Here is a 53,594-nt window from a genome sequence, read left to right on the forward strand (position 1 = left end):
AGAAGAAGAAGAAGAAGAAGAAGAAGAAGAAGAAGAAGAAGAAGGAGGAGGAGGAGGAGGAGGAGGAGAAGGAAGAGGAGGAGGAGGAGAAGAAGAAGAAGAAGGATTCTCTGTTGAAAAGTGATTTCTCAAAAAAATCACTTTCAGTTATTCTATTGTGAATTGTTCCTCTTGCCGTGTGCCTTGAATTCTTTATTTCTCATTAAAATGCTTTTTAATAGTAAAATTTTTCTCCAGCAATTAAAAAAAAGGACACAGAAAGGATTTTTCTTTTTTCTCACTTGCCTTTGGAGAAAGATGAAATTCATTTTGATTTCTTATGGAGAATTCATTTCCTCAGAAAGGTAAAGACAAAGTGAAAGTATAACACTAGAATTTTAGAGCTCAAAAAACCATCTAGTACAGAGAAAACCCATCTTTTTCTAGAATTGGTCGACTAAAAATAAGACCAAGTGGGCCACTATCCCCATGTCCCTGAACATCAGGTTTAAATGTGTAGAAAATATTTGCTTTTCTGGTGACCCAGTGGATAGAGTGTTGGCCTGGAGTCAGAAAGACTGAATTTAATGGCCTCAAACACTAACTGTGACCCTGAGTAAGTCATTTCACCCCATTTGCCTCAATTTCCTCATCTGTAAAATGAGCCGGGGAAGGAAATGGTAAATCACTCCAGTATCTTTGCCAAGAAAACCTCAAATGAGGTCACAAAGATAAACTACTGAAAAAATGTAGCTGCTAGAACCAATCAAACCTGCTGACACAGTAGGTTTTTGTGCCCCAGTCAGATTTCTGTGAGCCTCCAATGTATAAGAATGTGTATAAGTTCTGTTCCATTTACCTTCAGGGAAAAAAGCAGTTAGCAACCTGAAGGATACTTTCATTCCAGCTTTCTCAGTGGCTTTCATTCAATTTAGTGTCTATATTTTTGCAAAAAAAAAAAAAATAGAAGTAACAGCTAGCATTTATACACACAAACATATATATATGCAAACACATACGTGCATGCATGTGTGTGTATATGTGTGTGTGTGTAGTACTTCACAAAGTGCATTACAAATTATTATCTAATTTGGTCCTCACAACAACTTTGGGGGAGGAGGGGTAATCTTCATGCTTTAGTAATTCTATTGGCAGCATGATCTCCCAGACACAGGTGCTCCCTCCAATGGTACAGATTGTCACCCATTTGCATCTTTTCACCCTATTCACTTCTTGCCCATGTTCTCCTATAAGGTCTCAATATTGAATCTAGTGTGTTAGAGGCCTTGCTCAGGGTCGCAGAATCACACAATCTCAGAGTTTAGAGAAGATTCCGGAGGCCATCGAGTTCAACCCAAATCTAAAAAAGAGTGCCCTCAATGACATGCCCGACCAGTAGACATCAAGCTTTGGCTTAAAGGAGGCACCCTTGACTTCAGAGATGTCTCATTCTGCTTTGGGACAGCTCTAATTGTTAGGAAGCTTTCCTTGACATCATATCTAAATTGGCACCTTTGCAACTCCCACCCATTGCTCCTGAGTTTTACAGAGCCAAGAACAACTCTAATCCTTTTGCATGACAACCCTCCAAATCCTTGGCAATACCTATCCTGTCCCCGCTAAGTGGTTTTTTTTTTCCTTAAGCTAAACTCTTCTGGATCCTTCCATTGTTTTTATATGACAATCTCAAGGCCTTTCACAATCTTGCTTGCTTAGAGTACATTCCAGTTTATCAAAGTCCTTCCTGAAGGTGATATGTAGAACAGACAAGGGCAAAATCTAGTGGGACCATCTCATACCTAGTCCTAGAGAGCGGACCTCATATTAGCTTTTTTGGCTACCATGCCAAACTGTTGACTCATATTCAGCTTGACTTCACTAAAACGCCCAAATCTTTTTCAGATTAACTACTATCCAACCACACCTCCCTTGCTTGTGAAGCTGAATTTTCAGAACCCAAGTATAACACTCCTTTGAGTTTGGGGGCATCTTTAATGCTATTTTTCTTCTTACTGTGGTCTCCAGGTAGATGGATATATGTAGGTAGTTTTCTGTTAGGCTCCCCAAAGCTCTTTTTATTAGATTTACAAAGATTCGGGTAAAAACAGCCTTACCAATCAATTAACTAATATTTATCAAGGAACTACTATGTTTCAAGTATTGTATTGGTATATCCATCCCTGGCCATGAGCCCAACATTCCCATATCTTAAACTGTAGCTCACAAATCCAAATCTTGAACGCAGATACCATCTTCCTAACAAGCTCTTTACTGTAGGTGGTGATGAAAACACCACCTGTGCTTCTAAAATTTTCAATATTTTGCTTTAGACTTTGTAATCCTTCACAAAGACATCTACTATCATTTCTTTTCCTGGGAATTTACCAGAAATGTGTGGTCACCTTCATGTTTTATGAGTCTGAGGAACTTCTCTGTCACATCCTCAATACCTGCTACAGGACCAGTCCACTCCCTTTTCAGGTTAGACACTTCTCTGATATAGTATATTTTTTCTATAATACTTCTTCTGTACAAGTCATTGTTGGTAATATGTCATTCTATATTTACCATGTGCCTCTCCAATACCCTTTGAGACACCTGTAATTTTGATTCATTGGAGATTATGGTGTTCCATGACTCATGGTCATATAGCATCATCTGAAGAATGTGGGTGTTAAAAAAAAAATATTGTATCTAAGGCTGTGATACAAAAAAGCATTCATAACACTTAAAAAAAAGTATTTTTAAACTAATGTGAAAGTTGATTTTTGAGTCAGCAATTCAATCAATCAATCAACATGCAACAGGGTCTACTATGTTCCAGATGCTATTCTGGGCACTGAGAATAAACAACAAAAAATGAACCACTCTCTACTCACCAGGAACTTATGTTCTGTTGGGGGTTACAATAAGAGCAGCCATAGATATAAAATCAATATAATTTTAATAGGTATAAATTAAATTAATAAAGTAGTCAACACAAAGAAGTTAAATATAAGGGAGTTTGGAAGGGAGGGCAATGACCTCTTTCTTTGCTAATACATCTATGACTTTCCCCCCAATCCTCAAACTCTTGCCCTTTTCAGATGGTGAAGATCTTTCAAATCAGTCTCTCTATACTTTCAAAATTCACCTCCAGCACAGATTTCTTCCCTATGAATTTAGTCTGCTTTAGTTTCTCTTCCTATCTTTATTTTCTTAAGTATCATTTTGACTTCCTTAAAAAGAAAAAAAAAGACAAATCATTTTATATATATTTATAATAAATATGGCATCATTCTTTGGTGTAGTTCTGAAGGCCATTAAGTACATCATGAAATCATATATTGTTGGGACCTACCCAAATAAATGTCTAAAGCCTTATTTTATAGATGAAGATACTACAACCTGAAAAGGTTCAGAAATTTGTCATAGGTTAATTAAGCAAATTAGAGGCGGAGTCTGCTCTAGACTCAAGCTTCCAATTTCCTACATTTTGATGCTCTCTTTTTCTCTGCTCTAGACTTGGAATCAGGACGCTTAAACTGGAGTCCTGATTCTGCAGTTTTCTTGAGGAAATCACTTAACCTTTTACCTATGAAACACAGAGAATAATATTTGCATTATTTACTTTACGGGGTTATTGACAGGATCAAATGAAGCATTATAGGGAAAGTGTTTTGCAAAGAGCAAAGCCTATTTAAATGATAGTTGTTATTATTGATCAAGTGACCAAAAGAGATAAAGCATATAAATAAGCTTCCCAAACTTAAAACACTGTATAAAAATATATCAGCTATTATTTTGGTTGTTATTATTGGTGTATTATGAGTACATATACATATAAACACATGTACATATACATCCAGACACACAAGTTGTTATATGTAAATAGTGCATATGTGTAATACAGAAAACACATATATGCATGTGTGTATGTGTATGTATGTGTTATACCCATATACATGTGTGTGTGTGTGTGTGTGTGTATCTCCTCCAGTTCACTGGTTTGGGACTCTCAGGGGTGAAGATCAGTGTATGACAAGCAAGGTAGTCAAGAACTTCAGTCTCTTCAGTTTCTTCAGGTGCTTCTGGTTTCCAGCTTCAAGAGAGAACATAGAAGACACCAATCCCACTTCAGGTTGCTGAAGAAAAAAAAATTCTGGGAAGAAGCTGATGTGAGAGGAGTTGGCCATCTCCATTGTGTCCATATAGAGACTTTGGGGAGTTTCCCCTTTGGTGAGATCTGGGATTCTCTCTTAGTTGAGCTGTTACTTCACTCCCCAGGGGAGAGCGCCTTCACTCTTTATTGTATGGTATATATATTCTTCTATGTATACCTTCTATGATTTCTGTTTTGCTATTGACTTGGATAAATGGGCTTCTTTGTTTCTTCCTAAATGTGTTCATTGTGGATTTACTTGTGGGAAAGGAGTTAAGCCTTGGATATAAACCTTAGGGTCCAGTCCTGCTTCCCCCAATAAAAATATCTCAGCAATCAGAAGTTAATTGAACCTGAAAACTACATCTCCTAGACTAACAATATTTAATGGAGCAGATAGATATAATTCTAGTCCCACACCTTGCCCTCTCCCTCTGAGGAGAGCAGAGTGGCCAAGCTTATGGCTCTGACCTCCTGCTTCTCCTCCTGGCAGGAAATAAAGCCTTTTTTGGACAACAGTATAGGGAAAAGGTTTACTATTCTACTAGCACCTAGTAGATTCACCTAGAAAGATTACTATTCTGCTTCCCTTTAAGGCATGGTTAGAACATAATCAACTTAACCTTGGTTGTGTCAAGGATCTCTTCTTTCCTCTGGTGAAGTCTATGGACTTCTTCTCTGAATAGTGTTTTTAAATGTATAAAGTACAATACATAGGATTACAAAGGAAACTAATTATATTGAAATAGAGTTATCAATTAATATATATTTTTTAAAATTCATGGACCCCTGGTTAAGATTTAGGGGCTTTTCTTAGATGCTCATCATTGCCCACTCTCCCCCAACCCCCACTTTTCTGTGTCAGGCCTGCCCCCCACCTTGTCAAAGTTGACCTTATTGAACCTAGGTGGATTGTTAGAAATAAATATGCTGTAGAATGACAGTGAGGTCAAATTCAAATTGAAATGAAGCCACTAAATTATACATAATTTCAGCCATATAGGATTTAGGAAACCACATATTATCTATGTTTATTGTATTTTTATAAATTTTGTTAAATATTTCCTAATTACATTTTAATCTAATTCCATAGCGCTAAGGATTGTGGACATTCTTACTAGCTGGGCCACTAACTATTGAATTGGGGAGGGGAGGACAGTAAGATCCAATCTCTGAAATCAGTTTCTTCATCTATAAAATAAGCTGATCTTTAAGCCGTGATTCCACAATTCTAACTAAACTTTCTGGAGAGAGGGCCCCATCTGCGCATCAAAGGTCAGGAAAATGGCAGTGATAGCAAAATGATAACTAAAGAAGACCCCTTAGCCCCCAAAAGCAGTAGAGTGATCTGGGAAACAGCAGTACTGGCCCCTTCATCTAAGAAATAAGCCAAGGGAAGAAAAGGAGGCCATAGCCCCAACCGTGGGTTATGTGTGAGAGTCAGAGAGAAGAGTTAAGGGTGAGGTCCCTGAAGGAGAAAATTGGTGACTAGGAGAAATGTCTTTCAGATACGTATAGACTGACTGATACGTGATCCTAACTTCAGTTTCTACTCCAGCCAAAATTCTTGTAACATTAAAAAGTAGCAGTTACTTTTTTAAAGTTTGTTTTGAACTAGGACTTGGAATCTATCAGATAAAACATCTTGAGTTAGTTATTAGATGTGACTACCTTTTAACCAGTTGAGCAGGTTACTTAATGTTGTTATGCACTCGTTCTGCACCGATTCCCATGGTATCTGGACTCTCAGGACATGCATTGGGGCAACAGTCTCTCTTTGGTGGTGAATATTGGTTGGATGTCCCTAGCTAGTTTCCTTGCCTCTGCCTTCTCCATCCCAGCCTTCCCACCCTTGCCTGAGTAATCTTTCTAATGAGAGTCTATTCATGTCATACCTCCATTCAAAAACCTTCAGTAGCTATTTCCTATTGAATAAAATATAAATGCCACATCCTTAAATTTACGGCCTTCCCCAATATGGCTTCAACTGACTTTTCCTGCCTTATTTCATTCTACCTTCGGGACACTCCATGTTCTTGACAAGCTGGGCAGTTAACAGTTCCCCAATCTTGTCTCTGGCAGTCCTTTCTCTATGTAACCCATCTACCATGCCCAGAATGTGTTTCCTCCAAATCTTCACCTATTCAAATCCTTCCCAACTGACACCTCCTTACCTGATTACAACCTCTCCTCCCCCCATGCCTTTTCAAAAGTGATCTTCCTTCCTCATGCCATTCGGTTTGGCTCTTACCATATTTTAACTTGCCATACCAGAGTCTAAACCCCTTGAGGGCAGGATTGCTAACATTTTCACCCTTCTACTTCTAGCCTCTAGCATGGCATCTTGCAAGTAGTAGATGATTAATCAGTGATTGTTTTGTACTGGTCCAGATGAACATTCCCAGGTACAACATCCATGAGCTTAATAGGGAAAGCAGTTCTGAGGTAATAGTAGTAATAATAACCAGCATTTATATAGCTCCTACCACATGCTAAGCAGTTTACAAATAGTTGTTTCATTTTATTTTCACAATAATCCTAAGAGGTAGTTGCTATCATTATCCTGATTTTACAATTAAGGAAACTGAAACAAACAGATTTAAGTGTTTTGTCCAACGTCACATGGCTAGTATCTGAGGTTAGATTTGAACTCAGGGCCTCTTGATTCCAGGTCCAGTGCTCTGTCCTATTCACCACCTAGATGCCTGCCAGCTAGATTCTAGTATTGTTCATGGAATTCTGTCACTTTGGATTAAGGAGACCTAGGTTCAAATTCTGCTTTTTATACATTTTAGCTATGTTTTATCCTGGGCCAATCACTCTAAACCTCATTTCCTTATCTATAAAATGGAAATCATTCATAACAGTAGGACCTGTACCTACAGTACGGTGTACAGTAACCTACAACCTAGTTCTCACAGGTTCAAAAGAGAATCTATGTGTCTCTATATAAATGTCAAGTTATATGGATCATTAAAAGATCCCTTAAGAGCTTAAATGATTTAATGGACTTTCAAAAAGCAATTGGTTTGCTCTACAATTACTTCTAAGTCTGGCCTTTAGGTATGAATTTCCATATCTCCCTAACTCCTTTGTCAGTAAAGATCCCCATTTTGCAAGGATTTTAAGTTACAAAAGAAAGTAATCCCTCAAAAGTGTGGATATTTTGACACTCCCAGTATAACCAATTATACTTAAAGCTTATGGCCTTGAGGAGAGTGTGGACAAGCCTTCAAGGGAAAAGCCTGTTCCATGAATCTAGTGGAGCAGACAGAGAAACAGGAAGAAACAGAGATTAGAGTCTGTCTTACAGTTCTTTTGATGTTTCCCTGAGCCAACCTCTATGGACCGAGGCAAGGCCTTAGAGAAAGGCTGAGGAGCTCTGATCAAAGGTACTAAAACAAACTTCAAATTAACAGAGAGACTGTGAAAAACAGAGCAGCACCTGCCTGTTAATAGCAATACATTTCACCTGATAAGGTTAATCTTTTAGTTAAATTTGAAGGTAGCAGCCCTTTTATGAAACTAAAACCAGCTAGCTGTTCTGATCCTTTTTCACAGCAGGGAAAATACTGGCTTCCTTCGTTTGGACTGATCCTTGGGTCTTATTTGTTTTAGGCCTGATCATTAACTGGTGAAGCAAAAAACTATGACCCAAGCAATTAATTATCTTTGGTCCGAGCAGATGATAACAACTCCTTTAGGAAAAAGTAGTTTTAAGGACAGAAATGGTTTGAGGAAGAAGAGTGTTAGAATGCTTTCAACTTTTTAAAAATTTGCTGCTTTTAATGGAGTCAGGATATGTCAGAAAACCAATCCAGACACCAAAACCAATAAGATTACTAAATTTCCTATTCTGTTTGGTTAATTCCATTCTTGATTCCTATCAGCCTGGTTGAAATACCTCTGAAGACTAGTTAACAGATAAGTAAATTAAATCAGTTGATATGGGGGTGGGGAGAAAGAGAAGAGTTAAAACACTAGAAAAACTCTAGCTTGGGGGACAATAATATTCTAAAAATAGCTCAGTTTCAAGATGTAAAGGAGGAAGGCCAAATCAAAAGCACAAGGTCCCAGGGTCAGAATACTATGAGTTAAAAAGGGAAATGAAACGCATTGAGAGTAGTATAAGTATTAGGTGAATGCTGACTTCATAAAACTATCACTGATTTCTTGGTATTGGTTGATTCCAAGATTATTTCAGTCACTAAATTCCAGTCACACAAAATTTAGCAAACTAACATACTGCATAGCAGATCCTGAAAGCCTCCTATAGAAACAGCCCTTGCCAAACTGAAATGGAGTGTGGAGATGATGGTTTTGTGGCCTGGAAGAAATCCCTAGTACTTAGAAAAGGAAAAGTTGGTGGTCCAGGGATACTGGATTTAGAGGGGTTGCTTTCTAGGCCTGGGTCTAGCCTACTTACTAGCGGTGTGGCAATCTGGCACTGTATTTCTTGGGCAGTGGAGCTGTACGAGTCCTACTAGGTGCCTTGTAGCACTAACATTCTGTCATACTATTATTGTAGAAGTTGTGAAAATGCAGCGCTGTAATTTCTCATCGTGTTCATTTAAATACTAGATTTACAAGAAGAGATCAACTGAAACAAGTGAAACCAGATAATGACATAAACCTGAGAATGTTGAACAGATAATTTTTTAAAGTGCTATTCCAGATGGTGCAGATTTAATAGGGGGGGAAGGAGCAGGGTGGGAGGTAAGGTGACCAATGTAATAATGTGTTAGTTTTGCACTCACTTAAATCCATTTTCAAGGGTAATGTTAGAAATGGGCAACAAAATGCTACAATTTTGTTTCAATCCTCCTTAAGTAATGGATCAAGCTAACAAGAGACCTAAAAAATATATTTAAATACATAAAACTGTATCTGTAAAATGTGTATGAACTGTTTCTGCTTGGTAACTGAATGACAAAATGTAAAGGTGATACACTGGCATTTAACTGCTAAGAAATTTTTACAATCAGTATCTGAAAGAGTGCCAAAATATGAATGTTATTAGAGGTTTTAAAGATTTGGATCCTTCTGATCTGGGAAAGCATGCTTTTTAAGAAAGTAAAACATGAAAATAATGTTGATCTTGTTGGAGAATACCAATTTATCTTCTGGAGACCTTTACTAAGGTAAGAGCAAAGGTGCTACCTCTTAGTCTTACTTTGATGCTGTTGTTAAAAATGCTCCTTAGGCTTCTTACAAGACCTGAGCAAGCCTCACCCCAACTTGGAGACCATCCAACTACCTTTTTAGAGGCTGTCCCTTCTACTTAGTGCTGATAAACATTTAAGCGGTCATTCCTTCAAGAGTGCCATTTCTAAATGCTTTGAATGGCTGAAAAAGTTGTGGTATATGATTGTCATGGATTACTATTGTGCTGCTGTTGGAATGACTAGGGAGATAGATGGTTTCAGAAAAACATGGTAAGGCCTATATGAAGTGAAGCGAAGTGAAATGAGAAGTGAGAACTTGGAGATCACTGCGTAGAGTAACGGCAATGTTGTAATAATAATCAACTATGAAAGACTGAGCTGCTCTGATGAATCAGTGATCCAAGACAATTCCAAAGGACTAGTGATGAAAAAATGCTATCTACCTCCTTAGAACTGATGAACTCAAGTAGAAATTGAAGCATAATTTTCTCACTTTATTTTTCTAGCTTTTAAAAAAAATAGCTAATAAGGAAATGTTTTGCATGATTTCACATATATAATTGTTATAGTGTTTGCCTTCTCATTGGGTGGGGACAGGAGCAGGAAGAATAGGATTTTGAACTCAAAATTTTAAAAGAATGCTAAAAATAAGGATTTTTAAAAAAAATTGCCATCTTGTTGAAACTTGCTCAAACCAATGTTTCTCTATTTTATACTCATCTATTCTAAATTTCCCTCATGGGCCCTATTACAGCTATCACAAATCATTGTTTCCCTTTCAGCCACATAGCATTTGTTGCATCTTTAGCTTTTAGACCTGGCATCCTGGCATCCTAAGTGTAGCCCAAAAGGCAGTCTATTAGGTATTTCAATTTTAGTTCACTTTAGGTCAAAGCTTGCCACATCCTCTTGTTAATTAGCTTAACCACCAGTTACCCACCATCAAAAACGTCCTTACTGCTCCTCAAACTCCAGTTTCTGAACGTTGTTTTTTACTCCCTGGCTAGTTTCCAGAGGTAAACTTCACTTTGTTCTGACAGAAATGAGTAATTACCAATTGCCTAAGATCCTTTAGGGCTTACTCATTAGTGCCTTGGCTTCAAACTGATCCAGAGTCAAAGTTAGTTGAAGTAAAACTTTTAAGATTTTAGACCAGAAACTTCAAACAGTAATCAAGTTTACCTAGATGACATTACAAACTGCTTTAAATCCACAAATTAAATGACCTTTTCAATAACACTAAAACTTATCTAATACCTAAAAGGAAAGAGCTGTTTATAAAGTAGGGGGTGGGGATGGCCATATCCAGGGTGTGGAAAAAAGAGATTAATTTAATTTTTAAAAGTTATTTGTATTGTCTAGATCATAGGAATATAAACTCTGAGCTGAAAGGGATCTTAGAGGTCACCTAATTCAACCCCATCATCTTACAAGTGAAGAAACTGAAGTCCACAGGATGAAGTGATTTGCCCAAGGTCACCCAGGTATTATGTTACAGAGGTAGGATTCAAACCCAGGTCTTCTAATTTCACATCTACGGCTGGTTTAGACTGTTGTGAGCTTTCAATAATTTTTTTCTTCTTTTTATATTACCTTACCTATTACATTTTATATTTCAGTACTTTAAAGATCTGTCATTTCATCTACAAATCTCAACCCCTCCACACTGTAGAGGGCTCATGAAGTGTTATAACTCCAAGAATTCATTGGTTGGTGGCCAGTCATTCTGAATTTATCGATCTAAGACTAGATTGGATGATGGCTGACACCTTTTTATTTCCATAGGTTGGACCTGACAGATCTTCTACTGTACTGGCACAGGCTTGTGGAACACAGGGTCACATGGCAAGCTAAAATGAGAGTATAGGCCTTTAGTAAAGGAATTACATTTTACTTCAAGTTAATATTTAAAATGGTTTACATGTGCCACCTAAGTGAGAGAATATCCAGCTGGGAATGAAAAACTGGCTTTTGATAATCTGCACAGCAACAAAAATAATCCAACAAGCAGAGGAACCTGTGATAATAGTACAAAGAAAGTATTGGATTAGGATTCTAAAAAAAAAAAAAATCAAGTGCCTAGTCCTAGCTCACTTGCCTAGAGTGGGAACCTTGGGCAAGTCATTCCTTGGAGCTTGTTTGTTCATCTGCAAAATGGAGAAAACACCTGCCCAGTCTAACCCTGAGGTTGTTGTGAAGATCAAATGAGATAAATGGCCTCAAGTGCTTGCTAGACTATCAAGAAGTTTTAATGCTGAGAGTTGACTAATTCTTATACATTCTAAATTCTTTTTTAATCTTTCAAAACAATCCACATTATTTTGCAACATGACAATTAATCAGTAATCAAAAGAAAGGAGAAATTATATCAGACTCAGCTATCTCCTCTGTGGCCACATTCCTCTTGGAACCTAACAGCGCTAGAAAAAGCCCCAGAATAGGTTGTAACTCAGGGTTTCATAAAACTTTTTAAATCATCATGATCTCCTCCTTTGGTGCTCTGGTGATCTCTGGATCCCTTTGTCAAAATGTTTTGTTGCCAACATTCCTAATCTATGGAAATGATAAATTTCAATTAGAGGTTAGAGAAAACAAAAGATTTAATTAATCCCCCCACTGCCCCATCCAAGTATATGGACCTCCTTAAACCCATCCATCTATCCTAGGTTAAGAACTCATGCTAGAGATGGGATGAATGTAGTTAAGTCCTTATCCAACCAAACAGTCCCATGTTACTCATGACTACAAAGAATGGATTTTTGGTGATGATGAAATGTTAAGTGAAAATGCCATTAGATTCCCTTTAGCTGTCCTAAGTTTTCCATCACAAAGCTGGTCACGATGTAACAATGCACAGTAATCTTAACCTTTGAAGATGGATAAGACAGAATCATCGGATATAGTAATAGTCCTAATGTAGCTAGAACTCTGCTTCTTTTATTGCCTTCAGAAACACTTTTAAAGGTGTTTTAGTTCATTTTTCTGAGTTCTCGTTTTCTACCACATTCCATCTGCAAACATTGGACTGAAATGCACTAATCAGAAGAGGCAGGCAAGAAGGCAGTGGGACCAGTTAGCTTGCAAACTCACAGCCCAAGTCACAACCACATGATACCGTGTTCTTTTTTTTTTTTTAATGGTTCCTAGCACAATTTGAAATGCTTATTAAAAATGTTCATGGCTGAGCACTAGACTATTATTCGAATGGCAGAAAATTAGTTAGGATGCTAAAGGTTGACAAAATGATTACTTTTCAGCAGAAGTTTTAAGACTCATCCCTAAGTGGTTTACATGTACGCTGATGTGGTCCCAGGTCCTTCAAAGAGTAAAAGATGGTATTTCTACATTTCCCTATTCCTGTTCACATGGGATACTGTATCTTTCAATGATATCCAAGTTCCTACTAATTGTTAGAAAGTACCTCCTCAACAAAATACTCTGCAGTGCATCACTTTTAAAGAAAATATTTTATTACATCATGAAAAAGGCAACACCAATCAACTAGGTTCATACTTGCTTAAAAAAATTGAAAATTTCTTTAGTAGACAGTATGTCAGCATCCTGTTCCACATGGGAATGAGAAGAAGACTATAGCTTTACTAAGTATTGCACAGTCTGAAAGAAATAACCAACAAAAATAAAGGGAGAAGGTGGGAATAAGAAAAAAAATCACATGATCTTGGGAAACATCTCACATTATGAATAATCTACCAAGAAACATTTAAAAAAGAAAACCCTTTGTTTCTACAGTAGCTTTTAAGTTTACAGTTCTTGGAATGACTATATTCCATTGAAGACATCTCAGTAACAGGAAGCTTCATTTCAGCAATCCTTTGTGCAAATATTAATAAAAAAAACATATATAAAATAATGCAGTCCTTAGTCTTTTGACATCACCCAGGAAACCATAAACATTTTCTGAGAATTCTGCTGCTTGAAAAAAGGGTTAGGCCATCAGTTTTGCCTGAAGCTCCATCTCAGCTGCCCTTTTGAGGGCGACATCCACTAGGAGCTGAAATCCACTAAAATCTTGGTTGAGGTCTGGTGGGGTTGGGGGGGGAGTGTTGAAAAGCCCACTCTGGGCATTTGCACTTGGTCCAGATTTACCCGTGTCCTCTGAGTACAGGAGAGAGGTGTCTGTGAAACCGTTGGCCGGTATCTGCTGCATATCTGTGTTCTGTCCGACGCTGACTGACGGGCACAGATGGAAAGGGGCATCTTTCAATGCAGTCACTGTGGTATGGCAAATCACTGAGGGCCGGGCCAGAATCGATCCTGGGGATGGGGGCTTAGGAGACAGCGGTCTTCCTAAGGTCTGGTTTGGTCCAGTTGTACAGGCATGAAATGAGCTCTCATCTAAAGCTGGAATGAAGTTTTTGATGCCCATGGCAGACTCCACAGAGTTAGCTTCAGAAATCTTGGCCCCTCGGCGGGAAATAGTGTAGTGATTGGGATCCTTGCCATCCTTTCTCAGCATGTCAGGGAGCAGCCTTCGGCGTGCATTGATGAACCAGTTGCAGACCTGGGAAATATAACGACACCTCTTAATGTTTTTCACTTTTCTTTTGGAAGGTATGAAATGGTCCCTTTAGATTTTAAAACTGTTGTAAGTGAGCAGACCCTAGCCAAGAGTGACTCTTCCAGAGTAAAAAGAAACAAACGTTGCCAGGGGTCTGAAAATGTGTTGTTGTTGTTTTTATAGAAACAAATTTACCTTTAACTCTCCTGTATATTAACCTGTTACCTATTGTTCCTGCATTTAGGTTAATAAACAACAGGCAAGTCTTTCCTCTGTGAAAAGAGCCGCTCCTCCCACAGTTACTGATTTTTCCCTGTTCGATGACTATGTCAACAGACACAACATAAATCACCTCACTGAAATCTGTCCCTGTTTAAATATCAAACCAGTTTCCTGGGCAATAGAGGAAGGTCTAACCTCCTTTTCATATTTGCTGTATAGAGTAGGGTTCTCTTATGATATATCATTAAAGAAATTGTTACCCGATAAGATGATATGTCTAAATAATCAGCTTACCTTTCGATACTATAAAAATGCTCTCTAATTTTAAAGAATGGGGGTCAAGAAGTGAAAAGGACCATATAGACATAAATCATCACACAGGAACTCTTCAAAATGCCTGGGGGTGGGGAAGCTATTTCAATAAAATTAACTCTTAGTGAGATTTTGTTTTTGTTTCTTTTTTTTACCTGTAGTGTAGATAGGTGTGTTTGCTGGGATAGTAAAGCTTTTTCTTGTTCTGAAGGATAAGCATTGAACCGATGTTCATAGAGCCAGTCCCGGAGAATTTGTACAGATTCTTTGGGTAGATTACCCCGTCTTCTCCGCTTGCCTGAGCCTGCTGAAGAGGAAAGGTCCAGGGGAATATCCATATTGTCATCATCCTCAGTCTCACTGCCTGATACTGGAACAACACCTATGAAAAACATGTAAAGTCAAAAGTCAGTAGGCCCAATTAACTCAATTCAACAAGATCAACTGTAGCAAGAGTTAGGGTTTTTTTTTTTTCCTTCCAGCCACCAGAAGGGCTGTGCTGCCTAAAATGATGTGAGTCAAGTGAACCAAGGATAGTCCTCCCACTGACTAACAGGCCATTAATACCAGGACCTTCTTCCTATGAAGATTTTACTTCACACATTCCTTTTAACTGGTGCCCAGAAAAACCTTTCATCTGCTGTGGCAGTCCAGACAAATTGCATCTAAAGTAAATATCATGCCACATGTTGCACAGGAAGGGCACTATAACGGTATGTGGCTAACAACTTTTTTTTAAAGGACGCTTAAATAAGGAAGGTGTGTGAGGCAAGTTGAGGGTGTGGAGTATAAATCTATTAGGTGTTCTAAAATACATTTTAAAATGCTAGCATATTACTCTCTCATCCCCTTTGATTGCATCAGTTTTAAATAATGAGTCATCCCTGGATACTCTATTGGTGCTTATGAGTGCCAATTAAAAGAACTAGAAATGCTTTATATACCCTAAGAAGGCATAGCATTTCAATTTCATTGAGATATTTTATCGTTCCCTCACCCTATATCCATATAAAGTTAATCATTATATCATATTAATATCATCTTCTAAATATGATTAGCTATGAGAACTGGTTTCAATATATTTTTGGTTCCTGAAAATATTTGAGAAATCACTTCCTCCTCTCCACCACCTGTGGCACACATAAAATTAATTTGGCAACGAGATCCCTGGTAATTGGGAGCTAGTACAGTTTATACATTAAATGAACACCATAAAATATTTTTATTTGGCCACCATGTTCAGTCTGAAGTTATTCTAGGACAATGTAAACTAAACAATATAATTCCCAAAGAAAAACCTACTTTGGTTTTAAATACTTTAATCCCAACAGCAATTTTAGGAATTCACACACCACTGTAAAATCCAAACCACAGATAGGACTGGCTTCAATTAACACAATTCATTAAGTGGCACTTCTACTTAGGAACATAAGATTTTCCCCTCTGTACAATCATTTTCTTTAAACAACTCCATCCCTACAATTTGAAAGTTTCTCCTGCTCACTCCAGTGGTCAATTTTATTCCAATCTGAAAGAGAAAAACTCTTTTCAAAAACACAGGACCTAATGAAAATCTTTTACATTTCGATAACAAGGACAGAGTTCTTCTCAAAGTTAGTTAACTTGTTTTTCCCCCCACAGATGAATATAATTAAATATTTTAGCATAATAAAACAAGGAAGCTACTCACTATTTTTAAAAGATTTGTTTATGAGATTCCACTTAATGTCTTTCTCAGTTAATTGACCACTGCTTTACTTTGACACACATATTTAGATTTGGACTGCAGGGGGCAGGAGGTGTTGAGAAGAGAAAAGGAAAAATGGTATCCAGGGAAGAGCCAGAGACCTCAGGAGACAGTCAAAGTAATGAAAGCTCTAACAAAGAAAAAGAACTGTGATTATGCAAATACATACGTTTTAGGAGAGACTCAAAGTTTAGCCCACAGTTATATAAACTCCATAACTATGTTACACCCTTCTGTAACCTTATTCAGAGTAGAATTTAAATAAATAAGTTGCTTTTCAGAGAGGAATCCAAGTTATAGACTTTTATTAAATAGATAAGAATGGAGACTTTCGAAAAACAAACTTTTAGGAAAATATACTTTCATTAAAAAAATAGCTATGAATAATTAAACGAGCTCCTTGTTCAGGCTAGACATAAATTTTGTATTAATGAAGAAAAAAATTCAGCTCTTGGAAATTAGCAATTTTTTTTATGCAGTCAATTTGAGAAGGATATGTCAACAACTGAAAAATGTGAATAAAGCAATTGCTTTAAATACCCCCAAGTCTGAAAAGGCAGTCTTTGGGGCTTATCACTAGTATTGCCTTTTTCCTAAGAAACCAGCCATGAAGTGTGAAAATCTGCTTTTGGAGCAGTTGGTTCCTAACTGTAACTTGGTCATAACAAAGGGCAAGGGAAAAAAAGCTTGCCCTTTGATCTTACTCAGTTTGACAAGAAGCTTGATCCCTTCCCAATAGGTTAGTGACACTGACACAAAAGCAAGTTTCAGTTAAGCAACTTCAAACTGCCCTGAAAGACTTTCCTCTATCCTGAGTTCATTTAAATAAATGAATGACAGGCCTCTGAACTTCACAAATATTTCCAATATGTGCACAAAAGCTTCAGTAACAGGAAGCTGGGACTGGAGTTCCCTGACTATACCAGCTGATATGTTCAGTGCAGCATAACCACGTTTGCTGCTGTCAAGACTGTTTTCATTGAAACCATGCCTATTGATTATGGCTCAGATCTATTTTATTTTTCTTTGTTAGTCATTTCCTTTTGTAACAGATTTGGAAAAGTTTCCCAGAGATGACTTGTTTCCCAAATATGAATTCATAGGTCATGTTAGTACAAAGGAACAGATTGCTTTTACTCAATCTACTTCCTTATTCTCCAAGGGTCAGAAGGTACTTGTTACTTAGTATTTGACAAGGGGGCCCAAAGAGGCAAGATTAGCTCTTAGAATACTTAGACTCAAGAGACTTGTCAGTTGAATTAAAACTAAAGGAGTGGAAGGCAAAGAATCTAGACATGATAGTGATAAACCTAAAGGGAAAGAAAGTTAACCATTAATTTAATTAAGCAAAAGTTTGGGTAGGAAAGTTTCCTGTTAAGATGGTCTCCCTGGAGATACAAAGGGAATCTTAACACTTGAGTCATCCCAACTGAACTGGGTTTGGCTGGCCCAAACAACAGAATCCCTCAAGCAAGAACGTAACACTGTCAAAAGGCCAGGATTAAAGGAACTACTGGAATTTTTCTAATCAGACCATCTACCTGTTTGCTTTTTAGTCATTTTTACAAAGATTCTTTTGCAACAGTCTGCAATTTTTCAGAAGAACAATCCTCTAATTTGCAAATCAATTTTCCAGTTGTCTGTGATTTGGTCCAAGTTACTTTTATTAAAGTGAGCTATAAAAATATTTGACAGAAAACTTTTACATTAAAACGACCACAAACCCATCCCACACACCGTGTCATTGGCAACAGTTGGCCGGAGAGATCCTTAAATCTTCCAGAAACACAGAATATGAAAACCGTTTCATCCCTCAAAGGTAGTTTTTACAAAGGGAAAGAGGAGGGAGGAGAGAAGAGGAGGAAGAGAAGGGAGGGGCAGGAGAGAGGGAGGGAAGCAAGCAATCTAGCTTTTGTTCCAATGTTCCACCGCCTGAACTTTAATCATCCCCCAAAGCAGTAAAATTTACCACAACTCAAAAGAGAATTCAAAAGAATTTTAGATTACAAGAAACCAGAAAAGACACGAAGAACTGAAACAGCGAAGTGTCCCGCAAATGCAATCTGCCAACCCAACCTTAACAACAAAAAAAGAAAACCTTTGTCCTACCAACAGCCATCCATAGTCTCACCCCCCCACATGAACTCTAAACCAGTGACCTTCTTCCCATCATCTCACAGTTTCCCCCCCGACATGTCACCTTTCATTGTTTGCATTATTTTAGTGCTGAATAACCAGAACTTCAGCTCACAAGACTGATTACCAAACACTCACAGCAATCCTATCAGCATTTTCACACACTCAATTCTTTATTATAAGTGGAGAGGGGGAGGGGGAGGGACCGGGAAGAATGCGGGGGCAGGGGAGACGCTGGGAGGGAGTTCGGAGTTTCCACCGAAGTTGGGTATTTCGACAGTCCCTACCCCGAGGCACAGCCCGAACAATGGGACGGGCAGAAGGCGGAAAGCTACTCCAGGAGAGGAAGGGAACACGACCGGGTGTTTTAAAGGAACAAAAAGGGGGAGGGGGAGACGACACCCCCTAACTGCGGTCAGTTCCGCCCCAGAAACGGCCAAGTCCCGACGAGCCCACCGAGGGGGACACTCTTTCCCTTCGGCGTCTCGGACGCCATTCTCGGAGCGTGCCTGGGGAAAGTGCCGCCTTCTCACCAATCAATGAATTCATTCTCAACGCCGAGAAAACGAACCTTCCGAATGCCGAAAACTGGAGAGGGGAGGGGGCGCAGGGAGACCCCCGCCGCTGTGAACTTATTCCCGGACGTTAAATTCCCTCCAAGCCTCCAGGGGAAAGTTTGGGGGGCGGGGAAGGAGGGGGCGACCTTCACAAGGCTTTCAAAGTCTCGGAATCAGACTAAGAGAACGCTCGGGTAGGGGGTTCGCTAGGAAGAACCCAACAGGCGTTCCATTCCAACAATATTCTATCTCATAACGTACATTATGCGCCCCCCACCCCCGGGGGTAGGCTGCCCCAATCCCTCTCTGGGCATTACCAGTCTGAAAGAATGTGGAGTTAAAAAAAAAAAGCCATCCCTCGAGGAAGTTGGTGAGCATGCGCAGTAGGAGGCTTCCCACCTCGCTTTGGAACATTTGCTGCAGGACCCGATTAACTTATGTTTTGAACCCCTCTCACATAAATCACAACGGAAAATTCAATTCGAGTTTCGGCAAGCCGAGAACCAAGCTTTTTTGCGTTCCTCCCGGCCTGGAGAGGGAAATCACTCCTCCCCCCCCCCTTACAAACGAATTTTAAAGTTGAGTGTTTTCTAAAGACAGGTTGATGCCAAGTTTCAGTTTTTAAAAACTTCCAGGGCGCTTTTATAGAAAAAATCACAGACCCTAACTCTGGCACTTACAAGCAGACTTGCCTGTCAAAATGAAAGAGTCAGCAGTCTAAAACATTCTTGAAAAAAGGCGGCGTTGACATTAAAAAAATTCTTCCCTTCTCCAATTGAACCCTTCAAAAATGCGTCCACCCCCAAATTAGGAAGCTTAAAAAAAGCTTTTTTTTAAAAAGTCCAACATTTCATTCCAGGAAGTTTGGTGGGTTTTTTGGGGGGGAGGGGAAGAAGTTATACAAAGTATGTAGTATACAAAGTTAGCCTAATCACAAAAATTACATATTTCAATGACGGGATAAGTTAGCGTGTAGTGTACATAAGTTAGTATGCTGAAAAAAAGAAATATTACATTTCAGTGGTGTGAGGTAGTTAGTATACAATATAAAGTATACACAAGTTAATATAATTACAAAAAAGAAATATCACATTTCACTGAGGGGGAAGGTGGGGAGAATAGTCCAAACCCCAGCTCTGAGTGAGAGCCCTTCAAGGCTAAGTTTCAAACAAAGACTCAGTGGATCCTGCCATCCAGGGTGCTCCCACTCCAAACAGAGACGACTTTGTTTGGCAGGAGCCTCTCGTTTTGAAAGTTAGGAAAGAAAAGTCTCATCACGGGTTAAGAAACGGGATGAAGTTTGCCTCGGAAAGGCTGAGGGAAGGGGTCGCCAATGGAGGGGGAAGGAAAGCTTCGGCTCGCGTTTTCAAAAACGCATGGGGGTGGTGGGGCAGACAATGAAACTTTGAGGAGCACAAACAAGGCAGTTGAGCGTGCTTCTTGACAACGTGCCAGCAGCATGGAGAAACCAGTCTCTAAACAACAGCCCCTCATGTTGTGTCTAGAAGCGAAACATCAACCAACTGCCATTGTAGACCGGACCTCAACAAAGAAAAAAAAGGACCCCATACTCCAGGGATGGGGTAGGAGTGGTGGTGGTGGTGGGGGGCACTTTTAGGGGGAAAAATGAAGTAACCCCAAAGTCCAGGCACCTCAGGACTAGTCCACACAGCCCTAACTGCCCAAGCACGTTCCTCCCACCCCCCCCAAAAGTGAACCACACACAGTCGGATGGGGATGCGGGCAAACATCCACACAATCACACGGGAGACGGACGCACGCTATACTTACCTTTCTTAGTTTTCATTATTGATTTCTACTTCCACCAGGCGGAAATAATTCTCTTTCTGAATGCCCAGGGAGGAGGAGAGCCTGGGGTGGGATTTCTTTCTTCCTTTCTTTTTTCCTTTTTTTCCCCTTCTGCCTCCTTCAGAACTGTCTCCCCCAGTAACTTGCAGAAGGTGGGGGGGGGGGGGGTGCTCCGGCCGTTAGGACTACACAAGGCGCGACAATCCCAGGCGCCTTGGAGTTGGAGGGGATTCAACTGACACTTTGAGCTTCCCTGCTCCCTGGAAGTCGGGTCGGGGGCTCGTCCCCTTCCCAATCCGGCTTCCCCTCCCCACTTTCGTCCTTTGTTCTTTCCCTCCTGCTTCGGTGCTCCACAGCGCCTTAAGCCCCAGCCTGTCAGAGTGAGAAAGGAAAGGGGAGAAGGTACAGGAGGTCCTTCCTCCACCCCCAACTTCTCCCCCTCAACAGCTCACACCCCCCCCTTACTCTCCACCCCCCCACATACACACCCGCACCTTCCAGCAATGAGTAAGTGAGAGTAAGCGAGAGCAGCAGCCCCTACCGCCCCAGCACTCGCTGCCTCTTCCCTCCTCCCTAGCTGCTGTCACTCTGACAGATAGATACAAGAGAAAGGAGGGGGAGGGGAAGGGGGGAGGGCACAGGAGTAAAAGGGGAGGGGAGGGGAGGAAAGAAAAGAAACCAAACCCTTCCCCGCTTGTTCAGTTCCAGGGACCCGCATCACTGGCACCGAGGCGATGGTGACCAAGCAGCCAGTCAGGAGAGGAGCCCTCCCCCACTTTTTTTGGCCTTTCTTCCTTAGGCAAGCTCTCGTTTGATCATTAAACTGAAAGAGGGTGGTTTTTTTTTTTTAAAAGGATGCCCCTTCCCCGAGAAGGAAAATACTTTTTTTGGACAGCTACCTTTAACTTAGCTTTTACCGGTGGCAGCGGACTGAGCTCTAGGCAAGGCTGACTGTGAATGGGGTGGGGGGTGGGAGGAGAGAAGGGAAAGTGTGCTGCTGGGTGAGGACGCACTGCTTGCTTACTGAATCAGCCTCTACCCTTTACCCCCGTCCTGGGCTCTCGCCGCTTCTCCCTTTTCTCTCCATCAGTGTTCTTCCAACAAAACTACCCTGCTTTGGGGAAGCAGATAAGAGGAGACCCACACACCAAACGGCGATCGCCTCCCGTCCGCCCTCCGTGGTGGCTAGCCCTGGACCAGGATTGCAAGGCAGTTTCGAAATCCCGAGCACGCTGGAGACAGACACTCTGTCATGCCCACATGCTCTTTAAACGTCTCAGCGTGTGTGTGTTTGTGCGCGCGCGCTTTGCATGTCCTGATTCAACTCGGCCGCAGTAGCTGCCGCAGCAGCAGAGGCGCTGACTCTTCCTCCCCCCCAAACCTCTGCCAGCTCCCCTCCTCCCCCCCCACTCCGGGCAGCTGCTGCCTTGATGGGAAACGGGCGAAAACATCGTGGCTGCTCATCTGGTTCGGTAAACAGTTCCTACTTTTAGGACTTAAAACCCTGCTTGGGTACCCCCTCCTTCTCTCCCGGTATTTCAAACAGAAACTAGCCATTAAGTAAACACATGTTCCTGCGAGTTTATTTTGGTTGAGAGTTATGAGGACTCCAACAGGAGGTCCTTGATGAAATTACCCTTTTAAATACCAGATGCTGTTTTTGCTGATTTCAAGAAATGCATGCCCACCCACTCTTGTCCCCTCCCCCCTTCCTCAGGATTTCGTTTTCCCTAATATGTATTATATGCATATGTTCCGCTTTTTTTTTCTGAAGCAAACCTGTCACATGTCACAGTAATACTTTCCCCATTGCTTAAACAAACACGCAAATAAATCGCCCAGTAGAGACGTAAGCTGTCCAGATCCGCCTCCGGTTTAAAGCACTGGGGTGTTTTTGTTTGGGGTTAGGCCCACAAGGATGCTGGCTGCACACGCTCCGTGGAAATAAGGTTAAGTCCGTGGAGGTCTCATGCTAGCCCAAAAAAAAAAAAGTCTTAAGACCTCTGTTTTAGATTTGGTGTATAAATTAAAGACAGTACCCAGCCCCAGGCAAAGCGAAAGACCTGGGGGATGCGTTAAGGACAGTTTAAAAATCAAGGGTGGCTTTTCAATTACAGGACTTTAAATGAACAAGCAAAGCTTCAGTCCTAAGTCAGAAACCTTATTCCCCCCTCTTTCCTGTGGGCTCCAGGCTGCTGAGTACATAAGGGAATACTTCACAAGCAAAGCAGCACAAGGGAAAAGCAACATGATCTTAAAAAAAAAAAAAGACCAAACACACAACGTGGAAGCTACATTGTAACTCTTTATGTAGTAGAGTTCCTTCCATTGCGCTGGCTAGAGATAAAACAGCTGTTGTCTCTTGAATGAGGGACAGATGTGGGGCGGGAAGGTGGGGGTAGGGGAAGACTGTAGAATAATGCAAGTTAACCAGTCGCCGGCGCATTCGGCTTGCCTCAGTTCGTGGTTTTCTTTTTTTATTTAATTTACAGGGTTGTTTGTTGCTGGGATTGGGTGGCTCATATCCGGCTAGGAGTGCTAAGCGCATGGGGACGGGTTGAGGAGGAGGGGTGGAGGAAAGAAAGAGAAAGGAGGAGGAGGCAGGCAGTGAGCAGTGACGTGAGGCCCTGCCCAGCCAGACATACTGACTCAACAGTCTGAATGGCAGGGAGGCCTTGGCTTGTACAGTTGTTACTGAGGAGATGTTTTGTTTTGTAACTTCGAAAGCTGCTTCGGCTGCCCTGGGCAGCTTTCGAAGTTACCAAACAAAATAGCTCTTCGGGCTCCTTTTAATCCTCTCCAGACCCCTCCCGGCCTGCGACAAAAAAGAAGCCAACAAACAGTGCCTTTAGCCTCTAACCACAGGGTGGTTCTCATTATTTTCACCCAACTGTCTTTTTTCTACTCTTTCAGATTTTTTAATCGCTGGTTCTCCTCCTCCTGTAGCTTATGGGAAAGTAGAACCGAGTTTCTAGATCTGCCCAAGCTTGAAAGCAAAGAAAAAAACCGAACGTTTATAAAGCCAGTGTAGAGGGAGGGGGCGCAGGAACTCCTCCAAACTAAGATGGAAAAAAAAAGTCAGGCTTTGGTACTTAACCTTTACTGGGGGGGGGGGGGGCGGTGATTCAATCCGCTCTTAACCATTGTGCTGCTAACACATACACACCTCTCTAGGTAAATCAAGTCTAGTTGATAATTAAATCAGGGGAAAATGCAGGGAAGAGAAGAGCTTAGAAATGTAGTAGACCTTGCTGCCCTGGCCCAAGACAATCTACGCCTGTTCCCTTTCCCCAGATCCTGCAACCTAAAGAGGTTTGTGCCCAAAATATGGGAGTGTAACTCTGGGACAGAATTGGTTTGTAAGTGCACTTTTAGGAGTTGCCTATGGTGAAAGAAACTAGACCCTTGGGAGAGAAAGCCAAGTTGGGGATGGGAGGCACCAAAAAACTGAAATTTAAAATTTTATTGGGTGTCTTTGAGGGATGCTGGGAGAGAAAGGAGTGTGTGGAAAAGTGTAGTAATTTACCTAATGGAAGGTTACTTCTGAATATTGTGTGGCTTCTTAATGACCACCAAACAATGCTCCTTTTCCCAGTAAGTAGTTTTAGAGATATTATTTAAAAATTAGACTGATGTAGAGTGTTGGAGGAAGTGGTTGATAAATGCTTAATTCTGTGCTCTTGCCATTATTTTTCCCCCCTAGGCACATATATTTCTGCTTATCTACTGTTGCTGCCTCAAGGCCAAGAAAAGAAACAGTTGTTTAAAACTTACAGTGCTTTCTGTGCAGTCTTTAATAACTGAAAACTCAGAGAGGTAAACTTGTAAAGGCAGATAAATAGAAATAGGTATAGATAGGCCACTGTGGGAGTTTTTCTGTATGAGGGTGAAAGCCTGGAAAAAAACACTGATGAATTATTAAAAGTTTTCTTTTTTTGGGATTCTAGGTTAGAGAAGTATTCCAACACAGTGCATAAAAGGGTGAATTGAACTAGATGAGCCTGAAAGTCCCTTCCAGCTCTAGTCCTTTCTGTGATTCTGTGACCTGGAGTGATGCCCAGCATCCAAGGGAGGCCCTACAGAATCTGCCTCTGAGGGAAGTGGACCAAAGGCACTCTAGGAAATCCTTACATTATTAGGGTTGTTTAGGGTGGTAAGGCCCAGAAGGCACAGGATGGATAATTAAGAGTGGAGATGAGTTTACTTAGCAAAACTTTTCCTCAGCACTATCAGAATTGCCTTACTCCTCCTTGTACTAAATGGTATTTGCTCCCTCATCAGCATCACTTTTTAAAAACACTTGGTCCCCTATCTGCCCCTCCCTCTACTAGCAGGTTTTTAAAAATCTTCCCTTCCCCAATGATCACATCTTCTTTTTCCCTTGGGACTTAGAGACGTATTTAGAATATGATAACGTATTGAGTAATGTTATTACATCTTAGCTGCTTATAAGCTTTTTCTAAGGGTGGAGAGACGACAGACAAGGACTGCTGGGAGGGTATGTGGAGCATGGAGAGATACAGAATTATTCCCTCAGAAGAGATGCAGAATAATTGAAACTACTGCCTCCTCAGCTCTTTGAAATCAGAGTCACCCCTTCTCCCAGTCTTTCAATAGGTTCTGTTCCGGCCTGCCTGCCTTTAGTTTAGTCTCATGTGAGACTGCTTGTTGAATTGAATTGAATTAAATTGAGATCAAAGTTGTTATTCTCTGATAGCTACCCTGAATAAAGGAAGCTAACAGTGAAATGCGGGTGTTAGGAATAAAGACTGAACTGGGCAAGGTTACCGTGCCTAGAGTAGGTCCACATTTGTAATAACATTTCATAACCCAGAGGCCTAATTTGAATTCTGAGGGCCCTAATTAACAGAAGAGGGATACATTGATATTTGGAGTAGTGGCTGGGTTGAAGTCAAGAGTTGAGTTTCAGTCAGATTTACTTGGAATGGCTGTGTGGCCTAATGCAAATCACTCAGCCTCAGTTTCCTTGCCTCTGATGTTATGGAGTTGGCTTTTGGGAAAGCAATTTGGAATTATCCAAATGTTGCTAAATTGTTCAGAGCCCTTGACCCAGAAATTATAATAGCTAGCATACTGACTAACTTTTAAAGTGCATTACATATGTTATCTCATTTGAAACTTATAACAATCTTGTGAAGTAGATGCTATTATTATCATCCTTATTTCAGAGATGACCAAACTAGCCCTAGGTCACAAAACTAGTAAGCATCTGAGTTAGAATTCAAACTCAGGTCTTCCTGACTCAAGTCTAGCACTCAGTTATTCACTGCGCCCCCTAGTGACCTTTGTTAGATTCTCTGTTTATATTGGAGCTTATCAAGGAGCTTATCAGCAAGACACATAATTGCAAAAATATTCATAGCATCATTTGTGATTAAATAGCCTCCAAGCATGTGCCCAGTTATTGAGGAGTGACTGAACTCATGATTGTGTGTGAGTGTGATGGAATGTCATTGCAATATTGAGCAATGACAAATATGAAACCTTTATGAAGTGAAGCTTTGAAGCAAACTAAAGAAAGTAATACAATGACTAAGAGAGCAATATACACAAATACATACAGTCATCATGGACAGGCAACAACATTTTAGTCAAATACAACAGTCATTCGTAGTATTATACTGTCAAAGTTAAGAATACATCCTTTCTGTTAACAATTAATTAACTTAGCTCTTTCAGGGACTGTATCTTCTGAGGACTGACTTCCTCATTTTTATTTTTTTTCCCCTTTTTAAAAATGAATGAATTTTCCCTCAGTTACATGTAAAAACAAGTCTTAACATTCGTTTAAAAGACCTTGAGTTCCAAATTCTCTCCCTTGCTCCTTTCCCATTCCCTCCCCCCCTCCATAAGAAGGCAATTAATTCAATATAGGTCATACGTGTGTAGTATGACATAGCCATAATAGTCAAGTTGTGAAAGAAGACAGACAAGAAAAAAACTCGAGAAAAGCAAAGTAAAAAAAAAAAGCATGCTTCAATCTGTATTCAGATGCCATCAGTTCTTTCTCTGGGGATGCATAGCATTTTTCATCATAAGTCCTTCAGAGCTGGAGGACTGACTTCTTTCTTCTTGAAAAAGAACTAACCTGAATGTTTTTTTGGGGGAAGTATCTTCTTTATCAAAACAATATTTATAAATGTTTAAAAAGTTAAAACAAGAGGCTTGGACCAAATGATCTCTAAGGAATAAAGATTTCTGTAGCTCTAAAATTTTGTAATTTTAAGCAAAACTTACTTCTGATAAGTTGTAAATAGTATTGAAGGGCAATTGCCCTCCTGGCTACTAGAAAAGGTATACTTGTTCTTTGGATATTTGATCCCTGTTACCTGCCCCATCCCTTTAGCTCTTTTTAAAATCTTCCCAAAAGAAATCCAGGCTATCTATAGCCATATGAAAAAAATGCTCCAAATTAGTGATAATTAGAGTAGTTAAAATTAAAGCAACTCTGAAGTGTCTACTTCATACCTATCAGATTGGAAAAGGTGACAAAAATGGAAAATGACATGTTGGAGGGGTTGTGAGAAAACAGGCACATTATGGCAGTGGTGGTAGAGCCGTGAATTGGTACAGCCATTCTGGAAAGCAATCTGGACCTGTGCCCCAAAAGCTACTAACTTGTGCATACCCTTTCACTCTTTTAGCCTGATATTAGGCCTGTAATCCAAAGAGATGAAAGAAAGATGAAAAGGTCCTATACATACAAAAATATTTATTGTAGTTCCTTTTGTAGTGATAATTAAAGGGATGCCCATCTATTAGGAAAAAGCTGAATAAATTATGGTATATGAATGTAATAGAACACTTATGCTGTAAAAGATGATGAGATGGTTTCAGAGAAACCTGGGAAGACTTGAAGGAACTAAGGTAGAATGAAATAAGCATAACCAGGTGAAGAATTTGTACTATAACAACAATAATCCAAAAACAAGAGTTTTGAAAGACTTAGGAGCTCTGATCAACAAAATGGTGAGCCGTGATTCTAAGGGTCTGATGATGAAGAATGCTATCCGCCTTCTGAAAACAAGGTGATGGACTAACATATTGAAGGGGGCACATTTTTGGATATGATCAATGTGTGAATTTGTTTTGTTATAAGGGCTTTTTTGTTTTTGTTTTTTTCTCATTGTGGGGAAGAAAAAACTAAATGATAATTTAAAAAATTAATTTTAGTTAGACCAATTATATCTCTTCCCTACTTAGGAACAACCTTCAGAAAGCTTATACCTTGATAGGTATTGAATTATTACTATTCTATCTGGGAATTGATTTTTTTCTCATAGGTAATTACTTGTCAAAGACTTGACTGTGCTAAAGGATTTCTGTGCTTTAGATAATCAGATTCTTGATTACTATTCCAATACTCAGTGCCTTTGTCCTCTATTGATTCCATTAGTTATTGTCTCACTTTTTCTGTTTGCATCTCCTGCCTTAACATGCATTATACACTTAAATATGTGTTTTTCACCATCATCAGTTAGCAGTGGTTCTAGATTCTTTAAGGCTATTCTGGAAGCCTTAAAGAATCTATAGGTATAGAAGAGCTATACCCAGGATTTTTTGCAGCCTGATCTAGCATCACAAATTTTGGAGTTGGCATGATGGGGGAGAGGTTCAGACTGAGAGACTTCATTAGAGAGGATACTACCTCCACCAATCTGGTTGCCTATATTAGTTAATTTGACCCTATTTTAAGTAATGATTTTGGATAAGCCCAGGCTAAGGGCAGTTATTTGCTTAACTGCCTTGACACCTGAGAAGTTTGGTTATTACGAGGCAGGAGTGGAAAGATAACACAATCCATTCACAGTTTTTGTTAAGCCTACTGTATGCTAGACATCAAGAATTTTTTAAAAAGAGAGAGAGAGAAACAGTCTTTGCCCTATCCTATCAGACTGTAATAATTTAAACATATTTTAAGGGAAAGGGCTGAAAGAGGGCTTTAAAGCCTTTTGTGCCAAGGTGTTAAAACTGAAAGAGATTCTAGGGATTATCTAGGTTAGGGGTTCTTAACTTGGTATAGGTGAACTTGTCTTTTAAAATACTTTGCTGTTTCAATATAATTGGTTTTGTTTGTAATCCTATATATTTTCTTTTATACATTTCCATTCAGGTTTCACTATGACAAAGAATCCCTGATCTAATCTAATTCCTTGATTTTTACAAGTAGGTGGTCACACAGTGGATAGAGTGTTGGGCTTAGAGCAAAGAAGGCCTGAATTTGAATCCTGCCTCAGACACTAGCTGTTCAAATCTGGGTAAGTAACATAATCTCTCAGTCCCATTGTCCTCAGTTGGCAGATGTAATAATACCTATTTCCTGGGGTTGTTGTGAGGATCAAATGAGATAACAACTTATAAAACAATTTACAGGCCTCGAATGCTAGCTGTTTTAATGATTGTTATTACAGAGACTATTAGGTATGGGAGAAAGTACAGTGTCAAGTCAGTAAACACTTATTAAGCACCTTCTTTGTGCCAGGCACAGTGCTAAGTCCTGGGGATACAAAGAAAGTCAACTGAGGAGAAGACAACATGCAAACAACTGGGTACAACTAAGATCTATAGAGAATAAACTGGATCCAATCAACAGAGGATGTCACTAGCATAAAGTGGGGTTGGGAGAGGCTTCTTGAAGAAGGTGGGATGTTAGCTGGGACCCAGAGGAAGGGGAGAAGAAGAGCTATCTCCTGTGAATTGTATGGCCATATCATATGTCTTAAAATTTTAATCATGGAGGACCATAGAAATTATTTAAACCAATCCCTTCCTTTTACAGATGAGGATACTGAAGCCCACGGAATTGAAATGATCTGTCTAAGGTAATATAAGCAATGAATAGCTGAGTGGAGATTCAAATTCATATCCTAACTTCAAATCTAATTCACCGAGACTTACTGCTTAACTTTTGGCAATTTGGCTTCCACCCCCATTGCTGTTACTAATACTATACCCTGGAAGGTCGCTGGTAACTTCCTAATTGCAGAGTCCAATTCCTTGGTCCATGTTCTCCTTTATTTCTTTGAAACATTGGACTCTATTGCATGCTACCACATTCTTGAAACTCTCTTCCTGTGGATTATGTTATACTGTTCTAGGTCTTTTTTTTTTTAATCTATCTGAATTTCTCTTGACCTTCATATCCTCAAGACATTTCCTTTCCTTTAGTTCTACTTTTCTAATTTCCATCTATCCTTCAAGGCCTTGCTCTAAAATGCCATGCTCTTCAAGCTACCTTTTCTTACCTCCAGGTGGGAATAATCCCTCCTCAATGGTATCTCACCCTACTTCCCCAACGGCATATGGAGAATAAGATGCAGTCAAATTGCTCTCCCAGCAGGAGCCCACTATTGTCACCATCCTGTTCCCAGCTACAAATAGTATAATTCCTTCCCTCTTCCCCTGCTGCCCCCCACCTCCAGTACTTCCCTTTTTCCTTAGAAGTGGATACATACGGTCAAAGACCATATAAATTTCCTGCCTTGGGGCAAATTTCTCTCCTTTGAGAAAATCCAGGGGCTAATGATTTCCCTGCCCTAGTTCCAGCTCTGGCCAAAAGAATCTAAAGTTCCCACCGAACTAAAAAATACTTTGATCATAAGTCAGCAAAGTGCTTCCCAAGGACCAGCTAGGGAAATTTGGAGAGGCCTATTGCTCTAAGTCAGATACTGATGATAATTGTTGTGGGGCCATAGCATCTCACGAAAACCATTGATTAAGTCCAGAGGAGCTGTGATGGACATCTCTAGAGGAAGTATATTTTGGATAAAATCACAGAAATGTTGAAGTATTAAAATTACATCTTTGTATTCAATTTATATTATGTCAATTTCTACTTATTGAGAGGAAGCCATAGCGCAAATGAGTAGAGTGCTTGCCTTGGAGTCAGAATGACCTAGATTCACTATCCTGTGTCTGATCCATACTGGCTGTGTGACTTTACAGCTAGTCACTTACCCTCTTAGTTCCCCCAGGCAACTTGATATAACTAGAAGTTTTAGAGCAAGTGCTGATTAGGTTGAGTGGAAGGAATTTCTTTACCAAAACCTCCCTACAAGGATGATGTCAAAATCCAGTCCCTCCCAAAATTCTATTTATTAACATAAAGATTACTACCAAATCTCTCTATTCCAACCTCTCCCCCGAGCTCCAATTCCATCCATATCTCTGTCTGCTAGATAATTCTCTGCTGAAACTCTAACATTCCCCAAACTGAATCTGTCTTCTCCCTAAAACCCGTCTAACCTCCTCTTGACTTCTCCATTCCAGCTTTTCAGCTATCCAGGCTAATAGCCTTGGAGTCATCTTGAACTCTTCTCTTTCCTTCTTCCCTTACCTCTAACCAATTACTAGATCCTGTGAATTCTCTTATCTCTTATACCTGTCTTATCTCCCATCCAGTCTCAATTTTCACCTCTTATTCTTCAGGTCCTGATGTCTTTTTTACCCTTAAAGTACTAGAAAAAGCTACCTAATTAGTGTGTCTGTTTTTATTCTCTTTCCTCTCCAAATCTGTCCTTTGACAAGTAACCTAATAATACATCAAACTGATCATCTCTCTCCTCTATTAAAAATCCTGCATTCCCGGGGCGGCCAGGTAGCACAGCAAGTAAGAGCACCGGCTCCAGTGTTGAGAAGACCTGGAGATCGAATCCCGGGCTCAGACACTTAGCACCCACCCAGAAACACCTGGCTGTGTAACCTTGAGCAAGTTACTTAACCCCAATTGCTTAGGGGCGGCCAGGTGGCTCAGCGAGTAAGAGCAGGAGATCGAATCCCGGGCTCAGACACTCAGCACCACACCCAAGTTACTTAACCCCAATTGCTTAAAAAAAAAAAAAATCCTGCATTCCCCATCCCCTTTGCTTGCAAAACAAAGCCAGAACTTCTGATCCTGGCAATCAAGGCAATACACAATTCAACTTCAACCTATATTCTAGTTTTATCTCATCCTACTTCCCTTCCCGTTTGATGTGTTCAAGCCAAACTGGACTTATATTCTATTTACTGTGCCTAGCCTGTCTTCTGTCTCTGTGTCTTTGCTCCTACCATCACTCATGCCTAGGATGAACTCCTCCTTCTAATCCAGCTTCATCTATAAAGTTCTTCCTTTTCCTTAAAGCCTATTTCAAGTGCCACCTCCTCCTTGAAGCCTTTTCTGTTATCCCTCCCCACTCCCCATTTCCTTAATGAAAGTTATCTCTCCTTTCTCATAGCACTTTGTCTGACCCTCTCTTTACACTTATCTCACTGTTCCTTGAATCATAGTTATTTATGTTTATATCTTTAACCCTTTTAGGATGCAAGATGCTAAATAAAATAATAACATATTGGCACCTCAAAAAAATGTAAGATGCTTGAGAAAAGAGTCTGTATCATGTCATTATTATCTCTGCACCTTCAGTTTCATAAATCATAATATAGTTTGATAGTTTTTTTTAAGCAAGTGGTATGACATGGAGATTCATGATTTCACATAGAATCTCTTGTGTGTCCCTTTTGGGTATTATCAAAATTAAAAAAAAAAAGTCCTACTCTTGTCTATAAATATAAAACTAATCACAACACCCAGAGCAGACCATTAGAAATTTCAGGGGGCTTCTGCAGCTGAAGAAGAACTTCTTGGTCCACAAACTGTTATTTAGCTAGAAATTTACTAAGGTGTAGCCATTTTTAATAGGTAGTTTTCTATTGTATATGTCTAACTTTTTCTGTTTAAAAAGTCTGTACCCCCTTAATAAAAGAAAGATTCAGTATTCTGCTTCTTTCTGTGTAAGTAGTACAATTTGTTCCTGACACAATTCCCCGTGATTTCTGAATGGTTCCCAATATTAGATCAAGTCCTGTTTCCTTATCATCTAGGTATCAGAAGTGAGACCAATGATAGGACCCCAGGAGGCAGAACACTGATGAGCATGCTTTTCTAGTCCTATGGAAACCTCTGTCAGGTTTATCAAGAACAACCTAATAGCCTCCCCTTTCAGGGGCCCTGTTAAGTATAGGAGGAAGCTTTTCCAGGTTATTGAGTCTGGATTGCCCAAAGGAGACCCCCCAAAATTGATTGTATAATCATTATGGCCCCCAATCTACTAGATTTTTAATTAAATAGAATTTTTATACTTAACATATCCCCAGTGCAGTTTCCCTCTTGAAATCTTGAAATTTTTAAACACCTCCATAAATATTTGGAAATACATCACCCTAGACAGATGAAGGTGTAGGTTTTGTGGGAGGCTGAATCAGAGAAATGAAAGTAGCAAAGCATTATTGTTTCCCTTCAAGATAATGAAGAGAAATTCAGAATAAAGATCCAAAAGTTACCAGTTCCCAGTCTACCTCATCAGAGCCTTGTATATCCATAAATCCCTAAAAATTCCCCCAGTAGCTTCTGTTACACCTAATGAGGACCTTTTGGATCTGGACCCCAGCTGCTCTGCCCATTCTTTGTATGTCCAGTGGCTATACACTCCAGAATTAGGCCAAGCCAAACCGGAATCTGATTTTTTCACTACAATTCATAACCCAAAGAGACCAATTGATATGACCCTGACTGCAGAGGAGCACAAACATGGGACTAAGACTTCTGGGGCACCCCATTGAAATTAACAATAAGAAAACAAGCTACCTCACAGGTAGCCAAGGTCATTCAGTGCTCTAGATGACTACTTTGACAAGGATCAACCCAGCCAATCCAAGCACTTCTCTGGCATTGTCCCAACCCTCAGTGACAGGTCAAAGGTGGGGAGGGGGTTGCTTTAGTCTATGTATCCTGGTCACTTTCAGATATCCTCACCTATTTCAATTTCTTCCCATAATCTGAAAACACAGGTATATTTAGAAATAGGCTAGAACAAGTCTTTGCAGTATACCAACCCACCTTGGAACATGTAAAACAATTGCTGTCAGAATTGTTGCCCAGAGAACAACTCTTAGACATGCTTGCAGATTGGCCAAGTACTACACGCCAATGCTGATCAGGGTCTCCAAAATACATGCCAATTTCTCCTTGGTACAATCTACTAGATACTAGAAGAGTATCTAGTCTCTTCCCCCAATTGATTGGGACCAGATAGCAGGCTGTAAGCAAAAGCACAACATCCATCTGACTCACTGCAGTAGAATGCTTGCCATTCAAAAACAACAACAAACACCACCAGCGACAAGAACAATACATTTCAATAGTCCAGACCCAGAGAATTCATTCAAACCAATGCTGCTACAAAGCACTGTCACTAGTCTCCAAAAGACTGTTTCCCAGGTTATTGAGAGTGCTCTTATGTGGTGGAAAGCAAAATGCACTGCCAAGGTCGTGGTGGCAACAGTGTACTTTTACAACAAACAAGTGAAAAGTTCAACACAGGACAAGGCACAATTAACTGCCAATTCAAACTGAAAAACCTTGTACAAGAAAATCTTTCCCAACCTAGTCATAACTCTAAAAGCCCACCATTATCAAAAATGTGATACATGTAACTACTGAAAAAACACCTAGCCACTGGAAAATTGAATTCTTTCTTGCCTGCCGTGATCCAGTGCACATTTATTTTGGAATCTGGGATTCACTTGGTTTTTTGGCTTTTTTTTTTTTCACACCCTTTCTTGGTCCTACATACTTGTCATATCTGGGATACATGGAAATTTCCTGAGAGATTGGCTCATTTTATACTTTCCTCTGATTTTCATCCCTGGGTCCCCATCATAGCAGATAAGGTGTGGGTTGTGGATGATGAATGAAAGATTTTCACCTGTCCTTTCTCTTGTCCTGTTTCAGTACAAGTGGGTCTCTTTGTAACTAAAGATGCTTTTCTCTTCTTTGATCATGCTGGCCTGAGTTTATTGGGAGGGGACCTCTTAAGCAAATTGGATGTTACAATAATGTGTAATTCTGAAAGGATCTTCCTTGATTTATCTTGATGGCCATGTTACTCTCAGTATACTTGTGCTATAGCCCTCCATTGTTGCAACAGACTTAGCTGAACCGGGTCCTAGAGTCATTTTGGTTAAAAGCACCGATGGGTTCAGGCCTTTTGGCAAATGCAAACCCTGTTTCTTCCAAACCTGGAATATCCCCTATCTCTGTTGCCTTTCTGATCAGTCTCTGGATGATATTGGGATTGTTGTTAATGACCTTAGGGTACAAGATATTTTTCTACCATCATTGTATAATATTTCTATTCTGCCTGTAGTGAAAACTACTAAGTCATCCTGACAGTTCTGTTGATAGATTAGTCCAAGACTTCTGTGCTATTACTAATTTCATTATTTACAACCACTTAACAGTTTGGAACCCAGCCATAATATTTTCATCTCTACTTCCAACTACAAAGTATTTCACTTACCTGGACCTGTCTAATGTCTCTTTTTTTTTCCCCTGTACCTCTTCATTGGGACTTTCAGTATCTCTTTGCCTTCCAGTTTGGTTCCTTTTTGCTAGCTTGGACTTGACTTCCCTTGGAGTTCTATTGAAATCCTTCCTTATATAACCAGGTATTAGGCAAGCCTGCTTTGCTACTGGATGATCTATCATTGTGCAGTATATAGATAGTATTGTTGTTTCTCAATAGAAGGTTGTGCTAATGGTTCTCTGATGGACCCCCTTGTCTCTTTGGGACCTAAGGCCTCCAAATCCAAACTTCAGTTCTGCCAAACTCAGGTTGTCTACACTGTTCAGTGTTATCTTGGAAGGTCTTAAGATCTTGGCCGTAGATTGCATGTGTGAGACTTTGAAACAAAAACCAGTTACTCATGTTCCTGGACACTCTGAATAACTTTAGGCAATGAGTTCACTAACATTTTAGCCCTTACTAGACCACTCACAGATTTGATCAGGAGTGACTTCTTTGACCCTATATTGCTGCTTGATTTACACAAGGAGTCCTTTTCCCCCCTTTTGACTCATAGCTCCTCTCTGCTTGTTTTGTTCGTGTATGAGTTAAAGAAACCTCTTACATTTTTTTGAGTCAGAGACACGAGGTCCATACCCCCAGAGCAACCCAGTCCTTGTAGGGGTTTCCCATGACTTGCTGGCATTTACTCCACTCCTGGATCCAGTGCTGCCAGGTCTCCATGCCCTCTAGAAGTTGCAGCTATAGCTTTGCTCGTGGATGAAGCCGTAGTATCTAGTCTTAGATACCCTTCGTATGTGGTAGTTCTTCATGCCATCCACACTCTCTCCAGCCGAAATAGGATTCAACACTTTTTCACCTCATGACTATGTAGGGATAAGAAATGCCTCCTTGTACACCCTAATATAAAAATAGTTCATGACTCCTCACTTTCAAGATTGGGATATCTCACTGTGTGCCTCCTTCTCCAGTCACCCTGACCTCACTCTTATTCATCTTGCTAATTCCTCCTTTTATTTTTTAAGGGGTCTTACAAATTTGACCTGTCTGGGCCCTGATTAGTGCTTATACTTTTTCTTCCCACACACTGTTGCTAAGTCCTACTGCATTCCTATTACCAGTGCCCAAGCCACAGAGATTTTTGCATTACCCTATACTTGTACCCTGAGGGGCCTCTGGTTAACTATAATCTATACTGATAGCCACCATGCCTTTGTTGTCTGCCATATCTGGAAATAATGAGGGTTCTTATAGCTGGAGGGACTTTGCTGTTCCATGTTCTTCTTATGAATGAACAACTTTCTGTTCATCTCTTGCCTTCAGCCATTTCAGTTACTTGGTGCCAAGCCCATACCACTGGTATTGATAGTGTCAATACTGAGAACGGATGCATGTGCTGCTGCTGTAGCAAAAGCTGCTATGACTTTTTGGTCTCTGTTGTCCTCTGTGCCTGCCCTTTCCCTTTCTTTAACCTTACTCCATAATGATGCACCTGAGAACTTTGGTCCAGGTTGAGCACTACCCTTTAATCAGATTCCTTCTGAAAATCCCCTACTGGTTTTCAGTGAATTTCCCTTTCATTTCCCATCATTCAGCCCTTCCCACTTTGGCAGTTGCTGGTTACTATGTTGTATATATCACCAATTAAGGAATGCTCTGTGACATTAAAACTCTTAGTTTGCCCAAGTTTTTTCTTCTCTTGCAGCAGAAATTTGCTCTGCTTTCCACAGCTGTCAATAGCCTAACCCTAGGAAATCTGTTTCCATAGAATCATATTTTATCCCGGGTTCTTGACCCTTTCCCCACCTCCAAATAGATTTTATTGATTGATTCCTGGATCAAGGATACAAATAAGTACTAGGTATGGCCTTCCTCTTTAATAGGTGACTAGAAATTTTCTCTTGCCAGAATATAGATGCTACTTTGGTGTACTCTATAGAATCATTCCATGCTTTGCATTTGGTAAAAGAAATAGTGAATGGGGTCCCATTTTGTGAGTTAAACATTCTAAAAAGTTTGTGGTGCTCTGCATGTCCCTTAAAGGTTATGGACATTACGCTACTCACAGGAAGTGGTGAAGCTGAGAAAACCAGCCAGAGTATAAAAAATAGACTGGTCAAAGTATACATAAAAACAGGGCTAAGTCCTCCAGATGCACTCCACCTGATAGAAATGGATATCTGAAGGAAAGAGGTTTAGCAGTACCAAACCTTGAACTATATTATAAAACAAGATTATAAAAACTCTCTAGTACTGGTGAAGAAATAGAAAAGTGGATCAGTAGAACAGAATAGACATACAATACAAAGTAGTAAATGATTGTAATAACCTTGCGTTAAACAAACGTAAAGATTTAAGCTTTTGGGATAAGAATATGCTATTTGGTAAAAAAAAAAATTGATGGGAAAACTGGAACACAGTCTGGCAGAAATTGAGTATAGATCAATATTTTACACCATTTACCAAAATGAAGTCAAAATAGATACATGACCTAGATATGAAGAGAGATATCATAAGAAAATTAGAAGAACATGGAACACATTACCTATCAGATTTATAGATAGGAGAAGAATTTATGAATAAACAAGAGAGAATTGCAAGATATAAAATGAATAATTTTGATTACATTAAATTAAAAAGGATTTTGTACAAATAAAACCAATGTATCCAAGATTAGAGGGAAAACAGAAAATTGGGGAAATTTTTTTATAGACAGTTTCTTGGATAAAGGTCTCATATTCCAAATACATAGAAAACTTTGTCAAATTTATTAGAACTAATTCCCTTGTTGATAACTGATCAAAAGATACGAACAGGCAGTGTTTCAAAGAAATCAAGATTATATACAGTCATATGAAAAACTGCTCTAAATCATTACTGATGAGAGAAATGCAAATTAAACCAACTTTAAGATACCAACTCTCACCTATCAGATTGGCTAAAATCACAGAAAGAGAAAATGACAAATGTTAGAGGAGATTTCAAAAAATTGGTATGCTGTTGGTATCCCAGACATTTAGAAGCACAATCTGGAATTGTATACCCTTTGACCCAGAAATACCACTATTAGGTCTGTTTCCAAGGTAATCAGGGAAATATTTATAGCAGCTCTCTTTGTGGTGGCAAAGAACTGGAAATTGAAGGGATGTCCAACAATTGGGGAGTGACTGAACAAGTTGTGGGGTATGGTTGTGATGTAATACTGTTCTACTGTAAGAAATGATGAGCTGGTTGATTTTAGAAAAATATGGAAAGACTTACATGAAATAAAGAAAAGTGAAATGAGAAGAACCAAGAGAATGTTGTATACTGTAACAGCAATATTGTTCGAAGAATAATTGTGAACAACCAAGTTATTCAGAGTATTAGAAATACTCAAATCAAGTATAAAAGACCTTTGAAGGAAGATGCTATCCACCTCCAGAGAAAGAACTGATAAATAGAAGTATGCATAGTATGGTTTTACATATATTTATAATTTGTGTCCAGGTGGTAGCCTTCTTTCATGCAGGATGGATAGGGATGGAGGGAAGAAGAGAGTTTGGAACCTGAAATGTAACAAAAATATATAAAAATATACTCAAAAATTATTGTTCAAAGAACAACTGTGAATGACTAAGTTATTGAGTATTATAAATACTCAAATTAACTGCAAAAGACCTATGAAAGAAGATACTATCCACCTACAGAGAAAGAACTGATAAATAGAATTATTCATAATATGGTTTTACTGTGTTAAATGGTGACCTTCTTTAATGTGGGATGGGGAGAGAGGAAGACAGTATAAAACTTAAAATGTAACCAAAAAAATTTTAACTGAAAAATATGCATATCCAAAACACCTCTGGACCATTGTAATAGTAATGGAATTTAAAGATCCCTCTGTATTGGCTTGATTTTATCGTTGAGTGTAAAAACCCAGAGCTTGTGAATCCTACTTATGGGATGGACTTGTTGATGTGAAAAGAGAGGGCTGAACTGGGAGGAGCTGGTACTGTGAATTTAGAGAGAAGGCCTGAGCAGAGAGAGAGGCAGAAGAAGCAGCATTGTGGAGGCAGGGAGAGAGAGAGAGAGAGAGAGAGAGAGAGAGAGAGAGAGAGAGAGAGGATTGCTGAGGGCCAACTCAAGCTGCCCAGGACTTTTGAGAGCTGCCACCCGGAGCTGCCAAGGACTAAGGAGACATGACTGTGATGCCGGTATTTTGTCTGTCTGTCCTGATGTTCCTTTGCCAGATTCGTCTGCTGGTGAAGGACAGTGCTGTTGTTGCAGAGGTTCTGAAACCTTGCTGTTGGTTCAGAAGCCCTGAAGAAGGATTTTCTTGTTATATGTTTACAGAAATCCTGGAAGAGGGTCTTGCTGATATTTTCAGGGGTCCTGAGACTGTTCTGCAAGCAGAGAGTGAATTGATGAGGCCACTGGCAATGTATATTGTGGCTTTGTTAAGCTTTGTCTCCCCTGGAACAGAGATTGCTGAGAATTTGCCTCTGGTCAAGATGAAGAAAAGACCTCTCCTTGGGTATTGAATGATGTGATGATATCTTAACCTTGCTGTAGCTCAGGGGTAGATAGCCTTTGTGCTTTCCATTGCCCATTTTGAGAAGGTGCTTGGTGTTAACTGATGATAATTGTAATTCAGTTGTGATCCAGGGGTGGGAAACTTGACTTTTTGTGCTCTGTGATTGACCAAATGAATATACCTTGTTTATGATTGGAAACTAATCTTAATCTCCATTTGAGAAGAGAGACTTTGTGATTGACTAAATGAATGTACTGTCCAGGGGTGGAGTAGTACTTGGAAATTATTGAATTACACTTGGTGAATGCTGTATTTTGATTTTCTCTGCTCTGTGAATGTTTTGCCTTAATTTGTCACTAAATAAAATGGAGAGTTATGCTGATATTCTGAACCTTGGAAGTTGCCTTTGCTTGGCATTATAACCATTTCAGTTTATACTTTTGGAGATTGTCATGGGATATCCTATGCTTCTTCTGAGATTAACAATCTCAGATGCTATCTTGGATCTGACCACCTCTCTACAATAGCACCACATGGCAAGAACTTGATTTTGAACTCTATCTCTACATAAATCAAAGAAGCATCTCCTCTCCAGGAGATAGGTCCTGCTCATGATCTTCAATCAGGTGATGGTATCCTCATCAAGGGGTTCCAGAGGAAGAACTGCCCCCAGCCCTGTACATATTGGATTTTATTTACTGCCATGACTAGTGAAAGTGTCCTAAGTTACCTCCTGTATCCATATGTTGAATTGTAAGCTTGCTGCCACACTCCATATCCAACTAAGTTTTGGGGCCACAAAAATGATTCATTTCTGTCTCTCTGTTGTCACCTGCAATTGTAGCCCTGTGGGTTCTTCTGCATAATTGACAGATACTCCACACAATAGCATTAATCTGACTATCTCTCACTGCCTAAGAATCTGATCAATACCATCTAGCTGTGGTAAATTATTTCAGGAAAAAAAAAAGCTATCTCCTATTGTTGAATCCGTGTACAATTTCTCCAGGTGAGAGTTGAAATGACACACTTAGTTGGTATACACTAACAAATCTTAAACTTCTCCAGGGTCTATTCTAGCTTAGGTACAAATATCTCCTAGTGTGAAATCTGTGATCCTTAGGAAACAAAATAGTCATATCCAGGGAACCTTCACATATACCACAGGTCTTATATATTATGCAAACAATGGCCCAGACCTAAAAATCTGTCACAGTAAATGCAATTATACCCTCATTTTCCTTCAGAATGTAACCACTGATGACATATTTCATTCCATGTTTTCAAAGGACCCCTCCCCTACCTCAACCTTACCCGAGCACATAGGGCTTTTTAACATTTAATAAGTATTTTTCATGATGCAGTTTATTGTCAGCAAAAGGCTACTCCTAACATGTAGGAAAAATGATTATAAATGACTGCCCCCAAAATGTTACAGCACATTAGCAAAGGGTGTAATGGTAATGGGAATCTGAATATCTTCCCTGCCCCTTAATAAGCCTAAGGGAATTTGAAGACCTTTCCTGCTTTGAAGATTTTTCCCTGCCCCCTAATAGGCTGAACATAATCACATGGAGCCTGTAGTGGGAGGAGTTTGCTGAAGGGTGGAGTAGAGCCCACAGGAAGCTGGGAGTCAGAGCAATTAGAGCAGGAGGGAGGAGAGGATGAACCTAGGGAGATAGGCTTGTAAGTGTGGGAAGGCTAAAGGATGGTGTGACTTCATTCTGTGCTATGGTATATTAACTTCTCTGCTACTATGATGGATTTGAGTTTCTGGTGTTGGGATTTGGTTTTCTGGTGTTTGAATAAATGTTTTGCTTCTGTCTTCTATAGGGAGAGTGTGTTATCTTTTGCAATTAAGAACTGTGCTGGCATATTTACAGTCGCCATTGGCACTGTGAATATTTTGTTGCTGCTATACAGAGTCATTTATAGTCTCCAGAATCTATATGTGGAAAAGATTGGGCAACAGGGTTTGTAATAGGACATCTCCCCTCCCAAAGGGCTACCATATTCCAGTGATTTCTGTGAATGCTTGGGAACTGTTTTCTGTATGTGCTAGTAAAAAGACTAAGTATGGTTTTATAACATTTTGATGGGCCTTGAGATGCCAAGTTAAAGAGTTCATTTGCTCTTTGAAGGGTTTTGAATGGTGGTGTTGAAGAGTTTAAAGCAGTGCCCTGAGAAGATTAATCTGACATCTGGGTGCAGGATCATAGGATCCTGGCTCTAGAGCTAGAGGAGATCTCTGGAATTCATTTTGTCCATCCTCCTAATCTTACATGTAAGGAAAATGGGGCTCAAGGAGGTTGTTAGCATGCCTAAGATCACACAGGTAGGAAGCATGAGAAGTGGGTTGAATTAGAAAGAGAAGAGATCAGAAGCTGGGAGACCAGTTCCGGGAGTGGGGAACTTGCGGCCTCAAGCCCACATGTGGCCTTCTAGGTCCTCAAGTGTGGCACACAGAGTAAAGTTTGGATTCTGTCAAAGGGCTGCACTTGTGGCCTTAATACTGTAGGTTACCCACCCCTGACAGGCTATAAGAATTTCCTAGATATAAAGAAGTATGGGGAAAGGGCTGTCCCAAAATAGTGATGATGCAAATGAAAAAGAAGGGACAAATCCAAGAGATACTTGAAAAGGAAGAACTGATAGGACTTGGTGTCTGAATGAATGTGGTGGGCCAGAGAAAGGGAACAATAACTTGGGAAGCATCTGAAGGAGCCATCTGAGTTGTTCGGCTTGCTGTCTTATGAAAGAACTAGGAATGGGCAATGGGAATTGCAGAGAAGTGTATTAAGACTTGATGTAAGGAAACATTTCCTATCAATGTGAATCACCTAAAAGTGATCTGGGTTCTCTTTCATTGGAAAACTTTAAGCCAAGGATGGATTTGTCAGGTCTAATGAAGGGATTAATTTTCAAATATGAATTGGAATAAAATGCCACTGAGGTTCCTTCCGACACAGAAATTTTGAGATGATGTGATTATGATACTAGTACCATTAGTAGAGATAGAAATTAATTAGGAGGTGTATGCCTGGATAGGTTGCACAGTGAGTAGAGAGCCAAGCCTGGAGTTAGAAAGACTCATCTAGGTGAGTTCAAATACGACCTCAGAGACTTAATAACTCTGTGACCCTGGGCAAGTCACTTAACCCTGTTTACCTCAATTCCTCATCTGTAAAACCACTTCAGTATCTTTGCCAAGAATACCCCAAATGGGGTCATGAAGAGTTGGCTACAACTGAAATGACTGACTCAGCAATAACAATAATAACAACATCTCCCACTGAGTCTGGAAGTCCTTCTAGTTTCACCTCAATATCCCATTGCCATCTCTGACTTGTGCTCAAACTGAACTTGTTGTCATTCCAAATACACTCTTCCTCCTGAGTTGTCATTGTCTCCTATGGGTAACAGCAATCTCCCTGTTACTCTTTCCTGTTTACGTCAATAGTGCCACTGTTCACCCATTCAAACATAGGCTCACCTCCCACATCCATTCAGTTATTGATTCCATATTCTTGTCCATCTACTTTTCTATATTCCAGCTGCTATCACCCTATTACACATCCTTCTGGACTACTGGAGTAGCTAGGTCTCCTTGCTTTGTGCAAAAGTCTGATCGTGTCACTCAACATCTTTCAGTGGTTCCCTATGTGATCCAGACAAGCACTTAGTATGGCCATCTGCACAGATATAATTTTTAAAATACCAAAGAGTTGCTGAATTAATTGAGAAGCTAGTTTTTCATCGGATATTAATATTAACATTTATGTAAGATATTAAGGTTTACAAAGCCTTGTCCCATTCGGTTTTCACAACCCTGGGGAATTGGTGCTATTACTCTCCCTGTTGTCCAGATGAGGAAATTGAGGCCAAGAAAGGTTCATTGGTTTGCCCAGAGTCACACAGCTGGTATGTGTCTGAGGCAGGATTCAAACTCAGGTCTTCCTAACTTCCATTTTTCTATTAATTATAACACCCGACTGCCTCTGGATCACAGAATCATAGGATCATAGATTAGAGTTAGATGGCCTTTCATTTTCCTTCACCTCATCTATTTTGCAGATCAAGAAACAGGCTCAAGGAGGTTAAGTTACTTACCCAAGGTCAAACAAATGGTAAATGGCAGAAGAAGGATTTGGTTCTCTAATTCTAATTCTCTAATCTCTAATTCTCTTTCCACTATCCCATAATTCTGCTTGAGATGTTGAGTTTGAGATACTTTGGACACCCAGGTAGATATATGGATCTAACTATTTGGGAATAGTACCAGGTGTTGTATATACCCTGTCACAGTGAACATTTTAAAATGTGCCTGCTCCCTTCCAATGCTTATCAGTACAAGTTCTACAATTTATAATCTCAGATTTGCTTGGGGCACTGAGAGGTTAAGTAATTTGCCCAGAGTCACATAGCTTGTATATGACAGAGGGAGAATCTGAACCAAGGTCTTCCTGTCTCCAAGGCAGACTCTCTGTTATTCCATGCTCTCTCTCATGTAACAAACATATAACAACCAAAAGAACTTTTACCCATATTTCCATCAATAATTTTTATTTTATTTTATTCTTTCTGTTCCAATCTATTGCCTCATTATGGTGTAGAGTTGACTGTGGGTTCTCAAACACCACGTGAGTGAAATGAAAGTTAAGCTTCATGGTCTCAGCAATCAGACTGTGTCTATTCTCTAGATAAACATGGAAAGACTCGCCAGCAGTAAGGTGGCCATTATTTGTCCATGGCAACCTATGAAACAAAGATATACATTGACCCCTCTGTTCCATGTGTCCCACTTTTGTTCCTAGAGTGACAGAGACAGAGTGGAAAGGAGGATAGAAGGAATTAAGAATCACAAAGTTTTTAGACTGCCTATACCACTGATTTAACTCTAAATTAGTTGTCTTCATCCTCTGGACAAGAAGTTGACATAGTTCTGGAGGAAGTGATCCATTTCCATCTTGATATTCTCAATATAAATAAGTAAAAGCAGAAGATGTAAGGAAGTTGCAACTGAATGGAGGGATGATTCACAGGCTCTCCTTGAAGAGGTAAATAAAGGCTGCGAGGGATGTGTTTTCATCACATGAAAACAAAAAAGATTTCACGTAACCCTTCATAATTTTGTCTTACGGGGTTTAGGATAAACACTGGCCAAAAAAAAAAAAAGGGTGTCATAAAGGCAGTTGAGATAGATTTCCACACTAGCTGTGTAAAAAAAAAAAATGTATAGACTCCCCCAGGAGTAATGAATACAGGTACTCACCATCACAACCAGGCTGTTTGGCTTTTAAAGCCCTTCAGAATTCAGAACTTGGCTCCCCTCCCACCCTTGTAGTCTTCTTACACCTCACTCCCTCACTCTCTTCTACATACTCTACAATTGAGTGATGCTTGTCTCCTTGCTATTCCTCACACAAGACCCTCTGTCTCCAGACTGCTTTATTACTGGTTATCCCTGTGTCTGGAATTCGCTCCATCCTCATTTCTACCTCCTGGCTTCCCGGGTTTCTTTTAAGTCCCAGCTAAGATTGTGCTTTCTGAAAGAGACTATTCGAATCCTCTTTAATGTAAGTGCCTTCCTTCTGAGATTATCTCCCTTTTATCCTGTATATATCTTTTTTTGTACGTAGTCGTTGGTCTGTTGTTTCTCTCATCAGATTGTAAGCAAGGGACAGCAGGGATTATTTTTGCCTTTCTTCATATTGTCAGGGCTTATCACAGTACCTGGCACATAGAGGGCATGTAATAAATGCTTGATGATTTGACATATCAAGAACATCCTTGAAGAAAATATGAGGCGGCTTTGGAAACAACATCCTGTAATAATCATACCAAGTGGCTGAAGAGCACAGAAAACATAAGATGCACTGCACTTAACATTCACTGACTATAGAAAACATCTGATTGGTTGAACAAAATGCCTCTTTAAAGTCCCACTTTCTAAAAGGCATCTTTCCTGCCTACGGAGAGCTCACATCTGACTGGGTGCAGCAGAGCCAGCTTTACTTGGCTGTCCTCTGATTATTGTTTAATGAGCCATGGACAGGAAGACATGTCTTTGCCAGAGTTGTTTGCCACTGTCTTAGAGTATGTCCAGCACAGAATCCAAATATTAGAGTCTCCAGATGTTCCTTTTGATCAACAATATTTTGTTAATTGTATCAAGTCCAAGAAAACCACAGAACCTCTGAAACGAGAGTCCCAGCTGCCCAAAGGAGTTTGGCCTACCAACCCACAAAGGCAAAACCAAGTTGGTGAAGACTAGCCACGGTCCAGATTATCATGTGCTGTTGGATAGACAATCCATTGAGCGGGTGCATCATCACACATACCTTGAACAGATCCTAAAGATGGATAATAATCAGGGTCTGGAATTTCAAAAGAGGAAATGATCAGGCTGGATCATATTTGGGAAACCCAGCAGGATCTTTGGTAATGCTCTATAGCTGCAAGTCATAGAATACCACAATGTCTGAAGAATCAAAATTATAGATGACATGAAGGACAAAGGAGACATATGGTGGTTGTAAATAAACTGTAGCATATTAACAATGACGAGTTGCATGCAAAACACAGTGTAAGACATCTCATCAAAGAGATGTATGGCCGGAAAAGGAGGTGGGTTGGTAGTGTAGGAAGAGCTAGAGGTAACAGATGGACAGCACACGTGCTGTATTAGTACCACATAATGTGAAGAGATCCAGGGGAAGGCCCCCAGCAAGTTGGCTCCACCTCCTGTGAAGGGTTTGTAGACGTGGAAAAGAGTCACACAGGATGGGAAGGCAATGATATACAGAATCACCGGGAGTACGCGCATTGAGAAGAGCAATCAATCTCATGAAGTCCCACACAAATCTGCCTGGACATCTAACTATACAGAAGAATCTTTAATTATAATGCAAAAGAACCAACTGTTGATACCTGAAATAATTTCTATTAAGATGTGTTATAAATTCAGTATTCAAAGAATGTACCAATTTGGTTTAGGTCAGAAGAATTTCTCAAATCTTATGGAATTTGAAACTAGAGAAACTAACTTTAGGAGGCACGCTCATCTTCATACTATGACACCTATTTCAGAGTTGTAGTATGGACCAAATGAACTCATGTATGTAAAGTTTCACATAGACATGAAGTGATCTAGAAATATCAGCTATTATTCTTTTTTTTTTTTTTTAAAGCAATTGGGGTTAAGTAACTTGCCCAAGGTTATGCAGCTAGTTTTTTTGTGTGGGTGTTAAGTATCTGAGGCTGGAACCGATCCGGGTCCTCCTGACTCCAGGGCTGTTACTCTTACTCACTGCGCCACCTAGCCGCCCCACAGCTATTATTTTTAATAATAACACTGATAACAATCATCATGAAGGGAGAGCCAGCATCAATCAGTATGTATAAGCTCAACACCAAATTTTCCTACTGGAGGAAGAAAAGTGGCAGTCTTCTGAAGTTATTTTTTAAAATAGCTAATCTGCAAATCATACTATGAAATTTATGTTTATTCAAATGCATTGTCAATTTTAAAGTGGATTAAGTTTCAAAAACCCTACTCTTTGCTATTTTTTTAAAAAGGATTTTCATTAGAATCTAATAAACTTTATCTTATATTTTAATCTCCAGATTCCTAGAAGTTCATATGTTATAGTTAGCCTCTTTGATTTAAATCATATACTCTGAGAACCTAACCATGTTAAGCTATATCAGTCACAGGCCAATCACTGACTTTTGGCCCCCTGAAGTCATTTATTCAATCAAATGAGATAAGTGAAGTAAAACATTTTGCAAATCTGAGAGTGCTATGTAAATGCTATCTATCTATTATGATTATTTCTTTGACTTTTCTGTCTATAGAGCCAAAAGTGGTTCAAAGAATCCTAGAATCTAGAGCTACAAGTGACCTTAGAGATCATATGGTGCAAACATCTTGTTCTAAAAATCTAAAGAGAGTGATTTGGCCAAGATCATACATTAATAAGAAAAGTAAAATGTTTCATCTACCTGTTGTAGAATGATGCTAGAAGGCTGATTATATACTTGGCTCCCCTCTCTTGCCCACCAAGCAGTCCCATTCCTGACCTGGATGTCAAGGAAATCAGTGCCAGGTAATTTGAAAAATGTCACCCAATTGCCATTGGAAGGATACATGAGACCAAAGGAGAATTAGACTGTGGGTAGTGGGGAGGGATTTGGGGACTCTGCCAAGTCTCTAGGCCAAGGGTTCTCAAGGCTTTTTGTGTTATGGATCCCTTTGCCAAGTCTGGCAAAGCCCTTGGGACCCTTTCTTAGAATGTTTTTAAAAGCACAAAATAAAATATGGAGAATTAAAAGGAAACCAATTATACTGAAATTCAGTTATCCAAAAAAAAGTTTTTAAGTTCTTGGACCCCAGAATAAGAACCCCTGTTCTAGACTCATGGTAGGTGCTGACACAAGTGGGAGACATAATACTTTGTTAGGGACATAGGAGGGAAAGGCATTAGACTGTGAAAGTCACCCTACCCCGATCTTGTTTGCGGAGCAAAGATTTGTTTGGAAGATTAGATCCCCGATCTAATTCCTGATCATTGGCAAGTTTTTGTGAGGCCAGAGTCCACAGCAACTGAAATACAAGGAAGAAATGAATGGGGTCTCCTGTTTGGTCACGTGTTAGAGCTAGGTACAAAGAATTGTCTCTGGTCAAAGAAAAGCGCCTCTTTGGGGGATTTCTTCCTCCTCTCTTCCACAACTATGGTATGGGCTCCTGAGGGGAGACTGCATCTGAAGTGCTTCAATACTGGGACATCATCACCAGAAAAGCTTGGGGGAGGATGCTGGGGGCCAGTTGTGAATACCTTCAGTCAGAGGGAGAACCAATTGGATCCCAGAGAATTGTGATGGGAAGCACTCACAGGTTCCACCTGCTGGAACTTTGGAGAACTGTAGCAGGAGAGATGGAGGAGCCACACGTGAGACATCTGTGCGGATCAGGTGAAGAAGGGGATGGCTGTTGGGATGGGGAGTGCATCTCACTCTCCTGGCATGATTGCAGACAATGGAAGCTATACAGACCCCCCGTGAGTGAGTTGTTGGTGGGGTTCCTGTTTTGTTTTTTGCCATGGACTCTTTTGGGGCATGTGCCCATTTTCATTCTCTGAGTTTTGTGATGTGCTCACAAGGGGAATTGATGACAATATGGACTGGACAGTGCCCGGTCATAAAGTTCTCATACTTTCTGAGTGGGGCAATGGACCAGAAAGGCCAGATTCCCTGTAGCGTGCCCAGGCTCTTTGTGTGACAGGAAAGTGTCTCACAAGGATGTTACATGCAAGGAACCAGTGGAAAAGCTGGGGTGAGAATCCAGGTCCTTTTGTTCCAGATCTAGTGTTCATTCTACTGCACCATGGCTTCTTGTTAGCAAGGATGGGGCTTTCCAGGAACGCTAAAGGAGATGCTCTTCATTAGCATTTTTCTAGAAATAACACCAAAGAGATTCAACCACTTATATCATTGGGGAGCTTTTAAAGATTGTAGTGGAAGCTGCTTGTGGTTGGTCCAATTGAATTTTTCATGATTTCCACCCTAAGCACAACACTGCAGGATAACAGGCAAAAACAGGACAGGATACCTTTTGAAAAAAGCCTCCATTTCAAAAATGAAGTAAATGAATACAAGTAAAATGCTGACAATCAGATAGGAGCCAGGCATGATGATTGGCTAGGCCCTAATCTCCTTAGAGTTGATTTTGGAGTAGAGGACCTGGATGCAAATCTTGCCTCTGCCCTGCACTGTGACCTTGGGCAAATCACTTCATCTCTATGGGCCTCAGTATCTTCATATGCAAAATGAATTGGCTAGACTTAGTCTTTTTTTTTTCATTTTTTAAAAATTCAGTTTTATTTTATTTTCAGTTTCAAATTCTTTTCTTTATATATACATATATATTTGAATATTTTATTTTAAAACTTTGAATTCCAGATTCATTCCCTTCCTTCCTTGACACCCACCCTTACTGGAAAGATAAGTAGTTCAGTATAGGTTGTACATGTGTGGCTAATGCAAAACAATAACATAGTAGATATATAGTAAAAGACTGACTATATTTACCTCTCTCCTATCCCACCTGCCACTTGTTCTATTCTCTACTTTGATCCCGCCCCTTTTCAAAAGTGGGTGCTTCCAACTTCCCTCCCCCCCAGCCTGCCCTCCCTTCCATCATCCCCCCTCTCATCCCCTTCCCCCCCTACTCTCCTGGAGGGTGAGATACCCTATTTAGTGTGTATTTCATTCCCTCCTCAAGCCAAATTCAATAGGAATAAGGTTGACCCTCTCCCTTTTGCCTTCCTATTCTTCCCCTCCATTGTAACCAATTTCCCTTGCCTCTTCTATATGGGATAGTTTACCCCATTCTGTCTCTCCCCATCTCTTCTCATTATATTCCTCTCTCATCTCTCAATTTCACCTTTTAAGTATCATCCCTTCCTGTTAAATTGGTCCTGTGGCCTCTATCTATGTATACGTGTAAATATATATATATATATATATATATACACACACATTCACATATGTATTCATATGCCCATTTACCCTCATATATATATAATGTTTCTATTGCCTTCAACTACTGAGAAAAGTTTCATAAGTTACAATTATTGTTTTTCCATGTAGGAATGTTAATAGTTCGACTTTGATAAGTTCCTTATGATTTCTTTTCCCTGTTTACCTTCTCGTGCTTCTCTTGCTTCTTGTATCTGAATGTCAAATTTTCTATTCAATTGGTTTTTTCATAAGAATGCTTGAAAGTCCTCTATTCCACTGAATGACCATATTTTCCCCTGAAACATGATACTCAGTTTTGCTGGGTAGGTGACTCTTGGTTTCAATCCCAGCTCCTTTGACCTACAGAATATCATATTCCAAGCCCTTCAATCTCTCATTGTAGAAGCTACCAGATTCTGGGTTATCCTGATTGTGTTTCCACAATATTCAAATTGTTTCTTCCTGGCTGCTTGTAACATTCTCTCCTTAATCTGGGAATTCTGGAACCTGGCTATAATATTCCCAGGAATTTTCTTTTTGGGATCTTTTTCAGGAGGTGATAAGTGGATTCTTTTGACCTCTATTTTGCCCTGTGGTTCTAAAAGATCAGGGCAGTTTTCTTTGAGAACTTCCTGGAGGATGATTTCTAGATTCTTACTTTGATCATGGCTTTCAGGTAGTCCAATAATTTTGAAATGATCTCTCCTGGATCTATTTTCCAGGTCAGTGGTTTTTCCTATGAGATATTTCACATTGCCTTCTATTCTTTCATTTGTTTGGATCTGTTTAACAGCATCTTGCTTTCTCATAAAGTCATTAGCTTCCATTTGCTCCAATCTAATTCTGAAGCAATGATTCTCCTCATTGAGCTTTTGAGATTCTTTTTCCATCTGGCAAATTCAGATTTTTAAGGCATTCTTCTCATTTTTTTTTGAGCCTTTTTGAGCCTCCTTTGCTATTTGAGTTAGTCTATTTTTCAAGGTGTTATTTTCCTCAGTCAGACTGTTGACTCTCATTTCGTAATTTTCTTGCATCGTTCTCATTTCTCTTCCCAATTTTTCCTCCACTTCTCTTATCTGCTTCTTAAGGTCCTCTATGGCCTGTAACCAGCTAGTATTTTCCTTTGAAGCTTTTGGTGCAGGAGTTCTGACTTCACTGTCTTCCTCCTGTTCCATGCTTTGCTCTTTTTGTCCCCAAAATAGGAGTCTAATGTTGGAATCTTTTGTCTGCTTTGTTTCCTTTGCCTGGTCATGTCGCCCCTCAGTCACTTGACCCCTGGGCTTTTTGCCACAGTTGGACTCTGCCATCAGAGAGGGGAGCTTTTGTCCCAAACGCTGGGGTTTTCTCAGCTGCCAGAGGTATTAGATAGGTGCTCTCTCTGAGGTCTCCACACGCTCTGGCAAGCTGGACACACACCCCAGGACCTCCACCCCAGACTGCAACGCAGATCCAAGAGGGTTAAAGCAAGAGCGATTACCCCTCAGACTGGTGCTTGGTCCCCCTACACTCTGCAGGCTAAGTGCTGAAGCTGCCACTGGCTGGCTCTGCCAGTGTCTCAGAGGCTTCTTGCCTCAGGGGCAAAAGCCACGCACTCCCACTTATTGGGTCCCAAAGTCCAGACTGCACTGATCTCTCGCTTTGTCCTTCACATCTATGTGTTGATAAATCTGGAAACAGCTGCCGCTGCTGCTGATCTGTAGTCCCTCTGGCTGGCAGCTGGTCAGGCCCGCCCTGGTGCTAAAGCCTTGGTGTGGGGCTCCCAGAGCGCTGAGCTGGCCGATTCCTGCCAGCCTGCTGGGCTGTCCTCAGTGGAGGTTAGCTTCTCTGTGTCATTTTGTGGGTTCTGCAGCTCCAAAGTTTGTTTAGAGTCCCCTTTTTACATGGATTGGGGAAGGTGGAAGCAGGAGCCACGGGGAGGTCGTCATGTTTCTGTTCCACCATCTTGACTCCGCCCTTGACTAGATAGTCTTTAGAGCAGGTGTTCTTAACCTGGGTTTTGTGAATTTGTTTTTCTATTTCAATAAAATTGGCTTTCTTTGTAGTGTCGTGTATTTTGTTTCATGCATTTAATAATTGTCACTAGCACTTATATAGATCTTTAAAGTTTGCAAAGCGCTTTAAAAATATTATTTCATTTGATCCTCACAACAACCATGAGAGGTAGGTGCTTTTATATTCCCCATTTTCCTTTTGAAGAAATTGAGGCAGACAGAGGTGTAGTGACTTACCCAGAGTCACACAGCTAATAAGTTAGGCCAGATTTGAACTCGGGTCTTTCTGAGGCTTATCCAGACTGACAAAAGGGTCCATGACACAAAAAAAGTTAAGAATCTTTTCCCTACATTCCTTTCCAATTCTAAATCTATAATCCTATGATTTTCATTTGAAGGATGTAGAAGATGCAGTCATGCGTTTTCTATTCATTCTCATATTAATTTGTACAATGAGAATACTTTATTGTCTGTTTCTTGTACATAAGGATAAAATGTTGAACAACCCCAAGACTTTATCCATAGTCCTTTAAAAGGGTGGAATAGTAGGTAGCTTTTTATTCACTACATGGGTACTTGGATATCTGTTAATATGATGTCCCTAACTATTCTTGGTCCAATGATTGAATCACTTGCACACATCTTAATGGTTTATTTACTCTGGTAGCTAGTAGGTTCCATAGTCACAGCTTTTCCCTCTCTCTGGGTCCAAGCACCATTTAATCAGACTTCACACTTCCCTTTTTGCTTGAGAGGTCAATTCTGCATTATCTGAGCATTTTGAAACTTTCCCAGGCAGAGACTACACTACTGTAAGCTATTCTGGGTGAATACCGCACATTTGGGCTCTGAATCCACTTGCTTATTACCCTTGTCTAAAGAACTGACTTGATTTTTAAAAATCACAAGTAAACATTGAGATAGAGAGCTTCAATTTCATTAGTACACGGGGCTCCCATAGGATAGAACTCCTTCTACCAATGCAAGATGACACCTTCCCTATAACTTATAGTCTTATCTACAATAGAGGTGTCAAAGATAGCTCCCCCTCATCTTCCCCCCAGCATGCATCCCACCACATTCCCAAGGGAGGCTCAAGCCAAATTAAAATTTAATTTGGAAATATTTAGAAAAATAAATTTAAAAAATTAATAAAACAAAATAAATAAAAAATACAACAAATCATAGATAATATACATCTTTAAACTAAGTTAATATGCAGTCCACAGGCATCCTTATGGTGGCCCCATACAGTTTAGTGGTCCCTATTTCTATTTGAGTTTGACACTACTAGTCTAGAGCACTGAAAAGTTAAATGATTTGCTCAGTCTTTTAACCAGCACGAGTCAGAGGTAAGATTTGAACCTATGTCTTTCAGGTTTTGATAACAACTCTATGGGGGTGGGGGTTAGGGGGTGGGGTTTAAGCCTCAGGAAAAAAAATCAAAACAAACAAAAAAAGGTTCTGGGATTAAAATTTACATTCTCTTTGGGCAGGGCACCAGCAGGTAAGGGTGTGATACACTATGTGGAGAGAGAAGAAAGTGAAGAAAAGAAAGGAAGGAAGGAGAGAAAGGAAGGAAGAAAAGAAGGAAAGAAGGAAGGAAGGAAGGA

At 40.0% G+C, this 53,594-nt stretch overlaps 1 protein-coding gene and 1 long non-coding RNA gene across 8 annotated transcripts; one reads left to right on the forward strand and one right to left on the reverse strand.

Annotated features, from left to right (window-relative positions):
- Positions 1-12,737: 12,737 nt before the first annotated feature.
- On the reverse strand, positions 12,738-21,845 carry TGIF1 (TGFB induced factor homeobox 1). 7 transcript variants are annotated; one of them, XM_069099705.1, is made up of 4 exons: positions 21,736-21,845; positions 20,570-20,959; positions 14,494-14,720; positions 12,738-13,807 (listed from the first exon to the last, which is right to left on the reverse strand). In XM_069099705.1, exons 2-4 carry the CDS (start codon positions 20,583-20,585, stop codon positions 13,232-13,234), a joined length of 819 nt encoding a protein of 272 aa, XP_068955806.1. In that variant the 5' UTR covers positions 20,586-20,959; positions 21,736-21,845; the 3' UTR covers positions 12,738-13,231. The 7 variants fall into 7 exon arrangements, with proteins under 7 accessions (XP_068955806.1, XP_068955805.1, XP_068955803.1 ...); XM_069099704.1 differs by lacking the exon at positions 21,736-21,845 and adding an exon at positions 21,487-21,671; XM_069099702.1 differs by lacking the exon at positions 21,736-21,845 and adding an exon at positions 21,082-21,217.
- An 85-nt stretch (positions 21,846-21,930) lies between these two features.
- LOC138170406 (uncharacterized) lies at positions 21,931-39,858 on the forward strand. The gene is made up of 4 exons (XR_011170605.1): positions 21,931-22,059; positions 28,779-28,866; positions 29,388-29,430; positions 39,289-39,858. It is a non-coding gene; the product is annotated as an uncharacterized lncRNA (long non-coding RNA).
- The last annotated feature ends 13,736 nt before the right edge of the window (positions 39,859-53,594 follow it).

Source organism: Petaurus breviceps, unplaced genomic scaffold (assembly GCF_028583685.1).
Source record: "Petaurus breviceps papuanus isolate PSGF00001 unplaced genomic scaffold, PetGlider_PUasm1.0 38, whole genome shotgun sequence".
NCBI lineage: Eukaryota > Metazoa > Chordata > Mammalia > Diprotodontia > Petauridae > Petaurus > Petaurus breviceps.

What these genes read in the sequence shown, in the direction of transcription:
- TGIF1 (XM_069099701.1), bottom strand. Translation starts at nt 19,192, where the DNA reads ATGTTCCAAAGCGAGGTGGGAAGCCTCCTACTGCGCATGCTCACCAAC. An exon ending in CTCCACATTCTTTCAGACTG is followed by an intron (nt 14,721 to 19,095) that starts GTAATGCCCAGA and finishes TGTTTTTCATAG; the next exon opens with GTGTTGTTCCAGTATCAGGC. An exon ending in CACACCTATCTACACTACAG is followed by an intron (nt 13,808 to 14,493) that starts GTAAAAAAAAGA and finishes TATATTTCCCAG; the next exon opens with GTCTGCAACTGGTTCATCAA.